This window comes from Ptychodera flava, chromosome 1 (assembly GCF_041260155.1).
Source record: "Ptychodera flava strain L36383 chromosome 1, AS_Pfla_20210202, whole genome shotgun sequence".
Classification (NCBI taxonomy): Eukaryota; Metazoa; Hemichordata; class Enteropneusta; family Ptychoderidae; genus Ptychodera; species Ptychodera flava.
The window spans coordinates 26,766,199-26,822,387 of NC_091928.1; the positions used below are offsets into that span (position 1 = coordinate 26,766,199).

A 56,189-nucleotide genomic window follows, 5' to 3' on the forward strand; every position below is an offset into this window, starting at 1 on the left:
CTGTCTGTGTATTAAGATAGAACACGCCTCTGGAACAGAAATTCGGACTCTCAAACTTTTACAATTTTTTCTGATATACCACTTGTTGGGGGTTCTGTGTGTAAGAAAACTTACAGAAATAAAAATGAATATATATATATATATATATATATATATATTATATATATATATATATATATATATATATATATATATATATATATATATATATATATATATATTCATTTGAACAGTCACCTGTAGAGTGACAACTAAAAGTTCCTAGATTCTCAGTATTACCGCCCTGCAGAAATGCATTGAGCACTATACTTTGCCTGTATTGACAAGCAAACCATTTTCGTATATATATATATAATATATATATATATATATATATATATATATATATATATATATATATATATATATATATATATATTAACAAAAATATATGTATGAACAAAAATTATCTCGTCGATGTCTGTCCCACTCTAATCTTACAGTAAGTTTTTTATCACTATGTTACATTTATGATCTGATGTGTTTGATTACCTAATGTGCCAAAGCAGGGGTGAGTTACTAATCTATGGACCCCGTCATCAGATTATCACGGGATTAATTTTCGAAAAAAAAGCCAACAGCGAACGCACCAGCAAGGATATCTTCTTTTACACCCTTGCTGTTTTGACAATTTTTGGCGGTCTTATTGTAATAAGCCACACCTACAAAAATACGACATTCAAATGAAATTTCTAGTAAACATGTTAGAAGTGGATTTTTTTCGATAGTCAACAATGCATGACACTTATTCATTTTATTCATTTTGAAAATTCACCAAAAGCTAATTGTATAAACATAGGAAAATACCAGGCAATGTTATTTTCGGCCATTGTTTTGAACAGTCAATGAATGTCAGAAGGTCTCGATACCCCTTTAATCTTTACGGGCCAGGAATGCACATTACTTTTGTTAAAGTGACAATACGAACCAAAGTGATCCGAAACGAGTGCGATGCTCAATTATATTGTAAGCTTAGTGCTGAAATGTTGCCGTACCTCATGAAGGCTATTCAAGGCATTTTAATTGTGTATATTATTTCATGAGGAATATCCTTTTCCGTATATGGATTGCAAATGTTAGCAGTGGACTCGAAGTTGACAAGTTGGTGGTGGTCGTGTTTGCACCGTTCTATGCACTTCCGCAGCATAGTGCACTGTGTACCCGATGGAGATGAACCTACTGACGTGGGGTCCAGGGCCTGGCAGTCATCGCATCGGAGTGTCCCTGAAACCGTGTGACTCATCCTAATGCAGGTTTTCTAAGGCTAGAATGACTGGGCAGCTGACACGGGAGCTGGACTAGACTGAAAATTGGACTGAAGGTTTAAGGCAGCTGCAGTCAGCAGCTTTTCAAAGTGTTGCAAACCGTGAGAGACTGTAGACAGCGATAACGCAGCATTATCGCTTACCTGTGAACAATGCGTTCTCCATACTTCACACCTGTTTTCTGCTCCAAAACTTACCTGATGTCGACTCTGTATATGGTGCTGCCCATGAATATGTAATGAGCACAGCGTTTCCGACTTACATAAGAATTTGACCAATCAGGTGACAGCTTTTAGGTCCTGATTTGAAAATGAAGGCTTGAAATAACGAAATTTCACATACCCGATTTTTACCCCTTCTTAACAAAAGTTCCGTCAAACTACTTGGTGTAGTCAGATAATGGGGTGTGAAAGCGTGATAGGGTTTCACGCTGTGAAAACCTTACAATTCATCGCACCCTGACAGAAGATATTAGCCGCCCGCCTAAGGAAACACCTTACGAACCGTCACACTAAAAACAAGAGAATTGCCTAGACTTTGGCTGGAGAAGGTCTTGCAGAAAAAAATCTGAAAGCTGCCCAATTATCTCTGGAAAGTCGAATGCAAACCAACTAAGGTCACAAATTGTCAATGGGTACACTGAAATACCCGGATATGTTCGTATCCAAGGTTTTATGCACTCTCGATGATTTTCGTTGAAAAGTGAGCTTCATATAACCCATTAACACAGTTATATCCTATCGCGTGTCACCTGACATCATTGGTCCGGTTATGTTCGACACGTCCATAAAACAATGAAAATCACACAATTAAGAATAAAATTGCATTAAGGTAGAACGCGTCTCGGGGACACTCAATTTTTTACAATACTTTTTCTGATCTACCGCTTGTGGGGAGGCTCATTTTAAAGCCCTTGTAGTAAGAAAAATTGTCACCGTCTTAGTTTTTTCGAAAACTGAAATTTTATTTTTCACCATAGAGTTAACACGGGGATGGCGGCCATCTTGAATTTAGAATATCGGTAAATGTCAGGTAATTTGTTTCTCTATATCGAATCCAAACTTTGCACGGTGACTCCTGATTTTTATTCTTGATTTGTAAGACAGTTGCGTAAATGCTGAAGTCCTTTACTTTCGAGACACATTCTACTTAGAAGAAATGATAAAAACGACTCACGAATTGACGTTGACGAGTGCCAGCATGTATCTGCCATTTTTATTTGAGATAGCCATCAGAAAATGTCCAAATCGGTCCACAAGTGATGTTATACTCAGATCTCTCATTCAAGGTATATATCATTTTAAAAACATAGTTGCAGCCAAGATATTACTAATTTCTCTTCAAGGATAACTGGATTAAGTCTTATCTTACTACTATAAAGATTACAATACATCTTACGAGGTAATATCATACATTCATAATGAACTAGTTTAATTGTACACCTCAAAGCTGGGCTAGAAGTTTGTCCAAAATTCAGGTTTGTGATCAAAGTCATTCAAAATTTTACAATTCTTATCTATTTGTGTTCGTTTAGTTGCTAACAGTATGGTGATAATGGTGGTAGTGAGACAGCAGACTTAATTCTACGTTGGAAAGCATTCATAACTTTGCTGTACTTATTGTGTCGAGTTCAGTGTTGACTACGAGAACTTCACTTTTTCGTGTTAGCCAAAGCCTTATAGTGTAACTCATCGAACTAGGACATATTTGCAATTTATTTGGTAGCAAGAAGTTGTCATAAACGTCTTTCAACTTTTTAATTCACAGACTTGAATAAATTAAAAACAGAGACGTAACGACAGGGCTTCTGTAACCTCCATAAATGTAATAATCTCCACAAATGTAATATCAACCACAATTGTAATAAAATCAAGTACAAATGTAATAAACAGTCAACCATTAATGTAACAACCCGCAACAACAAATGTAATAAACAAATTAACCATAAATGTAATAAAACTCAACCATAAATGTAATAAACTCGAACTTGCATATGTGATCATTTGTTTATTAATAAATAAAACTTTAATAAGACTAGTGTAATGCTATTGCATACTTTCCTGAAACTAGGTTTCCTTTCCGAAACACAGAATAGAATACTTTGAGAACACAATCAGAAAACGGCGAGGTACTGATCAAACCGTTAGATAATGGAAGTGGAACAGTAGTTCTAGACACTGATAAGTACATAATAAGGAAGCGTCAAAATAACTCGTCAACCAGTGATACCACACAAAGTTTATGACAGATGACTCAGAACAAATAACAGAGAAATATACAACCTTATAACAGAAACTTACGACACAAAACATGTTGCGAGAACATATATCTATATTTCAATCAAGTAAAAACAATACGATCACTACCTTGAACACAGTAGAACAAAATTAGACATCCTAACATCCCCAGTGAAGGAACAAACTTCAAGTTGGACAAGATAGGAATACAGACAATCTATCGATTATTCCAGACAATTTATCCACTGAAGACGAATTTGAGGCGACTGATTAAGAAAGTACGGCAAATTTTCGAAAAAACGGCGTTAAAGGATCGTAGTGTTATACAGTCTCCTCCACTCTGGAGTAGAGACTGCACTGACGTTCAGATTACAGCTGTGTCTCGCCATGGCCAATCAGTTCTGTACACAAAACAGGGAAACGTAAAATACACTTTCAAATATACAAAACACACTAAACGCAAACAATTAAGATATGAATAATGTATGGAGTTGCTTTCCTTATTACATAGATAAATATTTAAGGGCTAATTCCTCAATTGCAATGGCAAAATAGATTTATTACATTTATGGTTGACAAGTATTACATTTATGGGTGATTTTTTTATTACATTAATGGTTACCATTTATTACAATTGTGGTTGGTGTTTTTATTACATTTATGGTTGATTTTTGTTACATTTATGGATGATATTACATTTATGGGTGCATTTTATTACAATAGTTGATGTTACATTTATGGAGATTATTACATTTATGGAGGTTACAGCTTCAAGGTTTCTTCAATAATAACAAAGGAGTCTCTGCTTTTGAAGGTTGATCTTTCACCTCTATTCCCGATCCAACATTACTACAGAAAACATGTAATTTTCGATAACTTGAACAGCTTTTGTCTTGTGCCAGGGGGTCAAGCTACATAATATTGCAATGCATTTTGGGTAAGGGTCGACTCCTCTTCACAGCAAGAGTTTGAGATACAGACAAACGTAACTGCTGTAGGCCTAATAGCAGAAAATTCTGTTTTTTAGCGAAACTAGACTAGCAAAACTCATTCATCTTTTCATTTTTAGTCATTTCTGGCATTGAGTTCCTGTACAACCTAAAACTTTACTTTTGCTTCTGTAATCTTTATGTGTTTTACCAGTAGAAATTCGTGATATTGAAAATATGGTCGACCACCTATGACTGTTAGACGCACTTAGCTGCAAAATCATCGTATTTAATGTATGATCGAAAATTGGGCTAACGCATCTTTTGAAGATCCTTGTAATTAATTTCACTGTGACAAAAATTATGCGAATAAAAGGAAGTGAAAGAACCAGTATCTGTTAATAAGACATTTACCAAAAAGATTATGTTCCCTTTTAAGTTTTCGTCCTTTTTCTTTCAGCTGAGGTCAAAGTTGAATCACCATACTAGATTTCTGACTCGGTTCCTTTTTTTTCCCGCATCGCCCTCTCTGTCCGCCGTCATTCATGTGAAATTCGTACAGTATTTCAGGTCTTTGTAATTTGTTTAACAATGGCTGGAAAAAAAATGTTCGTATGTAATGAAATAGACCAGGTTTTAACTAATGTGGTGTACGGCAACCGAGGAGGCTCATCAAATCATTTATTACATAATTACTCCATTTCAGCTTTCATATCCATTTTAATAGTGGTGTCTATGGTAGATGTTACGGTCTATTAAGTGACATGCCAGTAGCGGGGAAGATGGCATTTACTAAAGTTCTATTTTATTGAGAAACAACTTCAGTTTCTCTTCTGCAACGTTCTGTCTCACTTTCGGATCATCACCATATAGGTAGTGCTTCGACATATCCGTGGTGAAGCGGCTTGCCGGAGGTTTGCGACCGAGAGACTCTGCCAGACTGCGCGTCAGACAAGGTCGATTACCGCAACAGATACCGACGTATTGGATGCCTAACTCTTGGCACTCCTTGCCGAACTCTTCAATATCTTCACGGGAACATGACTTCACTTCCAGATTGTCAGGAAGCAACCGTTTTCCTGTCAATATAAGGAAATACATTTTGTTTTGCTGTGTGAAAGTCCACCGTGTGCGTCAACAAAATTCTTCTCATAACCAGCATTTCTCATAGCTACGGAAACTTCTGTTGGGCCCTGATAAACAATAAACCCTCTGCCATCAACTGAGTGTTTACCACTATTATCTAAAGCCTAGATAATTACGGTGTGTATTTTGTAAACATTGTTTACATAATGATCATGTGATAGTAGCTTTGAATAAAATACACGGTGATGTCACAGTATTTTCCATGTCCAGGCTATTAGAAAATATGTACTTGAATGGAGTTACAAGTTCAGTTTTGACAGAGAATTCATTCTCTGGAACGGCAAAATACTTGTTCCGCACCGATAAATCAGCAAATTGCAACTATATCAGGTAAGGTTGGATTCATTTTAGTTGATGCATGAGGCAAATCTATGTTAATTAATAAGATATATTTTACTGTTAAATATGGTTAATTAAGATAAAATGTAATTTTGACAGCTTTAGGATACTAAAATCTAAGCAATAACACTTTCCTTGTTAGCTGTTTATTTTGGGGACTCATTTTGAAGCATGTGACATAAATATAGTTCAGACCTGTCTCTTTTTGGAAATCAATTTTAAGATCATTTAGAAATTTGAATCTCGTTAAAATATAGTATGTTTCTCAGGACTTAAGTAAAAAAAAACTTTGCGAAGATACCCTTGCTTATTCTTGATTATGTGTGTGTGTGTGTGTGTGTGTGAGAGAGAGAGAGAGAGAGAGAGAGAGAGAGAGAGAGAGAGAGAGAGAGAGAGAGAGAGAGAGAGAGAGAGAGAGAGAACTCTTAATTTTATCACTGAGGAAAGGTTGAGCCGAAGTTTGAAACTGTTTTGAGGCGCGCATAACTCTTGGTGAAGAGTTCAGTGAACAGTAGAATATACATAGGGGACTTCCGTGAAAAGGAAGAATTCACAAGCTAAATTTAAAATAAGGTAAATATAAGGAATAAAAATCCTTAAGATCCGCTGTCTTTTGATATTTCTGTCAGATTAATTAGTTTAAATTTGCACAGGAAAAAGTTCTAATAGAAAGGTAAACTGTATAAAGGTAGTGTGATCGGAGTAATGTCACAAGAGGGTTTAAACCGAAATGGCAGATACGTATGATTAGGCCTAAGTATACATGAGATAGACCCCTATAGTAAAATTAAAGTGTTGAGTAGATTATGTGAACGTGATGACGTCGTACATGGGTTGTTCTATTTCAAAAATCGACTTTGTAACTTCTACACATGAATTTGCAGAAGATTTTACGTTAATGAGCCGAGAACACCACTCACCGTTAGTTTGATCTGTGAGGACGTAAATGTCGGTTCCTCTGTAGTTGTTCGGAGCGGAACCGGTACCGCCGCTAGAGGGCCCTGAAAGAGAGCAATAACAATGACTTCAAGTTAATCAATTCCAACAATGCTTTCTCCCGCTATATAGAGGTTTATGAATGGTTCGAAACTCGGGCTCAAATGCGGAGAGAGAGAGAGAGAGAGAGAGAGAGAGAGAGAGAGAGAGAGAGAGAGAGAGAGAGAGAGAGAGAGAGAGACACACACACTCTGGAATGAAACGAATTGCTGGGTAAAGCTACTTTTGGCGCCGTCGACGTCATATTAGTCCTAAATTGAAGCTTACATAATTTAATTTACCATTTTAATGTTAACTCTTTATATTGGTAATCTGGATTAAAAACATTTCGCATATTCCTTGCCACTGGAAGAGCAAGATCGGCAATGTGAAATAAATACATCTTACAATCTGTGTACATCGAAAGCTTTGAGTGACAGCAGCTCTATTTGGATAAATAAACGTTCTTCTACTGGCGTGCGCATTATCCAACGGCGTGATCTGTATTTAATACATCGAGTGGAACCATGGTAGTAGTAATTGTTTATTATTGTGACTTGCAACTCTATGAGTTATCTAGCCCAATGGGTTTATAAGTCACCATTCAATTAACATTTACAAAGTACAAATAGTCGAAGGCGTGAAAGAAGCATGAAAATATGCTAACGAGTGAATTAGAACCAGAGGAAAGGGTCATGTTCAAAAAACTCTTTTCGTTTATGACATGCTTTTTCAATGGAGTGCCACAGAGTGCCAGAGGACGATGCTCTGACAATTTTGGATAATGCCCGTCGTCGAGGACATATTTCTTGTGTGAATTTACATGTTGTGTGGTCATTTGAGAAAAATGATCTTACATACCCGAGGACCTGGGATAAGATTTCCAAACCCGGAGGGATATTTTGTCCCACCATCGCCTGCGGCACGTGCGAGACAAAACATCCTAAACTCGTGTGAGATATCTTATCCCAGTTCCTGTTGGATTGAGATTCTTTTAATCCAAGTCACCTTGCAAACTTTTCTAACTTCTCTCATTATCGGCATCAAAGTTGCTGGGCCACGACCACAGTTGAGACCTACAACGTCAGCCCCGGCGTCTTCCAGTTTCTTACAGGCCTCGGTAACGAGCACACCGTCTGATAGGGTGGCTTGTCCGTCCTTCGTTGCGATGCAATACGTTGCTAGCATTATGACGGATGGAATCCCTATCAAGATTAACACATAATCGGCCGTTACGTTCGTAACTTCAACATATGACTCGCTGTTTAAGGCTCACTGTAACGTATGAGGACAAAGTGGCAGACTTTGAGACGGACATGGATACATAAGGATGTTTACAGGGAGATCCAAGCTGGACAGTTGCCCATATGTTACGTTTACTTTTTGGGCAACACATACAAGTTGTAGATAACATGGTGGATAAAAAGAACAGTCTTTTGAGTGTTTGGATAGACGAATCAAATAACTTATCGAATTCATAAAAAAGAGACTGAAGTGCAAATAGTAAGAACAACACTCGGAGTGGACAAAATTAAATGTGATGTATGCATGCAGACGGATGCAAATCAGTTTTATATGAGACGCACATATAAGCATATAGGTAGTAAGTGGAATAAATTGATGCAGTCCCTCAGAGGTTTTTGACAGACGGAACTGTACCTATAGTGTCTGTTTAGATCTCATCAACTCGATTAGTAATTTGACAGCACTATCCATGTACTCAAAAGATTCGGTTCTTTTTATCTGCAATGTTATCTACACATACTTGTGTTTCTGCAAAAAAATTGAAGTCGACGTAAATCATAGGCCACTATTCTGCTCAGATTATCTTCCCTATATTTTTGAATGCATGCTACAGTGCCTTTAACCACTTCATAGTCGGGAAGCCAAGCGCAAAATAGAATATGCGCACGTAAAAATCATCGCCCGGTGGTTTCGATATGCGCACAAACATTTCCAATATCCGTAACATCAGTTTAAACGGTCTTAAAACTTCCACCGAAGCTACTATTCGATGCTGGATTTAATGCCCGGGGCAAAACTGTCTCCAAAATACTGGGCCATCATTCAGTCTAGGTGTACGTACACCTATAAGCATTCAAAGCTTAAACACAGTGACTGTCCTTCGTCTGTGGTTCAAACCTTAAGATCCACGTTCCATTTAACAAAAGGTGAAAAACATCGATTGGATGAAGGAACATTCTATGTGTTCAACGAGTACCATTAAATCGATACCTTTTCCATATTGTTTGATAGCCTCCAATGCAATCATGGCTTCACCAAGATGCATAAACGTCTCACCAATGATAAAATCAACATTGTAATCCAAAGACCATTCAATCATTTCCTGCAATGAAAGAGAAATAGAAGTAGATTTAAAAAATCGTGGATGTATCACACTTGTAGTTCTTCTCATTTCAGTATCCTTTTACGGTAACTCGCTTATGTCAATTTAACAGCATGTGCCCGAATAATATATTGTTTTTGTTGTTTCCCCAGCTGTAGGCGTTCTCATTTCTCGAAAATTTTATCAGCAGCGGTAATGTGCACTTTTGTCATGCTTCGGGACCATCGTGAATATCAAGGAAATATAGTTTAAAGATAACGTTATGGTCTACAGCGTCAGTGCATGTTGTGGAGATCGGATCCGTCGTTTCAACCCCCCTCCCCCGTCACGGTCTGCCAAAGCGTGACTCAACCGAGAATTGACAGCCCATGATGGGTACTAACAAGAAGTCATAAAAGGTAAGACATACATAATGGCAGTCTACAGGAATATTTCCATTGTCGACGTTACAAGACCTATAGTAGTAGGTCTAGTGTCTGTTCATGAATATAACCATGGCAATGCCACAAAAATTCAAATGATATGCTACGATTTATGTCAGAAAATCAATGAAATCAGCTGAATGTTGTTACATTAACAGTTACCTTAAACATGGCCTTGATCTCTGAATTTCTCTCTGGACTTTCAGGATGATAGATATTTGTATTCGATATATTTCCCGCCAGCAAGGTACCAGTCTCGTCTGCTACTTCTCTGGCCATCCCCAGAGCTTTTCTATTCAACAGTTCGAGTTTATCCTCGATGTTATAAAGGCGCAGCTTTTCGCGGTAAGTTTCATACTAGCAGTGGATGAAACTTAATATTAGTATGAATGCCATTTACATGCTTGGTGAGGTTCAAACTATAGATACATACATACATACATACATACATACATACATACATACATACATGCATGCATGCATGCATGCATGCATAAATGCATACATACATACATATATACATACTCAGTTTATAACCTAATATATATATATATATATATATATATATATAATATATATATATAATATATATATATATATATATTGGCGTGCTTATGTACGAATCAATGTAAGTAAGCCCTATCGTGTACTTGAAATTCAAAATATATGAGAATCGATACCGTAAACGCTACAACAACATCACTTCCGGCGTGAACAAAATTTTTGTATGCGCGTTCAACGACTTCCGGATGATCCAGCACAACTAGCGGACACCAAGTTCCGGCCTGCAGGTAACCTTCTCTCTCAAAGTGGAAAACATATCCTTCCGCCGCGAGTACACTCTGTCCATCTCGTATCCTTTCCAAAAAACCTGTGAAGATGAAGAGTTTAGGAACATTAGTAAATGATATTGAGAGAGAGAGAGAGAGAGAGAGAGAGAGAGAGAGAGAGAGAGAGAGAGAGAGAGAGAGACACTGACACTGACTGGCAAAAAAACCAAACCAGTCAAAACACTTCAGACTTTTCCTGTCGATCTTTGCAACGGGCCATGGCTAATAAGAAAGTCGTTAACAAAAAGATATGTACAGTCACGATAGGTGTTCTGTCTGGTATTAAATCTGTACGTACGACCTTGGGCACTTTGTTGTTGCAACCAAATCTGAGGAAACCTGAAATGTCTTACATTTTAGCAGTCTTGTTAATGGAATATAATCGTACCATCATAACTTTTAAACATCTCGAGGGAAATAGATATCGCATAATTACAGATATTGTACTATTTGTGTCACATATTGCATACTTGTCTATATCTACGTTGTTTGGGTTTGTCTAATATTTTATTTTTGTTTGTAACCAAAAAAACCTTTCTCGTTTGTAAAATCAATACGAGATATACTGAAATTGAATATACACATTGACTATCATTGTTCAGTATAAACACTTGCATCATCATGTGGTTAGGTTTAGACAGCCCTATAATAGTCGCAATTAATATGCCCATCTTCGAAATGAAGATACACATTTCCTTAAATTAGCAAGCATTTAGTTATTCTTAATTACAAAACAAAATCGAAAAGAATAAAACTACTTTCATTCGCGAGTTAGTGATATTTATTTCAGAGTCATTTAAGAGGTTGAAATAGTGACATGTGGCTGTTAGTTCAGTAATTATTGCAAAATGTTAACAAACTGTTATTGACGTGCAAGATTCATGCATACGGTAGTAAAAATAAAGGGGCAGAATAAAGGAAATTTCGAGAAATTTCAACTGGAGAGGTTTAAATTCCTAACGAGCGCAGCTCGAGAGACCGAGCACTTTAGATAACGTGTGTACAATGCATTTCGAACGGAATAGAATCTCTATATGGCATCAGACCACCAGTTCATGTCGCATAGGCCACCACAGTACGGTAGTGATGAGCTAAATTTCCTATTTTTGTAAAATCCAGCGGCACGAATTCATTTGACAGGTGTTAGGTCAATGTCAGCTTGACTACTGATGAATTTTCCGTCTGGACAAGTAGTGATGAAAAGAGGGCCCACAGTGGTGATTTCTCGAGAAATTCGTGCTCATTGGTATGATTTCTATGGGCCTTATAACTTCTATATTACCACAGAATGCTACAGCCATCTTTCATTAGAGCTGTCTGTATTTTGATTTTAGCAGGTATGTATCTTCACTAAATTCTTCAAAGTAAAGTTCAAACAAAATAAGCACCAACGCGGGCATCACAATGCAAGAGAAATGCTGGTCTTTGTTCTGTAGATGGCTGTCGCGGTGCGACATCCATATTGGGAAATAGTAAATAGTTTTCTTTTCTCCCAATCCCAATCCCAATCCCAAGTGATACTGAAATTAATTATGGTGAGCTGCCAACTTAAGTAAGAATTAAAAATGAGTATTGGAGCGTCACAAATGGAAATGTTTGGAATTTGAATTTCAGCTGACACCTTAGACCCTCGAGAAACTAGTACCAATTCATTGTTATTTTTAAAACGATTGACCGACAGCCCTTCTACTTCTATGGCACTCAGTACCGGCATTTTACAATACGTAAAATGTATATGATATACAGAATGGCGGGAATGGTAACATGATCGTCATCTAAGTTCTGTACTGCAGCTATTCACTTACTAGAGTTGCACACTTGAAGTGATGAATTCAATATAATGTATGTTTGGAAAAGTGAAATCTGTTGGCAGCTGCTCTCTCGCATCTACTTTAAAATGTCTCCCTCTGCCGATTGGTTTTCTTTTCTCCCAATCCCTAGCAAGTGACGCTTTTCGCTGTTCTTCTCACAACAACGACTACCCAATGACCTCTCTCCCCAACAAAAGCTTTCCCCGTCTCTTAAGATTTTACGAACTTCAACAACTTTATGCCAAGATACGAATGAAAAGCTCATCAGACGGTATTTCCAAATCCATCTGAAATCACTGAAACATGTGTTAGGGCAGGGACGCGTTTGAAGTGCTCCTTGAACACTGTACCTATGGTCGAACAACATGAATAGTGTTTTTCAATGTCATGTCACCAACCCCTGTTGATTAAACCACGGTCCCTTTACACATTCGCGCTTGACACCTCCTCCTCCGCTGATATTAGATACCTGACTTCTTTAGAACATTTTTTTCACTCAAAATATTTTGATGGACGAAACCCAAGAAAATCAAGTATCATTTAGAAAACAGTGGAGTGATAGACTCTGCTCTGAGATGTTTTCTCTCACCTTTGTTGCGTCTCGACATATTGTTTCCGTCCTCTGTCCCCAGCAAAACTCCTACTTTATCACCTACTACAGCCACTTTGATTAATTGTTGAACTATAAATTTGTCGTGTGACAATATTTCGTGCAGGTGGTGTACGCCCGAGAAATGCTATACTTGTGTGTCTAGACTATCATCACACGATATAGCCTTGGTTCTCTGTCAGTAGTCAACAGCAGAGCTTTGTTTATAACGCAATACCGGTATCACGATCACATGTAATGTCTCTGAACACTTCGAAGAGTTCGTTGAACGCTAGAAGCCGAAGCCAATCATGGTGAATTATGAGGCAGCCTCGTCCCAGGACCGTCCCACTCACAGCCTCAAACCCGGCCCACTAAAGGTAGAACGCGCCTCGGGGACAAATAGTCGGACTCCCAAATTTCTACAATTCTTTCTGATCTACCACTTGTGGGGGCTCATTTTAAGACTCTTGGGGAAATAAACTTTCGCCGGCTTAGTTTTTCGAAAATCCAGAATTTTATTTTTCTTCCATTGAGTTGACACAGGAATGGCGGCCATTTTGAATTCAAAATATCGTAAAATGCTGGGTAATTTGTTTTGCTAATTCTAAACTTTGAACGGTGACCCCCGATTTTTATTGTTGATTTGGTAAGAGGATTGTTGAAAGTTTCATTCAGGAAAGTTTGAGCAAAGTTTAAGTCTTTCACTTTCGAGGCGCATACTACCTTAAATTACAACAAAACAAGTATTATCGTTCACGATTATCCGACCGATACGTTTATGCATAGACAGTATTACAAAGGACATAGAAGAGATCTGGCTTACACTGTGTGTGTTTTCTGTTGACTCGGTGGGGTTGCTCTATGCAGTCGCTTCATCGATTAGAGGTGGTGTCTTGAATAGATAAAATTTGTCGATATAGACGTGAGAAATCAATTTTTGGGTCTCCTTTCTTGACTATATAGTTATGTCGTCCGATTTAGAATTCTTCTAGCTTGATATAAAAACCACTAACTGAGTACACCAAATCGAGAACAACACACACGGTATATATAAATGGGGAGGGTTCACAGAGAAAGATCTAATGCCCGGCATGGACGTCCAAGATTGTACGTCCATATGTTGTGATATGTCAAAAATAAAATATTCCACAAAAAGATATGAGTATTTCAATATCAGAAGCAACATATCACATAGTGGAATCACCTGTCTGCTGACTTTTTCTGGAAGTGCTAGATTCCCGCTCAGAATAAAACGGAAAATTGTTTGTCGCAATGACTCTGCATGCTGGCTACACCGCTTGTTGTGTTTTTGCTCCAAAGATAGACGCTGAAGGTCAACGGTAGAGACATAGTTTAACAAACTTTTGTCCATTTAAGGGTTGCTTTGACTCTGTCCTTGTGTCATATAACGTAGGGATATGGTGACTTATGTAACCTTAATTGTATGGTAACGCCTTTACAAATCGATATTTTCATCAAATAATGTGAACAGTAGTTGAACCGTGATGATGTTTGTAGAACCCAAAAGGTGGACAATTTGGCAAATATATACGAGGGCTTGCAAATAAACATGGAGACACTACTAAAATTACCGTTTTCTACTTTCGTTGTTTACACAACATTTCTTATGGTATTTTAGGCCCCGTATAAATTCGTGGTTACTTCTCTGTTTGTGTTGATAATTGGCTCGAACCTATGGTCAGCGTGAAAATCAAACTCGCCCCCAACGTCAACGGCAAAAAGTAGGTATCTAATATACACTCAAAGTTATCTTATGTGGAATGCATGTATTGTTAAACCAGGATTAAATTTAATATGTCTTAAGATGTAATGACACTACACTATTTGTGGCAATTTTTCTTCTCAATGCAAAAGTGGAGGGCCGGTGAAAACACTGGTAAAAATATTTCATACATTAAACAGGGCTCCCATAGAGAGCTAAGCCGAGCATGTGAACACCCTACATGAGCAAAAAAAAACATTAGGCTGAGCGTGTAAACGCCCTACATGAGCAAAAAAAACATTGGGCTGAGCGTGAAAACGCCCTGCATGAGCAAAAAACATGTTGCATTGTGGGTATTTTCAAGATGGCAGCCGCCATGACAGCCTGCACTGAAAGCTCTGGTGAGTACATATTTTGGTCGATTCTACCGTTGAGAAGCATTATTTGGGAAAAATAAAAACATCAGAGTATGCAGCAGTGTTTCAAGTGTCTATGCACATAGTTCATTACATAGCAGAAGCTCAAACTACAAAGATTACTTCAACACAAAATCGCTTATTGGGTTTAGGATATACACATGCATTGCCTCTGAACATGGAGCTACCAATGCTCTGAAGCACTGCAAGAACTGTCTTACACACTGCACAGTAGACAAGCGATGCATGTAGTCTCTTGTACACTGTACAGCTCAAATGTGTTGGAAGTTTACAGCTACAGCCATTCACCTACTTTGAGTTTTAGTGCTGAAGTAATTATTACAAATTTGAGCATCTGAGATGTAATGAACTGTGCATAGACACTTGAATGCATAATGCTGAGTCAGATTGTGTCCTGCATATACATTAAGATGATTTAAAATATGTCACTTTTCATTCAAGATAAGGATTATTGAAAAAAGTCTCCAAAATATCAATGTCCTTGCTATTTGCCATGCATCATGTGCATGTTTGTGTGAGCTTTACTATTTAGCAGAGAATTAGAGAGCCATTAAAATGCAGTGAACACTATATTAGAGAAAATACATGTATCATTGTGCTAATGATGGTAACCTTCACCCACCAATGTTAAGAATAGCTACAGGTCAGAGATCATCAGCTTTATTAATGCTGTGAATATTTGGAATTCCATTGCCCATCTATTAGAAACAGTCAAACATGTCGACTTTTAAATCAAAATTAAATGTCATCTGGGATTTGATTGGCATTCTCAATGCTATGATCTTCCTCTGACAAGTTCACCCATGACCATCCGTACAGCAAGGTATGTAGAGTTGCATGCTGTTGTAAATGAAGGAAAAGTTTAGGAGTTTTTGAACCACAGAAATATGATCATTTTTCGCAGTTTACAGAAAGGTTTAGCTTTAGTATTAATCGTGAATAAAAGCATATAAGCACATCCTTTGTGCATAATTTGAATGGTCTTCAGTGGACTTGAGTAATCGGAGATGGCTAGTCGAAGACAAAATCTGTTAACGACCCCCAAAAATACTCGTAAACATACACATCCATTGCTTCAGTTTACAGCACACTGTGAAGTAAAGTTTAACAGTAGCAGTTAATCACCCACTGAGCGATTTTGTGTTGAAGTAATCTTTGTAGTGTGAGCTTCTGCTATGTAATGAACTATGTGCATAGACACTTGAAACACTGCTGCATACTCTGATGTTTTATTTTTCCCAAATAATGCTTTTCAATGGTAGAATCGACCAAAATATGTACTCACCAGAGCTTTCAGTGCAGGCTGTCATGGGGGCTGCCATCTTGAAAATACTCACAATGCAACATGTGTTTTGCTCATGTAGGGCGTTTTCACGCTCAGCCCAATGGTTTTTTTTGCTCATGTAGGGCATTTTCACGCTCAGCCTAATGTTTTTTTTTGCTCATGTAGGGTGTTCACATGCTCGGCTTAGCTCTCTATGGGAGCCCTGTTAAAGGGAGAGTATCGTCGGAGCTGCGCGTGTCCGACCCTCTTGTATTTCATGCATGATATGTAGGTGCATCACGTCGACATAGCTGCAACATTTAAATTTTACGATATTCATTGTTAAGAAACATGTTTTAACTTTCATCAACCGTCAACGTACCCTAGATACAGTGTTTACATCGGTTGCAGGGGTCCCTGGCAACCTTTGAGCAGAGTTCCGACGACACGCTCCCTTAACACCTTTTCGGTTTGTGTTTTTAACAGAAAAAATGGTCGAGGGTTACGGTCATGTGCTTATTTTCTATTTTTTAGCAAATGCCTCTCGTTTATTCCACTAAAATGAGCAGCTTTTACGACTATGCCTTAGCTCGTCTTTGCGAGGAAATAAAGCAATGAAAATTGTCCAGAAAATCTCCAACAATATTGAAGTCTTGCATTCTTAATGGGCAAATATTGTGCTGTGTAAATCACGATTGACATCCTTCCACTACACTGAAGAGTTGTATACTTTCAGTCAAAAATTCGACACATTTCTCAGTAGAAAATCATGGCTCAGGAAAAATATTGCTTTTGATGACATTTAAGCGAATTCAAATATTTCAAAAGATTCAGCTTGATTTGTTAAATAATGTTTCACAGTTGCGTAAAACATCAGCAGTACCAAGTTTTGTGAGTTTTCTCTTTCTGTAAATTTTACATGAATATATTAAGCACCATGAACATTGAATGATAATTAGTGTATTGCCTCGAACTGCAAACAACAAATAAGATAAATGGTGATGTCTGTACTAAATAACCATGGACTTGACAAATATCATAAATATTGAAAAAATACGTGTACTCAATAATAAAACATATTGGCATTTGATACAAATAAGTACTTTTGACATTCAAGTTTTTTAATAATTGTTCAAAAATGTTACAAAATGTTGCACATCGGATAGTATTTCAAGTAAAGTATGTTTCTTCAGAGACTTAAGAAAATATTTAGTCCTTTATATCTTTCCTTTATTACTACATACGAGTTCTTGGATTCTGCTCATGATTTGTCTTTCAAACGTTCTAATCGAAATGATGCCGAAATTGCAAGCAATTCCAAATGTATGTGTACGTATATCAGGTTACATGTTTCTAAAATTTAAACATTTGTTTTATGATACAATAATTCATAAGTGATTGTAATAAAAATGTTAACAGTGTTTAAGTTCGGTAGCAACAAAAGTTATTTATCAGTTTAATCTACCTATCTACCTATCAACCCATCTATCAACCCATCTATCTACCTACCTATCTATCTATCTATTTATCTATCTATCTATCTATCTATCTATCTATCTATCTATCTATCTATCTATCTATCTATCTATCTATCTATCTATCTATCTATCTATCTATCTATCTATCTATCTATCTATCTATCTTTCTGTCTATCTACTGTCATATTTACGCTTTGTTATAGTTTTTCTTCGATTTCTCCATGTGTTCATTTTGACATTGAGATCCTCTCAGTAAAAAATTGATTAAAACGAATATGACCAACTCCTTCGTACGCGATGTTCTCAACAAATCCTGATTGTAAACGCTCTTGCACGTTTGCTTCGAAATCAGGTGTCTCAGCCGATGGGGACTCCGTCCCAGAAAAACTGTTGTTGACATTTGTTTCAGGTTGGTCATTGCGAACGATGTCTGACGGATCACTGTCTGGCGTAACAGAAACGACAGGATTCATCCTCTATGCGTTACCAATCATTTTGTCATCAATAGTTTCATATTGGTGATTTTCTCTGCCAGTACCACTGGAAGGAGCTGTATCTTGTACGAAGTCGACAGAACTACTGGCATCATTTTTGTCTAGTAAACTTTGAAAAAACATGGGAAACAAAATTAATTGTGCACGCCGCCTTGGGCCTATTACGACAAATATAAAAGTGGTGGAAAGGATTGCTTTAAAGATGACGAATTGTATTGACGAGTTGACGGACTGTTTTGAAGAAAGTACAATATTGATAGTGAATTATTTCAATTCTTAAACGTGAATTTGTAATACCGCTGGTATAGTACAGGAATTTACATGAATTTCAAAAAGGGAAATGTCACTGGTCCCCACTACCGCCACCTTCACAACAACCATCATCATCATTATGTTTATCATCATCATCATCATCATCATCATCATCATCTTCATCATCGTCATCATCTTCATCATCATCATCATGAATATTTGGAAAACGTACTTGACATAGATAATAACCACATCAATTAACCGATAAATAACTTACCCTGCCTTGCAACGTCTACGAATCACTAGAAAAGTAAGTACGATAAACCAACACGACAAAGCCCATCACGCCAATTGTAACGCCGAATGTTAAGCCTGTTAGACACAAAATTCATCGCGAATTTTAATCTGCTAAAGTACTGTACGTTTCCGACATGTGTAAACTAAACAGATAAAGGAAATTTTAGAATATTTCTACTGATATCATTTGATATTACACAACAAACTATTTCAGACGGAGTAAAACAATCCGGGATTAAGTTGAAACCTACCAATCGACAGTCCCGATGTGTCATTTGTGCTACTCGTTGTTTCAAGTTCTGTGAATGAATGATAAAGGTAAATCATTCATTCGCTTTGAAATCACTGTAATGCTAAGTGTGCTCATCATAAATGAGTGTAGGAAAAGAAGACCATACCTGTCGAAGTGAAATCTTCGGAAGTTTCAATCTAAGGAACAGTCGGTGTTGTCTGCGTTTGCTCTGAAAAAATGGAGTTAAATTGTCGTTTAGTCGATGATTGCATCAAACCAAGTTATCAGTGATATAAACACTTAGTTACTGTCCCGCAAAGTGTGGACGCATACGAGAGTACGGTTACCATATCGTAATATTAGTGTGGACATTTTAAAAATGAGAAATCACAAACAATTTCGTCCAAAGCGGTTTTTGAAGTTCCGTGAATGAAATGACAAAACGGATCATTCGTTAATTACTTCGTCTCTGCAATTCTAAGTGTGCTCATCATAAACGAATGTACGGAAATAGGAACATACCTGTCGAAGTGAAATCTTCGGAAGTACCGATCGAAGGAACTGTTAGTGTTTTCTGTATTTTCTCTGAAGGAACAAGTAAATAAGTTGATTGAATCAAACCAAGATACTAGTGATGTAAACATTTACTTACTCATAATACTGATTTTAAAAGAGTATAGTTACAATATTGTAATATTAATGTTGAAGTTTTTCAATGTCTTATTTAGTCTAAACCTCATGTTTCATTATTGAAAACCACTAGTTATGCAAGTTCTGCAAGTTCTTGCCCCGCACATGGTTGAATGGTAAATGTTTCCGCTGACAAAGATCATTTGCAATACACCTAAAGCAAGTGCTCAGGCTACCCTCAAAATGCTGGTACTAATCGATTTTTATATTTATTTTGAAGCTTGAAACAACATCTCTTACAGGTACAGACATACCTACACACTGCGGTAACGTGTCATTCCATGTACCACCCTGACACTCTACTGACTGAAACGAGGAATTCGTCTCGTAACCAGGGTTACAAACAACAGTAGCAATGTCATCAGTACGGTACGGGCAATCGGTGTCCGTAGTGATTTTCCCGTTATCAACCCCCGCTGTGATTATCACATCGCATTCGCCTTTGCAAATATATATATATATATATATATATATATATATATATATATATATATATATATATATATTACACCTCACTCATTCACCGTGCACTGCCATTGGTTAAACACGACTCACGTGACATGTAAAAGAACTTGATGATGCCCTCTGCATTTGTTATTACATGGATGACGTCATTTTACTTACTGCGCATCCTTTCTGCGCTTAACAAATTGTCGTTCGCTTGTACTTGCAGTCGGCAACTATGGCTGCGAAACGTCATGCAGAGCTGTCACCAGCACAGTTAGACAATATTTTGATGCAAGTAAACAGCAAACGAACAAAAATGGCAACAAGGAATGCAATTTCTGTGTTCAGCGACTATGCAAGCAACAAATTTGGATACGCCACCTAGGAGATCGGCAAACTTTCAGCGGCAACCCTAGACTCGGCACTGACAACATTTTACGCTGAGGTCCGGACTCAGAAAGGCGAACTGTACTCGAAGAAGTCTTTGTGCTTTTGTGTCTTTGCATGTTTACTTGTTCGATGTAATAAAAATAATAACACATGGAGCTAGGGCAATATCACGATATTTTGCCTGCCCTCGGGCTGGTGGTCATGATCGAAATACTGATGATGCCCTCGCCTATGGCTCGGGCATCATCATATTTCGATCATGACCACTATCCCTTGGGCAGGCAATAAATCGTGATATTGCCCTCGCTCTTATGTGTTATTATCTAAATATATATATATATATATATATATATATATATATATATATATATATATATATATATATAATATTATTTTAAATTACATAGTATGATATGGTGTCTGTGTCTGTTTGTCTGTCTTTCTGTCTGTGTATTAAGATAGAACACGCCTCTGGAACAGAAATTCGGACTCTCAAACTTTTACAATTTTTTCTGATATACCACTTGTTGGGGGTTCTGTGTGTAAGAAAACTTACAGAAATAAAAATGAATATATATATATATATATATATATATATATATATATATATATATATATATATATATATATATATATATATATATATATATATATATATATATATATTTCTTTCTTTTTTTTTTTCATTTGAACAGTCACCTGTAGAGTGACAACTAAAAGTTCCTAGATTCTCAGTATTACCGCCCTGCAGAAATGCATTGAGCACTATACTTTGCCTTTATTGACAAGCAAACCATTTTCGTATATATATATATATATATATATATATATATATATATATATATATATAAATATATATATTGAACAAAAATTATCTCGTCGATGTCTGTCCCACTCTAATCTTACAGTAAGTTTTTTATCACTATGTTACATTTATGATCTGATGTGTTTGATTACCTAATGTGCCAAAGCAGGGGTGAGTTACTAATCTATGGACCCCGACATCAGATTATCACGGGATTAATTTTCGAAAAGAAAGCCAACAGCGAACGCACCAGCAAGGATATCTTCTTTTACACCCTTGCTGTTTTGACAATTTTTGGCGGTCTTATTGTAATAAGCCACACCTACAAAAATACGACATTCAAATGAAATTTCTAGTAAACATGTTAGAAGTGGATTTTTTTCGATAGTCAACAATGCATGACACTTATTCATTTTATTCATTTTGAAAATTCACCAAAAGCTAATTGTATAAACATAGGAAAATACCAGGCAATGTTATTTTCGGCCATTGTTTTGAACAGTCAATGAATGTCAGAAGGTCTCGATACCCCTTTAATCTTTACGGGCCAGGAATGCACATTACTTTTGTTAAAGTGACAATACGAACCAAAGTGATCCGAAACGAGTGCGATGCTCAATTATATTGTAAGCTTAGTGCTGAAATGTTGCCGTACTTCATGAAGGCTATTCAAGGCATTTTAATTGTGAAAATTATTTCATGAGGAATATCCTTCTCCGTATACGGATTGCAAATGTCAGCAGTGGACTCGAAGTTGACAAGTTGGTGGTGGTCGTGTTTGCACCGTTCTACTGTGTACCCGATGGAGATGAACCTACTGACGTGGGGTCCAAGGCCTGGCAGTCATCGCATCGGAGTGTCCCTGAAACCGTGTGACTCATCCTAACGCAGGTTTTCTAAGGCTAGAATGACTGGGCAGCTGACAAGGGAGCTGGACTAGACTGAAAATTTGACTGAAGGTTTAAGGCAGCTGCAGTCAGCAGCTTTTCAAAGTGTTGCAAACCGTGAGAGACTGTACACAGTAATAACGCAGCATTATCGCTTAACTGTGAACAATGCGTTCTCCACACTTCACACCTGTTCTCTGCTCCAAAACTTACCTGATGTCGAGTATGTATATGGTGCTGCTCATGAATATGTAATGAGCACAGCGTTTCCGACTTACATAAGAATTTTGACCAATCAGGTGACAGCTTTTAGGTCCTGATTTGAAAATGAAGGTTTGAATTAACGGAAATTTGATATACCCGATTTTTTAGCCCTTATTAACAAAACTTTCATCGGTCAAACTACTTGGTGTAGTAAGATAATTGGGTGTGAAAGAGTTATCTGGTTTCCCGCTGTGAAAACCTTGCAATTCATCGAACCTTGATAGAAGAGATTGCCCCCCCCCCGCCTGCAAAGCAACAGCTTACGAACCGTCACACTTCCTTTCCTTAGCAGCTGCTTTTGGGAGAATAGGATCTTTTAATTGTTCAAATCTATCACAAGTTAGCTGCTGACAGTTACAATATTACAAATTACCCATAAAAACAAGAGAATTGCAAAAAGAAAAGAAAAAGAAAAGTAGATGAGCTTCGATTTGCTGATTGAATATACATTTCTACAATATCCTATTCTCCCAAACTACTTCCGGCCGTGTTCCACGAAGAAAAAGCAAAACATGTTTAGGGTGAAATTTCAGTCAAATGATGGTGTTATGGCTCGATAGCAAAGGACAATCTTCAAGAAACACTGGAGCACCAGGCATTCCACGTTTCAGGCAAGCAATATTCCCATCGTACGATGAAGAAAGGGAATGCGAAAACTAAACTTTCACAGAACAGAAAGATAAAACCAAATGCAGCATAAACAATCTATCAAAAATAACTAATGGCCATACTTATAGGAATAGCCAGCCTAGATTTTGGCTGGAGGAGCTCTTACATGCAGAAAGCTGAAAGCTGCCCAATTGTCTTTTGAAAGTCGAATGCAACTTAACAACGAAGGTCAGAAATTATCAATGGCACACTAGAATGACTGGATATGTTTGTATCAAAATTTTATCCACTCTCGATGATTTTCGTTGAAAAGTGAGCTTCATGCAACCCACTAATAGAGTTGTATCGTATTGCGTATCATCTGACATCATTGGTCCGTGTTATGTTCAACACGTCAATAAAAGCGATGAAAATCACAGAATAAAGAATAAAATTGCATTAAGGTATAGAACGCGTCTCGGGCACAATCTCAAATTTCTACAATTCTTTTTGATCTGCCGCGTGTGGGGGCTTATTTTACAGCTCTTGGAGTAAGAAAACTTGTCACCGTCTTTGTTTTTCGAAAATTGAAGTTTTATTTTTCTCCATAGAGTTAACACAGGGATGGCGGCCATCTTGAATTTAGAATATCGGTAAATATCAGGTAATTTGTTTTTCTTGATCGAATCCAAACTTTGTATAGGGTGACTCCTGATTCTTATTCTTGATTTGTAAGAGAGTGACTGAAAATTTCATTGAGAAAGGTTTTCGTAAATGATTAAGTCCTTTACTTTCGAGTCACATTATACCTTGAAAAAGAAGAACTAATAAAAACAACTCTCAAATTGACGTTAGTGCGTGCCAGCATGTATCTGGCATTTTTATTTGAGATATTCGTCAGAAAATGCCCCGATCGGTCCCCAAGTGATGTCATACTTAGGTCTCTCATTAAAGGTATGTATCATTTCAAAACATAAATGAAGCTAAGATATTACTAATTTCTCTTCAAGAATAATCGGATTAAGTCTTACGTCGTACTGTTATAAAGATTACAATACATCTTACACGGTAATATCATATATTCTAAGGCTTGTGATTAAAGTCATTATAAATTTTACTATTCTCATGTATTTGTGCTCGTTTAGCTGCTAACGGCTGTATGGTGATATTGGTGCTAGTTAGCCAGTACACTGAATTCTATGCCGTAAAGCATTCATAACTTTGCTGTACTTATTGTGTCGAGTTCAGCTGACTACAAGAACTTCACTTTTTCGTATTAGCCAAAGCCTAATAGTGTTACTTGTCGAACCAGGACATGTTTGCATGTTATTTGGTTACAAGAAGTTGTCATGAACGTCATTCAACTTTTTAATTCTCAGACTTTATTCGATAAAAAACACAGACGTAACGATAGCGCTTCAAGGCTCTGAATAACAATGGACTCTCGGCCTTTGAAGGCTGACCTTTCACCTCTGTTCTCGATCCAACTTCACTACAAAAATATGTATATACGGCTAACTTGAAAAGCTTTTGTTTTGTGCCAGGGGGATCAAGCTACATAATATTGCAATGCATTATGGGTAAAGAGTCGACTCGTCTTTACAGCAAGAGTTTGAGATACAGACAAACGTAACTGCTGTAGGTCTAATAGCAAAAAGTTCTTTTTTTTAGCGAAACTAGACTAGCAAAACTCATTCATCTTTTCTTCTCGGACATTCCTGTTATTAAACTCCTGTATAAACTATAACATTACTTTTGCTTATGCAATCTTATTTGTATAAATCCGTCATGTTGAAAATATGGTCGACCACATATGACTTTCTGACGCACTTAAGTGCAAAATCATCGTATTGAAAGTATGATCGATCGAGGATTGGGCTAATCCACTCTTGTGAAGATCCTTGTTATTAGTTTAACTATGACGAAAAATTATTCGAATACAAGGAAGCGAAATAATCAGTATCTATGTAAACAAGAGATTTACCCAAAAGATAATGTTCCCCTTATAAGTTCTTGTCCTTTTTCTTTCAGCTGACGTCAAAGTTGAATCCACATACTAGATTTCTGACTCGGTTGCTTTTATCCGCATCGCCCTCTCTGTACCACCTTCAATTATGTGAAATTCGTACAGTATTTCACGTCTTTGTAATTTATTTAACAATGGCCAAAAAGGTATTCGTATATAATGAAATAGGCCAGATTTTAATTAATTTGGTATACGGCAACCGAGGAGGCCCATCAAATCATTTTATTTATTACATAATTGCTCCATTTAGCTTTCATATCCATTTTAATAGTGGGACCTATGATAGGCGTTACGGTCTAATAAGTGACATGCCAGTAGCGGGGAAGATGGCATTTACTAAAGTTCTATTTTATTGAAAAACAACTTCAGGTTCTCTTCTGCAACGTTTTGTTTGACTTTCGGATCATCACCATATGTGTAATGCCTGGACATATCCGTGGTGAAGCGGCTTGCCGGTGGTTTGCGACCGAGAGACTCTGCCAGACTGCGCGTCAGACAAGGTCGATTACCGCAACAGATACCGACGTATTGGATGCCTAACTCTTGGCACTCCTTGCCGAACTCTTCAATATCTTCACGGGAACAGGACTTCACTTCCAGATTGTCAGGAAGCAACCGTTTTCCTGTCAATATAAGGAAATACATTTTGTTTTGCTGTGTGAAAGTCCACCGTGTGCGTCAACTAAATTCTTCTCATAACCAGCCTTTCTAATAGCTATGGGAAGTTCTGTGTGGCCCTGATAAACAATAAACCCTCTGCCATCAACTGAGTTTTAACCCCTATTATCTAAAGCCTAGATAATTACGGTGTGTATTTTGTAAACATTGTTTACATAATGATCATGTTATAGTAGCTTTGAATAAAATACACGGTGATGTCACAGTATTTTCCATGTCCAGGCTATTAGAAAATATGTACTTGAATGGAGTTACAAGTTCAGTTTTTGGCAGAGAATTCATTCTCTTGAAGGGCCAAATACTTGTTCCGCACCCATAAATCAGCAAATTGCAACTATAGCAGGTAAGGTTGGATTCATTTTAGTTGATGCATGAGGCAAATCTATGTAAATTAATAAGATATATTTTAAATTTGGACAGCTTTAGGATACTAAAATCTATGCAATTACACTTTCCTTGTTAGCTGTTTATTTTTGGGACTCATTTTGAAGCGTGTGAGATAAATATAGTTCTGACCTGTCTCTTTTTTGAAAAAGTTTCAAGATCATTTAGAAATTTGAATCTCGTTAAAATATAGTATGTTTCTCCAGCGAAGATACCCTCGCTTATTCTTGATCATGTGTGTGAGTGTGTGTGTGTGTGTGTGTGTGAGAGAGAGAGAGAGAGAGAGAGAGAGAGAGAGAGAGAGAGAGAGAGAGAGAGAGAGAGAGAGAGAGAGAGAGAGAACTCTTAATTTTATCACTGAGGAAAGGTTGAGCCGAAGTTTGAAACTGTTTTGAGGCGCGCATAACTCTTAAGGTGAAAAGTTCAGCGAAAAGTAGAATATACTCAGGGGACTTCCGTGAAAAGGAAAAATTCCCAAGCTAAATTTAAAATAAGGTAAATATAAAGAATTAAAATTCTTAAGATCCGCTGTCTTTTGATATTTTTGTCAGATTTAAATAGTTTAAATTTGCACAGGGAAAAGTTCTAATAAAAAGGCAAACTGTATAAAGGTAGTGTGATCGGAGGTAATGTCACAAGAGGATAGTTTAAACCGAATTGGCAGATACGTTATGATTAAGTATACAGGAGACCCAGATAGTTAAATGGAAAGTATATGAGTAGATTATGTGAACGTGATGACGTCATAAATTTCTTGCATTATAGAGAATTTCACTTTATAACTTCTGGACATAAATTTGCGGAAGATTTTCTCTCAATGAGCCGAGAACACCACTCACCGTTGGTTTGATCTGTAAGGACGTAAAATGTCGGTTCCTCTGTAGTTGTTCGGAACGGAATCGGTACCGCCGCTAGAGGGCCCTGAAAGCGAGCAATAACGATGACTTCAAATTAATCAATTCCAACAATGCTTTTTCTCCTACTGTAAAGAGGTGTATGACTGGTTCGAAACTCGGGAACTCGGGCTCAAGTGCGGAGAGAGAGAGAGAGAGAGAGAGAGAGAGAGAGAGAGAGAAGAGAGAGAGAGAGAGAGAGAGAGAGAGAGAGAGAGAGAGAGAGAGAGAGAGAGCACTCTGGAATGAAATGAATTGTTGGGTAAAGCTAACTTCAGGCGTCGTCACATAATTCTTAAATTGGAGCTTACATAATTTAATTTACCATTTTAATGTTAACTCTTTATATTGGTATTCTGGATTAAAAAAACATTTCGCATATTCCTTGCCACTGGAAGAGCAAGATCGGAAATGTAAAATAAATAAATCTTACACTCTGTGTACATCGAAAGCTTTGAGTGACAGCAGCTCTATTTGGATAAATAAACGTGTTTCTACTGGCGTGCGCGTTATCCAACGGCGTGATCTGTATTTAATAAATCGAGTTGAACCATGGTAGTAGTAATTGTTTATTATTGTGACTTGCAACTCTATGAGTTATCTAGCCCAATGGGTTTATAAGTCACCATTCAATTAACATTTACAAAGTACAAATAGTCGAAGGCGTGAAAGAAGCATGAAAATATGCTAACGAGTGAATGTGAACCAGAGGAAAGGGTCATGTACAAAAACTCTTTTCGTTTATGACATGCTTTTCAATGGAGTGCCACAGAGTGCCAGAGGACGATGCTCTGACAATTTTGGATAATGCACGTCGTCGAGCACATATATCTAGTGTGAATTTACATGTTGTGGTCATGTGAGAAAAATGATCTTACATACCCGAGGACCTGGGATAAGATTTCCAAACCCGGAGGGATATTTTGTCCCACCATCACCTGCGGCACCTGCGAGACAAAACATCCCAAACTCGTGTGAGATATCTTATCCCAGTTCCTGTGGGATTGAGATTCTTTTAATTCAACTCACCTTGCAAACTTTTCTAACTTCTCTCATAATCGGCATCAAAGTTGCTGGACCACGACCACAGTTGAGACCTACAACGTCAGCCCCGGCGTCTTCCAGTTTCTTACAGGCCTCGGTAACGAGCACACCGTCTGATAGGGTGGCTTGTCCGTCCTTCGTTGCGATGCAATACGTTGCTAGCATTATGACGGATGGAATCCCTATCAAGATTAACACATAATCGGCCGTTACGTGCGTAAATTCAACATATGACTCGCTGTTTAAGGCTCACAGTAACGTATGAGGACAAAGTGGCAGACTTTGAGACGGACATGGACACACAAGGATGTTTACAGGGAGATCCAAGCTGGACAGTTGCCCATATGTTACGTTTACTTTTTGGGCAACACATACAAGTTGTAGATAACATGGTGGATAAAAAGAACAGTCTTTTGAGTGTTTGGATAGATGAATCAAATAACTCATCGAATTCATAAAAAAGAGACTGAAGTGAAAATAGTAAGAACAACACTCGGAGTGGACAAAATTAAATATAATTTATGCATGCAGACGGATGCAAATCAGTTTTATATGAGACGCACATGGAAGCATATAAGTAGTGAGTGGAATAAATTGATGCAGTCCCTCAGAGGTTTTTGACAGACGGAACTGTACCTATAGTGTCTGTTTAGATCTCATCTACTCGATTAGTAATTTGACAGCACTATCCAAACACTCAAAAGACTCGGTTCTTTTTATCTGCAATACAACTTGTGTTTCTGCAAAAAAATTGAAGTCGACGTAACACATAGGCCACTGTTCTGCTTAGATTATCTTCCCTATATTTTTGAATGCATGCTACAGTGCCTTTAACCACTTCATAGTCAGGAAGCCAAGCGCAAAATAGAATATGCGCCCGTAAAAATCATCGCCCGGTGGTTTCGATATGCGCACAAACATTTCCAATATCCGGAACATCAGTTTAAACGGTCTTAAATTCGTTTCACTTCCACCGAAGCTACTATTCGATGCTGGACTTAAAACTCTCTCCAAAACACTGGGCCATCATTCAGTCTCGGTGTACATACACCTATAAGCATTCAAAGTTTAAACACAGTGACTGTCCCTCGTCTGTGGTTCAAACCTTAAGATCCACGTTCCATTTAACAAAAGGTGAAAAACATCGATTGGATGAAGGAACATTCTATGTGTTCAACGAGTACCATTAAATCGATACCTTTGCCATATTGTTTGATAGCCTCCAATGCAATCATGGCTTCACCAAGATGCATAAACGTCTCACCAATGATAAAATCAACATTGTAATCCAAAGACCATTCAATCATTTCCTGCAATGAAAGAGAAATAGAAGTAGATTTAAAAAATCGTGGATGTATCGCCCTCGCAGTTCTTCTTTTTCAGTATCCTATTTACGGTGACTCGCTTATGTTGATTTAACAGTATGTGCCCCAGTAATATATTGTTTTTGTTGTTTCTGCAGCTGTAGGCGTTCACACTTCTCCAAAATTTTATCAGCAGCGGTAATGTGCACTTTTGTCATGCTTCGGGACCATAGTGAATATCAAGGAAAGATAATTTTATTGTTCTACAGTGTCAATGCATGTGATGGAGATCGGATCCGTCGTTTCAAACCCAAAGCGTGACTCTACAGAGAATTGACAGCCATAGGTACAGACACGACGCCATAAGAGTTAAGGCATACATAATGACAGTCTACAGGAATATTTCCATTGTCGAAATGATATTCGAAGTTACAAGACCTACAATAGTAGGTCCAGTGTCTGTGCATGAATATAACCATGGCAATGCAGCAAAAACTCAAATGATATGCTACGTTTTATGTCAGAAAATCAATGAAATCAGCTGAATGTTGTTATATTAACAGTTACCTTGAACATGGCCTTGATCTCTGAATTTCTCTCTTGACTGTCAGGATGATAAATATTTGTATTGGATATATTTCCCGCCAGCAAGGTACCAGTCTCGTCGGCTACTTCTCTGGCCATACCCAGAGCTTTTCTATTCAACAGTTCGAGTTTGTCCTCGATGTTGAAAAGGCGCAGCTTCTCGCGATAAGTGTCATACTGGCAGTGGATGAAACTTAGTATAAGCATGAATGCCATTTATATGCTTGATGAGGTTCTAGCTACAGATAAATTGCTTGTGCCTAACTGAAATTTACCTGAGCAAGATGATTAGCTATGTCCCCCAGATATACAAAGAGCAATGTAAATTGATAGGTGAAATTCGATTTAACTTAAACGGAAATGCTATCAAATCTAATATCACACCTTTCACATACATACATACATACATACATACATACATACATACATACATACATACATACATACATACATACATACGTACGAGCATACATACATACATACATACATACATACATACATACATACATACATACATACATACATACATACATACATACATGCTCAGTTTATGATACTCAGTTTATGATAATATATATATATATATATATATATATATATATATATATATATATATATATATATATATATATGCGTGCTTATGTACGAATCAATGTAAGCAAGCCCTATCGTGTAATTGAAATTTAAAATATATAAGAATCTATACCGTAAACGCCACAACAACATCACTGCCGGCGTGAACAAAATCTTTGTATGCGCGTTCAACGACTTCCGGATGATCTAGCACAACTAGCGGACACCAAGCTCCGGCCTGCATGTAACCCTCTCTCTCAAAGTGGAAAATATATCCTTCCGCCGCGAGTACACTCTGTCCATTCCGTATCCTTTCCAAAAATCCTGTGAAGATGAAGAGTTTAGGAACATTGGTAGATGATACTTATGAGAGAGAGAGAGAGAGAGAGAGAGAGAGAGAGAGAGAGAGAGAGAGAGAGAGAGAGAGAGAGAGAGAGAGAGAGAGAGAGAGAGAGAGAGAGAGTCCTTTTCTTGTAATAGATGGGCACGATCACTGACACTAACTGGCAAAAAAACCAAATGAGTCAAAACACTTCAGACTTTTCCTGTCGATCCTTGCTACGGGTAATGGCTAATTGGAAAGTCGTTAACAAAAAGATATGTACAGTCACGATAGGTGCTCTGTCTGGTATTAAATCTGTGCGTACGACCTTGGGCACTTTGTTGTTGCAACAAAATCTGTGGAGGGAACCCTGAAATATCTTACAATTTAGCCATCTTGTTATTGGAATATATTCGTATGATCATTACTTTTAAATATCTCGAGGGAAATAGATATCGCATAATTTAAGATATTGTATTATTTGTGTCACATATTGCATACTTGTCTATTGTCTATATCTACGTTGTGTGGGTTTGTCTAATATTTTATTTTTGTTTGTAACCAAACAAAATATTTCTCGTTTGTAAAATCAATGTGACATCATACTGAAATTGAATATACATATTGACTACCATTGTTTAGTATACACACTTGCATCATCGTGTGGTTATTAATTAGGTGTTAGACAGCCCTATAATAGTCGCAGCTAATATGCTCATCTTCGAAATGAAGACACACATTTCCTAAAATTAGCAAGGATTAAGTTATTCTTAATAACTGAACAAAATCGAAAAGAATAAAATTACTTTCATACGCGAGTTAGTGATATTTATTTAAGAATAATTCCAGAGGTTGAAATAGTGACATGTGGCTGGTAGTTCAGTTATTATTGCAAAATGTTAACAAAATTGATCATTGTTGAAGTTCAAGAATCATGCATACCGTAATACAAGGGACAGAATAAAGGAAATTCCGAGAAATTTCCACTGGATGTATCTTCATTCCTAACGAGCGCAGCTAAAGAGGCCGAACTAGCGAGCACTTTAGATAACGTACAATGCATTTTGAATGGAATGGAATCTCTATATGGCACAAGATTACCAATTCATGCCCCATCGGCCACCACAGTAGCGATGAGCTAAATTTCCTACTTTAAAAAATATAGCGGCACGACTCCTCTTGACAGCTGTCAGCTTGGCTACTGATTAATTTATCGTCTTGACAAGTCCATGGAACTTTAGGCGGTATAGTAATGAAATAACGCCGGCAGGTGGATTCGTAGAAATTCGTGCTCATTGCTATGATTTCCAGGGGCCTTATAACTTTATATATTACCACAGAATGCTACAGCCATCTTTCAGAACTGTCTGTATTTTGATTCAAGCAGGTTTAATGTATCTTGAAGCCACAAAATTATTCAAATTAAAGTTCAAACAAAATACATTTAAGCACCAACGCGGACATCGAAATGCAAAAAGAAAGTCCGAACTATTTTTGATCCTGAGTATCTTCGTCGGAAAATGCTAGTCTTTGGAGACGGTCATTTTTATAACTTGGTCGTAGGTTATGGGAAATCAAAGTTGCCATCAAACACAAATCCTACTCAGTACCGGCATTCGACAGTAGCCAGCTACAATACCTAAAATATATATGATATTCAAAATTGCGGGAATAGTAACATGATTGTCATTTAAGTTCTGTACTGCAGCTATTCACTAACCAGAGTTGCACACTTAAAATGATGAATTCAATATAATGTATGTTTGGAAAAGTGAAATCTGTTGGCAGCTGCTCTCTCGCATCTGCTTTAAAATGTCTCCCTCTGCCGATTGGTTTTCTTTTCTCCCGATCCCTAGCAAGTGACGCTTTTCGCTGTTCTTCTCACAACAACGACTAATCAATGACGTCTCTCCCCAACAAAGGCTTTCCCCGTCTCGTAAGACTTTACGAACATCAACAACTTAATGCCAAGATACGAATGAAATGCTCATGAGATGGGATTTCCAAATTCATCTGAAATCACTGAAACATGTGTTAGGGCAGGGACGCGTTTGAAGTGCTCCTTGAACACCGTACCTATGGTCAAACAACATGAATAGTGTTTTTCAATGTCATGTCACCAACCCCTGTTGATTAAACCACGGTCCCTTTACACATTCGCACTTGACACCTCCTCCTCCGCTGATATTAGATACCTAACCTCTTTAGAACATTTTTTCACTCAAAAGATTTTGATGGGCGAAACCCAAGAAAATCAAGTATCATTTAGAAAACAGTGGAGTGAAAGATTCTGCTCTGAGATATGTTTTCTCTCACCTTTGTTGTGTCTCGACATATTGTTTCCGTCCTCTGTTCCCAGCAAAACTCCTACTTTATCACCTACTACAGCCACTTTGATTAATTCTTGAACTATAAATTTGTCATGTGACGCGATATATGTGACGACTCCCTGCGCAGTCTCATTCTGTGCCCCTTCACGGTGTAAATTGATAATATATGTACTGTACGAAGAAATATGTTTCAGCAGACCGTCGCTTTGATGGCGAAGTGATCTCGAAATTGAAACACTACACTTCGGCAGTATTACGTGCAGGTTGTGTACGCCCGAGAAATGCTATTCCTTTGTGACTAGTCTAACATCACACGACATAGCCTTGGTTTTCTGTCAGTAGTCAACAGCAGAGCTTTGTTTATTACGCAATATCGATAATGTCTTTGAACACTTCGAAGAGTTCGTTGAACGCTGGAAGGCCGTAGCCAATCATGGTGAATTATAAGGCAGCCTCGTCCCAGGACCGTCCCACTCACAGCCTCAAACCCGTCCAAATAAAGGTAGAACGCGCCTCGGGGACAAATAGTCGGACTCCCAAATTTCTACAATTCTTTTCTGATCTACCACTTGTGAGGGCTCATTTTAAATCTCTCGGGGAAAGAAACTTTCGCCGGCTTAGTTTTTCGAAAATCCAAAATTTTATTTTTCTTCCCTTGAGTTGACACAGGAATGGCGGCCATTTTGAATTCAAAATATCGCAAAATGCTGGGTAATTTGTTTCGCTAGTTCCAAACTTTGCACGGCGACCCCCGATTTTTATTGTTGATTTGGTAAGAGAATTGTTGAAAGTCTCATTCAGGAAAGTTTGAGCAAAGTTTAAGTCTTTCACTTTCGAGGCGCATACTACCTTAAATTACAACAAAACAAGTATTATTGTTCACGATAATCCGACCGATACGTTTATGCATAGACAGTATTACAAAGGACATAGAAGAGATCTGGCTTACACTGTCTATGTTTTATGTTGACTCGGTGGGGTTGCTCTGTGCAGTCGCTTCATCGATTATAGGTGGTGTCTTGAATAGATTAAAATTGTCGATATAGACGTGAGAAATCAATTTTTGGATCGCATTTCTGGATTACTGATATCGTTACCTCGTCCGACTTTGAATTCCTCTAGCCTGATAAAAAATCACTGAGTACACCAAATCGAGAACAACGCACACGGTATAAATGGGCAGGATTCACAGAGAAAGATATAATGCCCAGCATGGGCGTCCAAGCATGTACGTCCATGTGTTGGGGTGATCAAAAATAAAATATTCCACAAAAAAAATATGAGTATTTCAATATCAGAAGCAACATAACACATAATGGAATAACTTGTCTGCTGACTTTTTCTGGAAGTGCTAGTTCCCGCTCATAATAAAACGGAAAATTGTTTGTCGCAATGACTCTGCATGCTGGTTACACCGCTTGTTGTGTTTTTCCTCCAAAGACAGACGTTGAAGGTCAACGGTAGAGACATATATAGTTCGACAAACTTTTGTCCATTTAAGGGTTGCTTTGACTCTGTCTTTGTGTCATACAACGTAAAGCTATGGTGACTTATGCAACCTTAATTGTATGTTAACGCCTTTACAAATCGATTTATCGATCTATAAAGTCCCAATATTTTCATCAAATAATGTGAACAGTAGTTGAACCTTAACGATGTTTATAGAATTCAACAGGTGGACAATTTGGCAAAATATATACGAGGGCTTACAAATTAACACGGAGACACTACTAAAATTACCGATTTCTACCTTCGTTGTTTACACGACATTTTATTATGGTATTTTAGGCCTCGTAAATTTCTCTGTTTGTGTGGATAATTAGCCAAAACCGTTCGACAACATGAAATTCAAAGTCGCTCCCAACGTCAACAGCAAATAGAAGGTATCTAATATACACTACAACTCATCTTATGTGGTATACATGTATTGTTCAGATTGTTGAACAAGCTTAAAATCAATATTTCTTGACATGTAATGACACTACAGTAATATAGCGATTTTTCCTTCTCACTGCAAAAGTAGAGGGCTGGTAAAAGTTACCGGTAGAAGATATTCATACATTAAAGGGAGGGTATCGTCGGAACTGCGCCTGTCAGACTTTCTTGTATTCCATGCATGATATCTAGGTGCATCACATCAACTTAGCTGCAACATTTAAATTTTATGATATTCATTGTTAACAAACATGTTTGAACTTTCATCAATTGTCAACGTACCCTAGATACAGTGTTTACATCGGTCGTAGGGGTCACTGGCAACCGTTAAGCAGAGTTCCGACGCCACCCTTCCTTTACCACCTTCCCGGTTTGTGGTCGAGGGTTACAGTCAATGTGTTTATGTTCCAATTTTTAGCAAATGCTTCTCGTTTATTCGACAAAAATGAGCACCTTAGGCTACTATGTCTTAACTCGTCTTTGTGAGGAAATAGAGCAATGAAATAGTCCAGAAAATCTCCAACAATATGGAAGTCTTGTATTCCTTGTGGGCAAATGATGCGCTGTGTATCTCAGGGTCGACATCCTTCCACTGCACTGAATAGTTGTATGTTTTGAGTCGAAAATTCCACGCATTTCTCAGTAGAAATCATGACCAAGGAAAAAATACTGCTTTTGATGACATTTGAGCGAAATCAAATATTTTAAGAGATCCAGCTTGATTATTAAATAATGTTTCACAATGGCGTAAAACATCAGCAGTACCAAGTTTTGTAAGTTTTCTCTTTCAGTAAATTTTACATTAATATATTCAGCACCATGAACATTGAATGATAATCAGTGTATTGTTTCGAACTGCAAACGTCAAATAAGATAATGTAAATGGTATGTCTATATAAACAACCATGGACATAACAAATATCATAAATATTGAAAAAAATACGTATAAAACATATAGCGTGATATTTGATACGAATAAGTACTTTTGACATTTAAGTTTTTAAATAATTGTAAAAGAATGTAACAAAAATGTCGCACATTGGATAGTATTTCAAGTAACTATGTTTCTTCAGAGACTTAAGAAAATATTTAGTCCTTTATATCTTCCCTTTAATACTACATACAAGTTCTTGGATTTCTTCGGAAAGTTAAAAAATACTGTGCTCATGATTTGCCTTTCAAACGTTCTTATCGAAATGACGCCAAAATTACCAGCAATTCCAAATATATATGTACGTATATCAGGTTACATGGTTCTAGAATTTAAACATTTCTTTTATGATACAATAATTCATAAATGATTGTAATAAAAATGTTTACAGTGTTCAAGTTGGGTAGCAACAAAAGTTATTTATCAGTTTAATCTATCTATCCATCCATCCATCCATCCATCCATCCATCTATCCATCTATCTATCTATCTATCTATCTATCTATCTATCTATCTATCTATCTATCTATCTATCTATCTATCTATCTATCTATCTATCCATCCATCTATCTATCTATCTATCTATCTATCTATCTATCTATCTATCTATCTATCTATCTATCTATCTATCTATCTATCATCTGTCATATTTACGCTTTGTTATAGTTTTTCTTCGATTTCTCCATGTGTTCATTTTGACATTGAGATCCTCTCAGTAAAAAATTGAATAAAACGAAGATGACCAACTCCTTCGTACGCGATGTTCTCAACAAATCCTGATTGTAAACGCTCTTGCACGTTTGCTTCGAAATCAGGTGTCTCAGCCGATGGGGACTCCGTCCCAGAAAAACTGTTGTTGACATTTGTTTCAGGTTGGTCATTGCGAACGATGTCTGACGGATCACTGTCTGGCGTAACAGAAACGACAGGATTCATCCTCTATGCGTTACCAATCATTTTGTCATCAATAGTTTCATATTGGTGATTTTCTCTGCCAGTATCACTGGAAGGAGCTGTATCTTGTACGAAGTCGACATAACTACTGGTATCAGTTTTGTCTCGTAAACTTTGAAAAACATGGGAAACAAAATTAATTGTGCACGCCGCCTTGGGCCTATTACGGCAAATAAAAAAGTAGTGGAAGGATTGCTTTAAAAATGACGAATTGTATTGACGAGTTGACGGACTGTTTTGAAGAAAGTACAATATTGATAGTGAATTATTTCAATTCTTAAACGTGAATTTGTAATACCGCTGTTATAGTACTGGAATTTACATGAATTTCAAAAAGGGAAATATCACTGGTCACCACTACTGCCACCCTCACAACAACCACCATCATCATGTTTGTCATCATCACCATCGTCGTCGTCATCATCATCATCTTCATCATCGTCATCATCTTCATCATCATCATCATCATGAATATTTGGAAAACGTACTTGACATAGATAATAACCACATCAATTAACCGATAAATAACTTACCCTGCCTTGCAACGTCTACGAATCACTAGAAAAGTAAGTACGATAAACCAACACGACAAAGCCCATCACGCCAATTGTAACGCCGAATGTTAAGCCTGTTAGACACAAAATTCATCGCGAATTTTAATCTGCTAAAGAACTGTACGTTTCTGACATGTGTAAACTAAACAGATAAAGGAAATTTTAGAATATTTCTACTGATATCATTTGATATTACACAACAAACTATTTCAGACGGAGTAAAACAATCCGGGATTAAGTTGAAACCTACCAATCGACAGTCCCGATGTGTCATTTGTGCTACTCGTTGTTTCAAGTTCTGTGAACGAATGATAAAGGTAAATCATTCATTTGCTTTGAAATCTCTGAAATGTTAAGTGTGCTCATCATAAATGAGTGTAGGAAAAGAAGACCATACCTGTCGAAGTGAAATCTTCGGAAGTTTCAATCTAAGGAACAGTCGGTGTTGTCTGCGTTTGCTCTGAAAAAATGGAGTTAAATTGTCGTTTAGTCGATGATTGCATCAAACCAAGTTATCAGTGATATAAACACTTAGTTACTGTGTCACGCTAATTGTGGACGTATAGGAGAGTACGGCTACCATATCGTAGTATTAGTATGGACATTTTTAAAAATGAGAAATCACAAACAATTTCGTCTAAAGCGGTTTTTGAAGTTCCGTGAATGAAATGACAAAACGGATCATTCGTTAATTACTTCGTCTCTGCGATTCTAAGTGTGCTCATCATTAACGAATGTACGGAAATAGGAACATACCTGTCGAAGTGAAATCTTCGGAAGTACCGATCGAAGGAACTGTTAGTGTTGTCTGTATTTTCTCTGAAGGAAAAAGTAAATAAGTCGATTGAATCAAACCAAGACACTAGTGATGTAAACATTTACTTACTCATAATACTGATTTTAAAAGAGTATAGTTACAATATTGTAATATTAATGTTGAAGTTTTTCAATGTCTTATTTAGTCTAAACCTTATGTTTCATTATTGAAAACCACTAGTTATGCAAGTTCTGCAAGTTCTTGCCCCGCACATGGTTGAATGGTAAACGTTTCCGCTGACAAAAGATCATTTGCAATACACCTAAAGCAAGTGCTCAGGCTACCCTCAAAATGCTGGTACTAATCGATTTTTATATTTATTTTGAAGCTTGAAACAACATCTCTTACAGGTACAGACATACCTACACACTGCGGTAACGTGTCATTCCATGTACCACCCTGACACTCTACTGACTGAAACGAGGAATTCGTCTCGTAACCAGGGTTACAAACAACAGTAGCAATGTCATCAGTACGGTACGGGCAATCGCTGTCCGTAGTGATTTTCCCGTTATCAACCCCCGCTGTGATTATCACATCGCATTCGCCTTTGCAGAAACAATAAGGAGAATATATATATATATATATAATATAATATATTACACCTCACTCATTCACCGTGCACTGCCATTGGTTAAACACGACTCACGTGACATGTAAAAGAACTTGATGATGCCCTCTGCATTTGTTATTACATGGATGACGTCATTTTACTTACTGCGCATCCTTTCTGCGCTTAACAAATTGTCGTTCGCTTGTACTTGCAGTCGGCAACTATGGCTGCGAAACGTCATGCACAGCTGTCACCAGCACAGTTAGACAATATTTTGATGCAAGTAAACAGCAAACGAACAAAAATGGCAACAAGGAATGCAATTTCTGTGTTCAGCGACTATGCAAGCAACAAATTTGGATACGCCACCTAGGAGATCGGCAAACTTTCAGCGGCAACCCTAGACTCGGCACTGACAACATTTTACGCTGAGGTCCGGACTCAGAAAGGCGAACTGTACTCGAAGAAGTCTTTGTGCTTTTGTGTCTTTGCATGTTTACTTGTTCGATTTAATAAAAATAATAACACATGGGAGCTAGGGCAATATCACGATATTTTGCCTGCCCTCGGGCTGGTGGTTATGATCGAAATACTTTGACCACTATCCCTCGTATTTCTCTGGTTCAAGGGCGCTCTTAAGCTCATTATATGTACGCATTTTATTTATTTTCATAATGTTTCCCCGCCATTGTTGCTTGCAAATATCTTTTACCCTTTCTCAAAATCACTTAAAAACATTTCTTTGTTACCAATCTCCTGTGCCAGCCATACAAAGCCAAAACCATAAGAATATAAATATTCTTAATTGATGTAACCCAGTTATGCCTCCCTAATTAATCAAGTTGGAAAAGCATGACATATGCTTGGCGTGGCAATCTTGAAGAGGGTAGTTCAAACAACCTTACCCAAAACTTAATACAGCGTTTCAGAGAGTACACAAAAATAGGAAATCTACCACATTCTCCTACAACGGCTTCATTTGTTGCACATGGTGGCAAACCTAAAAAGGCCCTACACCACTTTCTTTGTATTTGTTCACGTTTTTCATAACGTTGGAAGCCCCATATTTCAGAAGCGTAAATCATAATAGGTAAGATAGTTGTGTTAAAAAGCATAAAATGTGTGTTACATGGCAATCCTCCAATTTTTTTTGTCGCAACACATAGCATGGCTAGTGTTTTATTAGCTTGCTCCGCTAATGTAGAAACCGCTTTGCCCCATCTATTTCTAGAAGATAAAACAATACCTAGGTATTTATAATAGGAAACAACTTCAATATTTTGACCATTCAAAACCCACTTTTCTGTGCGAGCTCTATGACCTCCATTACGAAAAACAATTATTTTTGTCTTATTAATATTTACAGCCATTGACCATTTACTGCAAAATTCACCCAAAATATTAATCAACTTCTGTAAGTTTACAACAGAGTCAGAGCATATTACAACATCATCAGCGTACAGCAGTGAAAATAAGTTGTACATATCTTGTGTTAATTGAATTCCAATGCTACCAGAGTTTTTTAACATGTCGTTCAATTCTTCAATAAAAAAAGTAAATAGTACAGGGCTAAGCATACATCCCTGCCTAACACCAGATGGACAATCAAAATAATTTGAAAGCTTAGACCCAGACTTTACACATGATTTCACATTAGAGTACATGGAGCGAAGAATGGAAAACATTTTACCTGAGACACCGAGAAGAGAAAGCTTATAAAGAAGTAAAGAATGATTCACACTGTCAAATGCCTTTGCAAAATCAACGAAAAGGCAATAAAATTTCCCACCCCTTACACTCAAATATTTTTGTATCATTGCGTGCAAAACAAAGATATTATCAACTGTGCTGTGATCCCTTCGAAAACCCGCTTGACAATCAAATCTTAATTCATTGAGTTCCGCCCATGATGTCAAACGCTCATTTAGAATTGAGGTAAAACATTTAAAAGAGAAATACCCCGATAATTACCTGTATCATTTCTATTTCCCTTTTTAAACAGAGGAATAACAACACCTCTAGCCCATTCTTCGGGAAAATAACCAGATTCAAAAATTCTATTAAACAAAACGTGTATAAAGGGAATAGTAACATCTGCTGAAAATTTCAAAAATTCTCCAGGAATGCCATCAACTCCGGGTGATTTACAAGATTTTAATCTTTTCAGACTCGATGCGATTTCCTCAATAGAAATACTCTTGTTCAAAATATCGTCATCTTGAATACTGGTCGATGACGTGTCCATGCCATGTAAAAAATCATTTACAGTGTGTGTAAGATTTTCATCTCCTGACACTGTGTCACCACATTGCTCATATAAATTTTTAAAATAATCATACCATTCCTTTAAGCTTATACTATTTGCATTGCACTGCCTACGATTCATGCACGATTTTAAAACTGACCACACATCTGACGACCCAGTCTTAAATGCTTTGTCAAGTTTCTCTTGAACTAAATTTTGGTACACCCGTTTCTTGTTGCGACATGTTTCCTTAAAGTCTTTCTTTGCTGTAAAATAGTCCCCCAAAGCAACTATAGAATTTGAATGTCTGAAAATGTTTAACTTATCATACATACACCGTTTTTTTGAAACACAAGTTATGTCAAACCAGTCAGGCTGCTTGTGTTGTTTACCTTTCAAATCTGACTGTGTACACTTCATGTCCTTTCCCGCTACTTGCAGTGCTGTTGTAAACTTAATAATAGCTGTGTCAATATCTAAGAAGTTATCTACAGAGTCATTTAAAAGAGTTTTCACTTGGTTTGAGGAAAGATCTTCTAAAAATACATCTCTGTAATTTTCACACCATTTGAAACGAGCAAGCTTTGTTGTGTTGTCATCAGAATCATTATCATTTGACCTACAAATGAAGACTCAACAACAGAAAATTTACATGACAATGGCATGTGGTCTGATTCTGTGCGAGATAGTATTTTGAAATCAACCAATGAGTCAAAAAGTACAGTCGATAAAATGACGTAATCAATTACACTTGCACCGGCATATGAAATACTCGTGAAATTGCCATCTTTATCTCCACCTGTTCGGCCATTTACAATGTGAATACCAGCTCGTTTGCATATGTCAATCAACACTCTACCTGCCGGTGTTACAACGGTGTCTTTGGAATGTCGAGGTGTACAGAACGTATCTGAAATATAATCTAAATTATCTAGCACTGGAACATGAATGGTTGTGTCGTCAATGATGAAATCGTCAAGATGGCCGGTTCTCGCATTGAAATCACCTGTTAAAATAATTGGTTTTTCGGAATCTACAGAGTGCACATTGACTAAAAACTCATCCAGGTTCTCAAAATCAACAAAGGGATTTTCAGGACGAAAATAACAGCAACCGAGAAGGACTCGTTTTTCCAGAGAAAATGAAGCCAATGGAAATTCAAGAAAAACACAATTTTTCACATCACAATGAATACGGGTGACATTTCTAATACATTTGTTGACATAAATCGTCACACCTCCACTTGCTCTACCTCTATTTGAAAATCTTACAGCGGGGAAAGAAAATGAATTGTAGTTGGAAAGAAAATTGACATCGTCATCCTTTAAACAAAAAGTTTCCATAAGACAAATTATATCATAAGCTTGACAAAGTGATACAAAATCTGGATTACATAAATTTCTTTTTAATCCTCGGATATTCCACACTAACAGTGAATAGAAATTTTGACGATTACAGCTCTGACCTTGGCCACACCCCTAACTAGGCAAAGAAGCAGAAACTTTTACCGTGCGTTCGACGACTTGATTTTCTTCGTTCACGCTGAAAATACGCTTACTGTCCGAATCTTTGACAATGAGTTTATCATATTGAAGGTGCGCTTTCAATTCGCTATTTTCAGCCATGAGTGAACGACGATGATTCCATAACTTCGATCGAATACCACGGACTCGTCTTGTAAAATCTTCGCTGATGGTAATGCTACTGCCCTTTAACTTGAACGCGTTTCGGAGAACTTGTTCCTTGTCTTTGTAACCAGCGAATCTTGCAACGATAGGCTTGCAACCGCGAACAGATGGCGCGTTAGGAATTCGGTGTACGCGTTCAAAGACAATATTGCCACGTTGCTCGAGTTGATTTTCTACGATATTCTTAACTTTTCTTCTGACTCTTCCCAACTTTCGTTGCCACGATCTTGAGGAACACCAAAGAAAATTAAATTACTTCTCCTGCTTCTGTTTTCAAGGTCGTCTTTCTCTCTTCTGATATCGTTGATAGCTTTCTTCATGTCGTCGAGAGTCGATTTGAGCGGGCCGGTTACATTTTCCCCGATACCCTCAAATCTGTTAGCGCTACCATCGAAAGAATCACTGCTATATTTTAAATTTTCTAGTTCTGAAATTCTGTCCGACTCTTCCTGTAGTTGCTCCTTTAAATCGTGTATATCTTCCTCGATGTTATCAACTCTCAATTGTAAAAGTCCGAAATTGTTTTTCATTACCTTCGTATCTTCTAAAATTGCGTCAAGTTTCTCATGAAGCGACAAAACATCTTCTTTTGTAGCAAGATCTGCTGCATGGCGTTAGGTGGATCAGGGTTCCGTTCAACACTGCCTGCTACAACCAGCAGTGCCACAAGACATACCTTAATGGCCAGTAACATGTGGCAGCTGATTAGTGGTATACGCAAAGCGGCCATCTTTGGTGACTTCTTATGGCGAGAAGGCGCACCACCAGCAAAACATCAAATTTTCCGTCTATAAATTTCTAACTCTGTCCCCATATTGGACCATAGGCCTTTCGATGTTTTAAACTTTCCTCTTTGGTGACTTTTGAGTTTTCAGGAGCAAACCAAATGCTAAAATAACGGATTTGCGACGGAGCGGTAAACTTGACGTCCTCACAGCGTGACTGCTTACGTAACTCCTTATATTAATCAGACAGACAGTGACTGAAAATTTCATTGAGAAAGGTTTTCGTAAATGCTTAAGCTGTTTTTTTTCGAGTCACATTCTACCCTGAAAAAGAGGAATTAATAAAAACAAATCTCAAATTGACGTTGGCGGGTTCCAGCATGTATCTGGCATTTTTATGTGAGATATTCGTCATAAAATGCCCCGATCGGTCCCCAAGTGATGTCATACTTAGGTCTCTCATTAAAGGTATGTATCATTTCAAAACATAAATGAAGCTAAGATATTACTAATTTCTCTTCAAGGATAATCGGATTAAATCTTACGTCGTACTTTTATAAAGATTACAATATATCTTACACGGTAATATCATATATTCTAAGGCTTTGATTAAAGTCATTAAAAATTTTACTATTCTCATGTATTTGTGTTCGTTAAGCTGCTAACAGTATGGTGATAATGGTGCTAGTGAGCCAGTACACTGAATTCTACGCCGTAAAGCATTCATAACTTTGCTGGACTTATTGTATCGAGTTCAGCTGACTACAAGAGCTTCACTCTTTCGTTTTAGCCAAAGCCTTATAGTGTTACTCGTCGAACTAGGACATGTTTGCAAGTTATTTGGTAACAAGAAGTTGTCATGAACGTCTTTCAACTTTTAAATTCACGGACTTGAATCGATTAAAAACACAGACGTAACGATAGCGCTTCAAGGCTTTGAATAACAATGGACTCTCGGCCTTTGAAGGCTGACCTTTCACCTCTGTTCTCGATCCAACTTCACTACAAAAATATGTATATACGGCTAACTTGAACAGCTTTTGTTTTGTGCCAGGGGGGATCAAGCTACATAATATTGCAATGCATTATGGGTAAAGAGTCGACTCGTCTTCACAGCAAGAGTTTGAGATACAGACAAACGTAACTGCTGTAGGCCTAATAGCAAAAAGTTCTTTTTTAGCGAAACTAGAGTAGCAAAACTCATTCATCTTTTCTTCTCGGACATTCCTGTTATTAAACTCCTGTATAAACTATAACATTACTTTTGCTTATGCAATCTTATTTGTATAAATCCGTCATGTTGAAAATATGGTCGACCACCTATGACTTTCTGACGCACTTAAGTGCAAAATCATCGTATTGAAAGTATGATCGATCGAGGATTGGGCTAATCCACTCTTGTGAAGATCCTTGTTATTAGTTTCACTATGACGAAAAATTATTCGAATACAAGGAAGCGAAATAACCAGTATCTATGTAAACAAGAGATTTACCCAAAAGATAATGTTCCCCTTTTAAGTTTTTGTCCTTTTTCTTTCTGCTGACGTCAAAGCTGAATCCACATACCAGATTTCTGACTCGGTTGCTTTTATCCGCATCGCCCTCTCTGTCCCACCTTCATTCATGTGAAATTCGTACAGTATTTCATGTCTTTGTAATTTATTTAACAATGGCCCAAAAAGTATTCGTATATAATGAAATAGGCCAGATTTTAATTAATTTGGTATACGGCAACCGAGGAGGCCCATCAAATCATTTTATTTATTACATAATTGCTCTATTGTAGCTCTCATATCCATTTTAATAGTGGGACCTATGATAGGCGTTACGGTCTAATAAGTGACATGCCAGTAGCGGGGAAGATGGCATTTACTACAGTTCTATTTATTGAAAAACAACTTCAGGTTCTCTTCTGCAACGTTTTGTTTGACTTTCGGATCATCACCATATGTGTAATGCCTGGACATATCCGTGGTGAAGCGGCTTGCCGGAGGTTTGCGACCGAGAGACTCTGCCAGACTGCGCGTCAGACAAGGTCGATTACCGCAACAGATACCGACGTATTGGATGCCTAACTCTTGGCACTCCTTGCCGAACTCTTCAATATCTTCACGGGAACAGGACTTCACTTCCAGATTGTCAGGAAGCAACCGTTTTCCTGTCAATATAAGGAAATTCATTTTGTTTTGCTGTGTGAAAGTCCACCGTGTGGGTCAACAAAATTCTTCTCATAACCAGCCTTTCTAATAGCTATGGGAAGTTCTGTGTGGCCCTGATAAACAATAAACCCTCTGCCATCAACTGAGTTTTAACCCCTATTATCTAAAGCCTAGATAATTACGGTGTGTATTTTGTAAACATTGTTTACATAATGATCATGTGATAGTAGCTTTGAATAAAATACACGGTGATGTCACAGTATTTTCCATGTCCAGGCTATTAGAAAATATGTACTTGAATGGAGTTACAAGTTCAGTTTTTGGCAGAGAATTCATTCTCTGGAAGGGCCAAATACTTGTTCCGCACCCATAAATCAGCAAATTGCAACTATAGCAGGTAAGGTTAGATTCATTTTAGTTGATGCATGAAGCAAATCTATGTAAATTAATAAGATATACTGTTAAATATGGTTAATTAAGATAAAATGTAATTTGGACAGCTTTAGGATACTAAAATCTATGCAATAACACTTTCCTTGTTAGCTGTTTATTTGTGGGACTCATTTTGAAGCGTGTGAGACAAATATAGTTCCGACCTGTCTCTTTTTGGAAATCAGTTTCAAGATCATTTAGAAATTTGAATCTCGTTAAAATATAGTATGTTTCTCCAGGACTTAAGTAAAAAAAAAACTTTGCGAAGATACCCTTGCTTATTCTTGATCATGTGTGTGAGTGTGTGTGTGCGAGAGAGAGAGAGAGAGAGAGAGAGAGAGAGAGAGAGAGAGAGAGAGAGAGAGAGAGAGAGAGAGAGAGAGAGAGAGAGAACTCTTAATTTTATCACTGAGGAAAGGTTGAGCCGAAGTTTGAAACTATTTTGAGGCGCGCATAACTCTTAAGGTGAAAAGTTCAGCGAAAAGTAGAATATACTCAGGGGACTTCCGTGAAAAGGAAAAATTCCCAAGCTAAATTTAAAATAAGGTAAATATAAAGAATTAAAATCCTTAAGATCCGCTGTCTTTTGATATCTTTGTCAGATTTAAATAGTTTAAATTTGCACAGGGGAAAAGTTCTAGGCAAACTGTATAAAGGTAGTGTGATTGGAGTAATGTCACAAGAGGGTTTAAACCAAAATGGCAGATACGTATGATTAGGCCTAAGTATACACGAGATAGACCCCTATAGTAAAATTAAAAGTGTATGAGTAGATTATGTGAACGTGATGACGTCATACATGGGTTGTTCTATTTAAGAAATCGACTTTGTAACTTCTACACATGAATTTGCAGAAGATTTTCCGTTAATGAGCCGAGAACACCACTCACCGTTAGTTTGATCTGTCAGGACGTAAAACGTCGGTTCCTCTGTAGTTGTTCGGAGCGGAACTGGTACCGCCGCTAGAGGGCCCTGAAAGCGAGCAATAACGATGACTTCAAGTTAATCAATTCCAACAATGCTTTCTCCCGCTGTAGAGAGGTGTATGACTGGTTCGAAACTCGGGAACTCGGGAGGGAGAGAGAGAGAGAGAGAGAGAGAGAGAGAGAGAGAGAGAGAGAGAGAGAGAGAGAGAGAGAGAGAGAGAGAGAGAGAGAGAGAGAGAGGCACTCTGGAATGAAATGAATTGTTGGGTAAAGCTACCTTCAGGCGTCGTCACATAATTCTTAAATTGGAGCTTACATAATTTAATTTACCATTTTAATGTTAACTCTTTATATTGGTATTCTGGATTAAAAAAACATTTCGCATATTCCTTGCCACTGGAAGAGCAAGATCGGAAATGTAAAATAAATAAATCTTACACTCTGTGTACATCGAAAGCTTTGAGTGACAGCAGCTCTATTTGGATAAATAAACGTGTTTCTACTGGCGTGCGCGTTATCCAACGGCGTGATCTGTATTTAATAAATCGAGTTGAACCATGGTAGTAGTAATTGTTTATTATTGTGACTTGCAACTCTATGAGTTATCTAGCCCAATGGGTTTATAAGTCACCATTCAATTAACATTTACAAAGTACAAATAGTCGAAGGCGTGAAAGAAGATTGAAAATATGCTAACGAGTGAATTAGAACCAGAGGAAAGGGTCATGTACAAAAACTCTTTTCATTTATGACATGTTTTTCAATGGAGTGCCACAGAGTGCCAGAGGACGATGCTCTGACAATTTTGGATAATGCCCGTCGTCGAGGACATATTTCTTGTGTGAATGTACATGTTGTGTGGTCATGTGAGAAAAATGATCTTACATATCCGAGGACCTGGGACAAGATTTCCAAACCCGGAGGGATATTTTGTCCCACCATCACCTGCGGCACCTGCGAGACAAAACATCCCAAACTCGTGTGAGATATCTTATCCCAGTTCCTGTGGGATTGAGATTCTTTTAATTCAACTCACCTTGCAAACTTTTCTAACTTCTCTCATAATCGGCATCAAAGTTGCTGGACCACGACCACAGTTGAGACCTACAACGTCAGCTCCGGCGTCTTCCAGTTTCTTACAGGCCTCGGTAACGAGCACACCGTCTGATAGGGTAGCTTGTCCGTCCTTCGTTGCGATGCAATACGTTGCTAGCATTATGACGGATGGAATCCCTATCAAGATTAACACATAATCGGCCGTTACGTGCGTAAATTCAACATATGACTCGCTGTTTAAGGCTCACAGTAACGTATGAGGACAAAGTGGCAGACTTTGAGACGGACATGGACACATAAGGATGTTTACAGGGAGATCCAAGCTGGACAGTTGCCCATATGTTACGTTTACTTTTTGGGCAACACATACAAGTTGTAGATAACATGGTGGATAAAAAGAACAGTCTTTTGAGTGTTTGGATAGATGAATCAAATAACTCATCGAATTCATAAAAAAGAGACTGAAGTGCAAATATAGAACAACACTCGGAGTGGACAAAATTAAATACAATACATGCAGACGGATGAAAATCATGTTTATATGCAGACGGATGCAAATCAGTTTTATATGAGACGCACATGGAAGCATATAAGTAGTGAGTGGAATAAATTGATGCAGTCCCTCAGAGGTTTTTGACAGACGGAACTGTACCTATAGTGTCTGTTTAGATCTCATCTACTCGATTAGTAATTTGACAGCACTATCCAAACACTCAAAAGACTCGGTTCTTTTTATCTGCAATACAACTTGTGTTTCTGCAAAAAAATTGAAGTCGACGTAACACATAGGCCACTGTTCTGCTTAGATTAGCTTCCCTATATTTTTGAATGCATGCTACAGTGCCTTTAACCACTTCATAGTCGGGAAGCCAAGCGCAAAATAGAATATGCGCCTGTAAAAATCATCGCCCGGTGGTTTCGATATGCGCACAAACATTTCAAATATCCGTAACACCAGTTTAAACGGTCTTAAATTCGTTTCACTTCCACCGAAGCTACTATTCGATGCTGGATTTAATGCCCGGGCAAAACTCTCTCCAAAACACTGGGCAATCATTGAGTCTCGGTGTACATACACCTATAAGCATTCAAAGTTTAAACACAGTGACTGTCCGTCGTCTGTGGTTCAAACCTTAAGATCCACGTTCCATTTAACAAAAGGTGAAAAACATCGATTGGATGAAGGAACATTCTATGTGTTCAACGAGTACCATTAAATCGATACCTTTGCCATATTGTTTGATAGCCTCCAATGCAATCATGGCTTCACCAAGATGCATAAACGTCTCACCAATGATAAAATCAACATTGTAATCCAAAGACCATTCAATCATTTCCTGCAATGAAAGAGAAATAGAAGTAGATTTAAAAAATCGTGGATGTATCGCCCTCGCAGTTCTTCTTTTTCAGTATCCTATTTACGGTGACTCGCTTATGTTGATTTAACAGTATGTGCCACAGTAATATATTGTTTTTGTTGTTTCCCCAGCTGTAGGCGTTCTCATTTCTCGAAAATGTTATCAGCAGCGGTAATATGCACTTTTGTCATGCTTCGGGACCATAGTGAATATCAAGGAAAGATAATTTAAAGATAACGTTGTTGTTCTACTGTGTCAATGCATGTGGTTTAGATCGGATCCGTCATTTCAAACCAACGTCTGTCAAAGCGTGACTCGACCGAGAATTGACAGCTATGGGTACTGACACGACGCCATGAGAGTTAATACATAATAGCAGTTTACAGGAATATTTCCATTGTCGAAATGATATTCGAAGTTACAAGACTTACAACAGTCAGTCCAGTGTCTGTGCATGAATATAACCATGGCAATGCAGCAAAAACTCATATGATATGCTACGTTTTATGTCAGAAAATCAATGAAATCAGCTGAATGTTGTTATATTAACAGTTACCTTGAACATGGCCTTGATCTCTGAATTTCTCTCTGGACTGTCAGGATGATAGATATTTGTATTGGATATATTTCCCGCCAGCAAGGTACCAGTGTCGTCTGCTACTTCTCTGGCCATCCCCAGAGCTTTTCTATTCAACAGTTCGAGTTTGTCCTCGATGTTGAAAAGGCGCAGCTTTTCGCGGTAAGTGTCATACTGGCAGTGGATGAAACTTAGTGTAAGCATGAATGCCATTTACATGCTTGATGAGGTTCTAGCTACAGATAAATTGCTTGTGCCTAACTGAAATTTACCTGAGCAAGATGATTAGCTATGTCCCCCAGATATACAAAGAGCAATGTAAATTGATAGGTGAAATTCGATTTAACTTAAACGGAAATGCTATCAAATCTAATATCACACCTTTCACATACATACATACATACATACATACATACATACATACATACATACATACATACATACATACATACATACATACATACATACATACGTACGAGCATACATTCATACATACATACATACATACATACTCAGTTTATGATCCTCCGTTTATGATAATATATACATACATATATATATATTATATATATATATATATATATATATATATATATATATATATATGCGTGCTTATGTACGAATCAATGTAAGCAAGCCCTATCGTGTAATTGAAATTTAAAATATATAAGAATCTATACCGTAAACGCCACAACAACATCACTGCCGGCGTGAACAAAATCTTTGTATGCGCGTTCAACGACTTCCGGATGATCTAGCACAACTAGCGGACACCAAGCTCCGGCCTGCATGTAACCCTCTCTCTCAAAGTGGAAAATATATCCTTCCGCCGCGAGTACACTCTGTCCATCCCGTATCCTTTCCAAAAATCCTGTGAAGATGAAGAGTTTTGGAACATTGGTAGATGATACTTATGAGAGAGAGAGAGAGAGAGAGAGAGAGAGAGAGAGAGAGAGAGAGAGAGAGAGAGAGAGAGAGAGAGAGAGAGATTCCTTTTCTTGTTATAGATGGGTATGATCACTGACACTAACTGGCAAAAAATCCAAACCAGTCAAAACACTTCAGACTTTTCCTATCGATCTTTGCTACGGGTGATGGCTAATTGGAAAGTCGTTAACAAAAAGATATGTACATTCACGATAGGTGTTCTGTCTTGTATTAAATCTGTACGTACAACCTTGGGTACTTTGTTGTTGCAACCAAATCTGTGGAGGGAACCTGAAATGTCTTACAATTTAGCAGTCTTGTTATTGGAATATATTCGTATGATCCTTACTTTTAAACATCTGAGGGAAACAGATATCGCATAATTTAAGATTTATTTGTGTCACATATTGCATACTTGTCTATATCTACGTTGTTTGGGTTTGTCTAATATTTAATTTTTGTTTGTAACCAAACAAAATATTTCTCGTTTGTAAAATCAATGTGACATCATACTGAAATTGAATATACATATTGACTACCATTGTTTAGTATACACACTTGCATCATCGTGTGGTTATTAATTAGGTGTTAGACAGCCCTATAATAGTCGCAGCTAATATGCTCATCTTCGAAATGAAGACACACATTTCCTAAATTAGCAAGGATTAAGTTATTCTTAATAACTGAACAAATCGAAAAGAATAAAATTACTTTCATTCGCGAGTTAGTGATATCTATTTGATTTCAGAGGTTGAAATAGTGACATGTGGCTGGTAGTTCAGTAATTATTGCAAAATGTTAACAAAATTGATCATTATTGAAGTTCAAGAATCATGCATACCGTAATACAAGGGATAGAATAAAGGAAATTCCGAGAAATTTCCACTGGATGTATCTTCATTCCTGACGAGCGCAGCTAAAGAGGCCGAACTAGCGAGCACTTTAGATAACGTACAATGCATTTTGAATGGAATGGAATCTCTATATGGCACAAGATTACCAATTCATGCCCCATCGGCCACCACAGTAGCGATGAGCTAAATTTCCTACTTTAAAAAATACAGCGGCACGACTCCTCTTGACAGCTGTCAGCTTGGCTACTGATTAATTTATCGTCTTGACAAGTCCATGGAACCTTAGGCGGTATAGTAATGAAAATAGCGCCGGCAGTGGTGATTTCTTAGAAATTCGTGCTCATTGCTATGATTTCCAGGGACTTTATAACTTTATATATTACCACAGAATGCTACAGCCATCTTTCAGAACTGTCTGTATTTTGATTCAAGCAGGTTTAATGTATCTTGAAGTCACAAAATTATTCAAATTAAAGTTCAAACAAAATACATGTAAGCACCAACGCGGACATCGAAATTCAAAAAGAAAGTCCGAACTATTTTTGACCCTGAGTATCTTCGTCGGAAAATGCTAGTCTTTCAAAACTGCACATGCGGTCTCTGCATGGAGACGGTCATTTTTATAACTTGGTCTTAGGTTATGGGAAATCAAAGTTGCCATCAAACACAAATCCTACTCAGTACCGGCATTCGACAGTAGCCAGCTACAATACCTAAAATATGATATTCAAAATGGCGGGAATAGTAACATGATTGTCATTTAAGTTCTGTACTGCAGCTATTCACTAACCAGAGTTGCACACTTAAAATAATGAATTCAATATAATGTATGTTTGGAAAAGTGAAATCTGTTGGCAGCTGCTCTCTCGCATCTACTTTAAAATGTCTCCCTCTGCCGATTGGTTTTCTTTTCTCCCAATCCCTAGCAAGTGACGCTTTTCGCTGTTCTTCTCACAACAACGACTACCCAATGACCTCTCTCCCCAACAAAAGCTTTCCCCGTCTCTTAAGATTTTACGAACTTCAACAACTTTATGCCAAGATACGAATGAAAAGCTCATCAGACGGTATTTCCAAATCCATCTGAAATCACTGAAACATGTGTTAGGGCAGGGACGCGTTTGAAGTGCTCCTTGAACACTGTACCTATGGTCGAACAACATGAATAGTGTTTTTCAATGTCATGTCACCAACCCCTGTTGATTAAACCACGATCCCTCTAAACATTTGCGCTGGACACCTCCTTCTCTACTGATATTAGATACCTAAGCTCTTTAGAACATTTTATCACTCAAAAGATTTTGATGGGCGAAACCCAAGAAAATCAAGTATCATTTAGGAAACAGTAAAGTGAAAGACTCTGCTCTGAGATTTTTTCTCTCACCTTTGTTGTGTCTCGACATCTTGTTTCCGTCTCCTGTCCCCAGCAAAACTCCTACTTTATCACTTACTACAGCCACTTTGATTAATTGCTGTACTATAAATTTGTCATGTGACGTGATATATGTGACGACTCCCTGCGCAGTCTCATTTTGTGTTGCTTCACGGTGTAAATTGATAACATATGAAATGTACGAAGGAATATGTTTCAGTAGACCGTCGTTGATGGCCAGGTGATCGCGAAATTGAAACAGTACACTTCGGCAGTAATTCTTGTAGGTGGTGTACGCCCGAGAAATGCTATACTTGTGTGTCTAGTCTATCATCACACGATATAGCCTTGGTTTTCTGTCAGTAGTCAACAGCAGAGCTTGTTTATTACGCAATACCGGTATCACGATCACATGCAATGTCTTTGAACACTTCGAAGAGTTCGTTGAACGCTGGAAGGCCGAAGCCAATCATAGTGAATTATGAAGCAGCCTCGTCCCAGAACCGTCCCACTCATAGCCTTAAACCCGTCCCACTAAAGGTAGAACGCGCCTCGGGGACAGATAGTCGGACTCCCAAATTTCAACAATTCTTTTCTTATCTACCACTTGTGGGGGCTCATTTTAAAACTCTTGGGGAAAGAAAACTTTAGCCGGCTTAGTTTTTCGGAAATCCAAAATTTTATTTTTCTTCCATTGACTTAACACAGGAATGGCGGCCATTTTGAATTCAAAATATCACAAAATGCCGGGTAATTTGTTTCGCTAATTCCAAACTTTGCACGGTGACCCCCGATTTTTATTGTTGATTTGGTAAGAGAACGGTTGAAAGTTTCATTCAGGAAAGTTCGAGCAAAGTTTAAGTCTTTCACTTTCGAGGCGCATACTACCTGAAATTACAAAACAAATATTATTGTTCACGATAATCTGACCGATACGTTAATGCATAGACAGTACAAAGGACATAGAAGAGATCTGGCTTACACTGTCTATGCTTTATGTTGACTCAGCGGGGTTGGTCCATGCAGTCGCTTCATCGATTAGAGGTGGTGTCTTGAATAGATTAAATATGTCGAATATAAGTTGTGAGAAATCAATTTTTGGATCTCATTTTTGATTATAATAATAGTTCGTCCGATTTTGTATTCCTCTAGCTTCGTAAAAACACTGAGTACACCAAATCGAAAACAACATACACTGTATAAATAGGGAGGATTCACAGCGAAAGATCTATTGCCCGGCATGCACGTTCAAGCTTGTACGTCCGTGTGATGTCATCGGAATAAAATATTAAAATATTCAACAAAAAATAAGAGTATTTCAATATCAGAAGCAACATAACAAATAATGGAATCATTTGTCTTGTAGCTTTTTTTCCGGAAGTGGTAGATTCCCGCTCATAATAAAACGGAAAATTATTTGTCGCAATGACTATGCATCTTGGCTATACCGCTTGTTGTTGTGTTTCCTCCAAAGACAGACGCTGAAGGTCGACTGTAGAGACATATATAGTTCAACAAACTTTTGTCCATTTAAGGGTTGCTTTGACTGTCTGTCCTTGTGTCATATAACTTACAGATATGGTGACTTATGTAACCTTAATTGTATGGTAACGCCTGTACAAATCGATTTACCGACATTTAAAGTCCCGATATGTTCATCAAATAATGTGCACAATAGTTAAACCTTGACGATGTTTGTAGAATCCAACAGGTGGACAATTTGGCAAAATATATATAAGATAGCTTGCAAATCAACATGGAGACACAACTAAAATTATCGATTTCTACTTTCGTTGTTTACACGACATTTTCTTAAGGTCTTTTAGGCCCCGTAAACTGGTGAGTTACTTCTCTTGTTGTGTTGATAACTAGCCCGAACTCTTGGACAGCGTGAAAATCAAAGTCGCCCCCAACGTCAACGGCAAAAAGAAGGTATCTAATATACACTCAAAGTTATCTTATGTGGAATGCATGTATTGTTGAACCAGGCTTAACTTCAATATGTCTTGAGATGTACTGACACTGCACAGTTACTGTATTTGTGGTGATTTTTTCTCCTCCATGCAAAAGTGGACGGCCGGTAGGTAAAAAAACACTGGTAAAACTATTTCATACATCAAAGGGAGGGTATCGTCGGAACCGCGCGTGTCCGACTTTCTTGTATTTCATGCATGATAGCTAGATGCATCACGTCGACATAGCTGCAACGTTTAAATTTTACGATATTCATTGTTACAAACATGTTTTAACTTTCATCAATCGCCAACGTACCCTAGATACAGTGTTTTCATCGGTCTTAGGGGTCCCTGGCAACCTTTGAGCAGAGTTCCGACGACACCCTCCCTTTAACACCTTCCATGATTTGCGTGTTTAACAGAAAAAAAAAAAAACGGTCGAAGGTTACAGTCAATGTGTTTATTTTCCATTTTTTGTAAATGCCTCTCGTTTATTCGACTAAAATGAGCAGCTTTTACTACTATGCCTTAGCTCGACTGTGCGAGGAAATAGAGCAATGAATATGGACCAGAAAATCTCCAACACTATTGAAGTCTTGCATTCCTTGTGGGCAAACGTTGTGCTGTGTAAATCACGATCAACATCCTGTCACTACAGTGCATAGTTGTATGTTTTCAGTTGACAATTCCGCGAGTAGAAAATCATGACATAGGAAAAATATTGCTTTTGATAACATTTGAGCGAAATCAAATATTTCAAAAGATCCAGCTTGATTTGTTAAATAATGTTTCACAGTGGCGTAAAACATCACCAGGTGCAAAGTTTTGTGAGTTTTCTCTTTCTGTAAATTTT

The 56,189-nt window shown here is 37.6% G+C and overlaps 4 protein-coding genes across 4 annotated transcripts in view; all 4 read right to left on the minus strand.

Annotated features, from left to right (window-relative positions):
• Nucleotides 1–3,512: 3,512 nt before the first annotated feature.
• LOC139133986 (betaine--homocysteine S-methyltransferase 1-like) lies at nt 3,513–13,187 on the minus strand. The gene is made up of 7 exons (XM_070700819.1): nt 12,930–13,187; nt 10,380–10,570; nt 9,862–10,056; nt 9,166–9,277; nt 7,939–8,135; nt 6,876–6,956; nt 3,513–5,549 (listed from the first exon to the last, which is right to left on the minus strand). Exons 1-7 carry the CDS (start codon nt 12,946–12,948, stop codon nt 5,517–5,519), a joined length of 828 nt encoding a protein of 275 aa, XP_070556920.1. The 5' UTR covers nt 12,949–13,187; the 3' UTR covers nt 3,513–5,516.
• A 10,861-nt stretch (nt 13,188–24,048) lies between these two features.
• Nucleotides 24,049–33,606, minus strand: LOC139133968 (betaine--homocysteine S-methyltransferase 1-like). The gene is made up of 7 exons (XM_070700795.1): nt 33,306–33,606; nt 30,801–30,991; nt 30,077–30,271; nt 29,404–29,515; nt 28,191–28,387; nt 27,108–27,189; nt 24,049–25,829 (listed from the first exon to the last, which is right to left on the minus strand). Exons 1-7 carry the CDS (start codon nt 33,322–33,324, stop codon nt 25,543–25,545), a joined length of 1,083 nt encoding a protein of 360 aa, XP_070556896.1. The 5' UTR covers nt 33,325–33,606; the 3' UTR covers nt 24,049–25,542.
• Nucleotides 33,607–44,679: 11,073 nt separating this feature from the next.
• On the minus strand, nt 44,680–53,653 carry LOC139134005 (betaine--homocysteine S-methyltransferase 1-like). The gene is made up of 7 exons (XM_070700842.1): nt 53,394–53,653; nt 50,909–51,099; nt 50,208–50,402; nt 49,519–49,630; nt 48,274–48,470; nt 47,202–47,283; nt 44,680–45,878 (listed from the first exon to the last, which is right to left on the minus strand). Exons 1-7 carry the CDS (start codon nt 53,410–53,412, stop codon nt 45,601–45,603), a joined length of 1,074 nt encoding a protein of 357 aa, XP_070556943.1. The 5' UTR covers nt 53,413–53,653; the 3' UTR covers nt 44,680–45,600.
• Nucleotides 53,654–55,781: 2,128 nt separating this feature from the next.
• Nucleotides 55,782–56,189, minus strand: part of LOC139135666 (scavenger receptor cysteine-rich domain-containing protein DMBT1-like) — a 15,781-nt gene continuing 15,373 nt past the window's right edge. The window contains exon 10 of the mRNA XM_070703250.1: nt 55,782–56,189. This exon is cut by the window's right edge and continues 1,398 nt beyond it. The gene's annotated coding sequence lies outside the window, so the exon portion shown is untranslated.

What these genes read in the sequence shown, in the direction of transcription:
- LOC139133986 (XM_070700819.1), bottom strand. An exon ending in ATGTTGTTGTAGCGTTTACG is followed by an intron (nt 10,057 to 10,379) that starts GTATCGATTCTC and finishes ATCCACTGCTAG; the next exon opens with TATGAAACTTACCGCGAAAA. An exon ending in TATCAAACAATATGGAAAAG is followed by an intron (nt 8,136 to 9,165) that starts GTATCGATTTAA and finishes TAATCTTGATAG; the next exon opens with GGATTCCATCCGTCATAATG.
- LOC139133968 (XM_070700795.1), bottom strand. An exon ending in AAGTTAGAAAAGTTTGCAAG is followed by an intron (nt 27,190 to 28,190) that starts GTGAGTTGAATT and finishes GCTCGCTTTCAG; the next exon opens with GGCCCTCTAGCGGCGGTACC. An exon ending in CCTTACAGATCAAACCAACG is followed by an intron (nt 25,830 to 27,107) that starts GTGAGTGGTGTT and finishes TTATATTGACAG; the next exon opens with GAAAACGGTTGCTTCCTGAC.
- LOC139134005 (XM_070700842.1), bottom strand. An exon ending in ATGTTGTTGTGGCGTTTACG is followed by an intron (nt 50,403 to 50,908) that starts GTATAGATTCTT and finishes ATCCACTGCCAG; the next exon opens with TATGACACTTACCGCGAAAA. An exon ending in CCTGACAGATCAAACTAACG is followed by an intron (nt 45,879 to 47,201) that starts GTGAGTGGTGTT and finishes TTATATTGACAG; the next exon opens with GAAAACGGTTGCTTCCTGAC.